The following is a 72,089-nucleotide window of genomic DNA, read 5'->3' as shown; positions in this document are numbered from 1 at the left end:
ATGTGAAATATATATATATATGTGTATAAAAAAATCTATAATGATAAAAATATACATAAAACTGAATGAGAAAAATATAATAATGAAAAATATAAATATAAAAATATGATAAAATAATTCTGAAAATAAATACAAATACATATATATATAAAAAAAATATATATAAACCCCAATCATCATGGGACACCTCTTCCACAGATGTTACATATAAATATAATCTTAAACAATATTCTAAATGTCTTAGTCAATGATCTTGTAATATTGTTTAACAGACAATTATAAAAATAAGGAATGTATATAATGTACACAATAATATAATATGCTTATGTACTTCAGAAATATTAAAAATTGTAATGATTCTTGCTCCAAACATTTCTGAAACTTGAAAACAAAAATTTAAATCAAGAATAAACACAATATTATAAAAATACATGAAGGAAAAATTTGACCAAAGACCAGAGAGGAAAAAACTCTAAAGAATGGAGGGGGTGAAAATGGACCTATTTGTGTCTACCTGCCTGAAAAATCAAATTAGTCCTGTGAGATCTATGTCCATATTTAGGCACTGTTTAAGGGTACCCAAATTATAGATCCACTGTGCTTCTTTTTTATTCAGTAATGTAGATTTATTTCCTCCTCTCCAATTTTTATCCGCCTTATCTATCCCGATCGCCATAAAATTATCCCACGAAAAAGACGGACATGTATTACAGTGTTTAGGAACACTGTGTTCCGTTTTGTTGGTATGAATATTATAAAAATGCTCTGCCAGCCTAGTGTGTAATTTTCGTGTTGTTCGCCCCACATATTGGGCGCCACAACCACATTGTAAAAGGTAAATAACGAACATGGTGGAACATTGAATAAACTTTTTTATTTCATATTTTTTGTTGGTATAGGTACCTGTAAAATCATGTGTGGTTCTTTTTTGGAATCTACAGGTGGAACATTTTCCACAACTATAAAAACCTTTTAGGTTAAACAAATGGGTATCCACTTTTTTAGTACGTAGTAAGCTAGGTGCTAACTGTTTTTTTAAATTTTCCGCCAGTGTTCCCAAACACTGTAATACATGTCCGTCTTTTTCGTGGGATAATTTTACATGTTTTACAAATCTCTACGTGCATATTCTTACTAGTACACATGTTTAATACTCTGCCAAAGATCTGTTGTGTTCATAGTCACACAACTGATGCCCACCTCCAAGACTTCTCTAGGGCTGCACCATTCCTATTGAACTCCCTTCCCTACCCCGACTCTCAACCAGTCTATGTTCCTTCAAATGACCATTGAAAACTCACTCATTTAGGAAAGCATATCAATTAAACTGTTAATAGCTTTCCCTCCCCACCCTGGTTCATCTGCTGCAATTGTGTCATCCAAAAAACTAACCCTTCATTGTAAACTATTCTAGTAGCCTACTTTTTTCCTGTACATGAAATACATCCTATCTTTACCTCTTGTGTCACTTTATCCCACTCCCTCTGAAATGTAAGCTTGTTAAATCAGGGCCCTCAACACCCTGTGTTCCTGTGTAACCAACTCACCTTGTTGAAAATACTTGTCTGTTAGTTCACCTGCAGAATTTGTTGGCACTTTATAAATAATAATAATTTAAGCTCTGGCTCAGTTGTGACGGCAGCAAGGTGATGAACTATATAGTTGGAGTGTGGTCTTACATCATCAGTAATGGCATCATCACACATGGCTCATCCCTTCTCTTTTCACATTTTCGTATGACAATCAGGAACTTGTAGCTATTAAAACTAAATACATAATAAACCTCTAAACTAAATTAAACTAAATATACACATTTTAACACAGTGTTTTGCCAGGCCCCCTTGTGTTCCCGTAAGTAAGAGCTTGCTATGTCATTTTGCTAATCAGGACCTGGCTATAAACTGAGAAAAGGTAAGATGACTAATTATATAAAAAGAAGTCAATGTGGCTGAAATCTGCAGACATTTATAATATTGTGTGTTGCATGTAAAGTCAATTATGAGTGCATCATTTGGTGTTGGTTGAAATCATATTGGATAACAGGATGGTTTAGAAGTTTAAAATGAGGACAAGTTTAAGAAGTGGAAGATATATTATAATTTGATCATTTGACGACATTGGGTAACAGTCAATGGAGAATGAGTACATTAGAAAAATTGGAAGGAAATAAGAGAGTGCGATAAAAGGTTATATGGAGAGCTAGTGGATTACGATTACATGTCGACAATTTGGTTAGTGCAAATAGGTATTGAGGGTAGAGGCTGTAAGGGGTGGACTTGGAGAGTTTACTTTAAAACTGAGATGAACATAGGGAAAGAGAAAAAGTGAGGCCATGTGTTTCTTCTTCTCAGGTTCGTATGTTCTAAGTTCCTATGAACATCACACAAATTTGTCTCAATGGACCAATTTCCATTTGCAAAATATTTTTTTCACGTATAGTATAGTCTTAGTGAATTTCTAACAGGGACATTTTTCTGTGTGTAGGCTAATTTATTAATCCTTGCAGGTTAACAGAACATGTACTACAATGTATATTATGTTTGTTAATCACGTTGTTCATAGTTGCTATGGATAAACATTAATCTAACTGATGCATATATAGTATATTTATAGTGCTAGTGTGTTACAGTCTGAGCATAAATGGACACTGCTGTCATTTAGTCAGCCAATAAATCTGTGCGTTTTATCATGTGTTCTATATAACGATCATATAGTTTCTCCCAAAATATTTATATTATTGATGCCCAGAGCAGTGATGTTTACATCATTGTGATTAATGTACTGATTAATGTTTTGATTGCGATATAGGGTATTTCTGCTATAGAACACTTAAGAATGGATGACATTCATAAGCAACAGAGCAGGTGGATGTCCTTAGTAATATCAATCAGTTATCCTCATAAACATTCAACATTCATTTAATAAATTTATTGATTCACTATATAAAGTTTGCTACTGCTGAAAAACCACCTAGAATGGAATTAAATCCTGGGGCACACTTTAAGAGAAAATAGTAATCTAGCTATAAGCTCTTCAATTTGCTAGCACGGTGTAAACAGACATGTTTTCCAAACATGAAGTTGCGTGTACTGATTCTTGGATTAAAAAGAAGATTGGAATGATGCTGAGTACTGCTAATCAGGTAATTGTGTTGCAAATCGGTGAAAGTATTTTATTAAAGCTCACACAATGATTTCAACACAGTATTTTACAATAGGTTCTTTTTTACCTGGATAGTCATCAAACTCGTAGAATAGGATCAGGTACCTTGGTTGTGCCAGAAGATTGAAAACTGTTTTACAGAATGAGAATTCTGTTTTAATGTACACAAATTACGAATGAACAAAAAAAATGTCTTTTAAAAACATTAAAAATTCAGAGCATTAATTCATATCAACAAATCAGGCTGATACAGCTCTATGTTACATGAGTTTAAAAAATATATAAATCTACACGAGTTCTTAATTCTGTGATAGTTTTTCTTTGAAGAAAAAAATAAATAAATGATTCTCAGATGATAGTAATCATAAAGGCAATGATTTTCCTGTTTTATTACAGTTAAAAATATTATGTAGCAACGTGAAAAATCTTCATCTACTCATGTTAGTATTTCATTTCATCTAGTGTTGGGTAATTTATTAAATAATCATAAAAATATTAGAATTTTAAGAAATGGAAAAATAAATAGATTGTGTTTAGAAAAAAAAGTGAAAATTATAAATGATAAATATTTATAGCATTATTTTCTAAAGTGTATGTTGTGATGAATAATATACAAATGTGGGTACTGTTAATGGATTACAAAATGTAGACAGAAATTAAATTATGTTAAAGGATTGATTGTACGTCCATGCAGCTATTATGGTTTATGGAATTGATTGTTAGTTCAATATTTGTACCGCTTTCTTTTTTAGCTATTGTCTTTTGTTAAACTCGCCTCAATTAATCCATTAATTCAAATGGTTAAAAATTTCAGTTTAAATGAAAAATGGAACGTGTGATTTAGCATTTTTTTACTTTATGCATTTTATATTTTATATTTATCATGTTATGACTGATGACGTAAAAGAGTTTTTGTCGCTATTTTTCCAATAGTTAATATGTATTGATATGTTAAAAAAATAAACTTCTGATTATATTAAAATATAAATCCAGCCAGGCATAAAGAGATAATAAAAAACAAAGAAAAGAGTTACTTGCGCACTACCCCATATCCCTATGCACATTTAAATAGCTGGAGGTTTTTAGTATTACTCCACAGGCCACTTGAGTGTACACTCATGTCAAGGCAATCCTTTCATTTAAGATGCTCACCTTGACATGGCAGGTGTGCTTACACTCAAGTGGCCATTGGAGTGATACTAAAAATCTTTAGTTATTTAAATGTGCATAAAAATGTTGGACAGAGCGCAAGTAACTCTTTTATTTTTAATTTTTTTGTTGTATATATTGGGGCTGATGTGTACTATATAGAGAACAGCAAACCCTTCACAACAAATATACAATGTATGTGGTGATAACAAAATTATGCTTATCTATAAAGTAAACAGCTTCCTTTAGATCACTTCCAAGATAGCAATCTTATGATAATCAAAATATACACACAAAAAATGGGATAAAGCTTGTAATATCTAGAAACAGAAACATATACAAAACATAGTGTAATACAGTTAAATAAAATGATTTGCACTGTAATTGAATGAACTCACAGGAATAAGATGTAAACTGCGCTTCAAGGGTGCCTCGCCTGATGGAGATGGGGGGGGGGGGGGCTCCAATTTCCTTTCTGGATCCGTTAACACCCCTACAAATCAGGACTCTTAATAGTAGTACCAGTGTCTTTATTTGTATCGATAAAAAAGCTGCTTTAATAATACCTACTATCCGGAGTGCATTCAATATCTGGAGTGCATTCAATTACAGAGCAAACAATTTTATTTAACTGTATTGCACTATGTTTTGTATATTTTTCTATTTCTGGATATTACCAGCTGTATCCCTTTTTTTGGTGTATATATTTCTGATTTGTACTATGGTTGTTGCTGCCGCTCGGGAGTAGTGGAAGTTTGAGCGCAGGACTTATTTTTGTATAAAGGGATAATAGTTGTTTATGTAGCGATCACCTTAATTATTCTTAAAATGTTTCCAGACAGGATCTTTTTTTTAATTGTAACATTCTATAATTACTTGTATATAAGCTACATTCTTTAACTTCCCTAAAGCAATAAAGCACTACATTAATTCAGCAGATTTCTATTTGAGAATTATACGACAGTTACTTACATACACAACAGATCTAGCTATGAAAAAAATTACATAAATGAAATTTCTAACACAAACTGACAGACAGCATGGAAAAGTAGTTTTTTTCTTCTTATTGTGTTTCATGCTGGTATAAAGCTTTCAAGAGGGGACAACTGAAGTACATATCCCATGATATGCAGAAATGTGCTGGTTAGATTCGGTGCTTCGATTTGTTGAGAGAATTCACATAGTGTAGACAAAGAGGACATCAGCTCCAAATGAGGGCCATTTATGTGCATATATATTTATTTTTTTGCCTTTTTATTCCTTTTAATGTCTTGTTTCTCGTATGCAGTAAAAGCTATCATAAGATATCATATTCCAGTTGTATTACGGTATACTTACATTTTTAATGTTTAAAATATGGTTATCTGCAGGCAGCTAGATTTTGTATGGGTTGGTAAAATAACATATTATTATTATTTTAACATTTTTTTTTTTTTTTTAAATATAAGGTCAATTTTTGGTCAGCTTCCAGTCAGTTATCACAGATGCTATAGCAGAAAATCCAATTCTCCATTTATATTCATAACTGAACTTGGGCCTTTGTTTAATTAATGACTATCAGTGCGTCAACAGAAAAAAAATATCATCTGTTCAGTAGGATTTCAGGTTAGAATTTCAGTAACAAACAAAACATTTACTGAGCAAAGTGATTTAATCAGAATATTCATACTTAACCCACAAGAACAAAAGGTCACTATCAGAAAGCTTTTTAATATCAGCAGTAAAACTGTATCTGTCTTCCTGAAAGTCAATGTGCTGTATTATTTCAAAGGTTTGATTTGTTATATTATTTTTCTATTCAAAAATTGCTCTGTTTTAAAATTACGTTTTTTATTTATGGAAATATAATACAAGAGTTGCAGCACAAGCATGGGGAAAAAAAGTAAAACATATGTTTCAATACAATAAACAGCTTTTATTTTCTCTGTGATTGAAGAATGAAAATATAAAGCGTGTCTGTTAAATAAAAGATAAAAGTATGTGTAAATTAACCAAGCCCCTTTAACCCCTTAAGGACCAAACTTCTGGAATAAAAGGGAATCATGACATGTCACACATGTCATGTGTCCTTAAGGGGTTAAATCCTATACATTTACAGGGTTGTTCACTAAATTCCGAATGGGACAGGACCATTTGCTGCAGTGATTTTACAATTTCAAACTGTTTGAAAAATAGTTATTACCCCCCTTGACAGTGTGAGGGTTAATTAGGTGGCTGCCAACCAGTAGATGTTGACAAGGTGCCCTTCAGGTATGAAACACATACGGCTCAGTTGGCACAGGGCATGTGTCTTTTTATTCTCCCTGTCCTCGTGTACTGTTAGAATTGTATTTCATAAATAGATTTTGGTGCTCTTTAGCTGACAATAGTTTAATGTTTTGAATTTGTTATTATTATTATTATTATTATATTTATATAGCGCCAACAAATTCCGTAGCACTTTACAATGGGTGGACAAACATGGCTAACAAACATGTCATTAACACACTAACAAGACAAGTTTAACACACAGAAACAGAGAGGTTGAGGCCTGTGCTCAATGAGCTTACATACTAGAGGGAGTGGGGTAAAGAGACACAAAAGGTAAGGGAAGTAGATTGGTAGAATAGTATTCAATCAAGACTTAGTGTGGGTTTTTTGTTGATTTTTTTTAATGACAGTTGCAGGAGATGAATCAGTTGGGAGCCATTAACAGTTTAATTGATACTCTTTTGTGAAAAAGTGAGTTTTAATAATTTGTTGAAATAGTGGAGACCAGGTCAGTGTCTAACGGAAAAGGGAAGGAAGTTCCACAGGAAGGGTGAAACCCTAGAGAAGTCTTGAAAGTAAGCATCAGAGGTGGTAGTATGAACAGAGGATAAACGCAGGTCTTTGACAGAGCATAGGGGCCTAGACGGGACATACTTGCGTATTAGGGAGGATAGGTAGGTGGGAGTAGCATTATGTAGAGATTTGAAAGCAAGAACCAGAATTTTATATTGAGCCCTATATTTTTTTTCAAATTGGATTTTTATTGAAGGTTTTCTTTTTTTTTCAATAAGAATAGGGTACAGAAATGAAAAAGGGAAACAACAATAGGGTTAAAAAAAAAAAAAGGGGAAGTAGGGAGTCACGGATCTATAGGTTGTTATCATACACTTGTATCTTAAATAAGTCTTCATCGCATTTGGAACAAGAACATTTACTTTAGCAGTGTTTAGGAACAGATTATACACATTTTATACACAGATTAAACACCTACAGTGCCAGGGTGGTGTTGACCACTATATTAGCATTACATCATCTGACAACCAAGAGAGAGACGTATAATGAATTAGACATTATGGGACCTTGTACCGTGTGGATCAATTGAGTTAACCAAATGAATCTAATCTACTTTGGCCCTAGTCAGCTTTCCCTTGTTCACCTGTTCACTCGAGCAAGCAGTGGTCCACTGTTGCCAGCTATAATGTGAGGTAGTTATTTGCTTAATTGTGTGGGCTGATAACAGCTCATATCTCAGATATGCTTGTATTTTTTGGGCAAGCAGTTCTGAAGGTGGGCAAGTTTTCTGTTTCCAGTGTGTGGCAATCAAATTACGCACAGCCAATATCATGATAGTGAGTAGCGGTTTATCAGGGTAAGAAATATCTTCTGGTAGCATGAGAAAGAGGCACATTGATGGTGTAAGTCTGAGCGTTTGCGAGTGAATTGTGGACCACAATTCCCGAATCTCGTTCCAAAGGGGGGTAATAAGAGCGCAATCCCACCATATATGGGACATGGATCCTTTGTCCTGGTCGCATCTCCAGCAACGATCTGAAGAGCTCGGGTATATTTTGTGGAGCCTATCGGGTGTGAGATACCATCTAAAGATTAACTTTTATGGGCTTCTATATGGGAGTAGCAAGAAGTTATTCCCTTTAATGCTAATAACGACTTGAGCCATTGCTCGCCAGTAAAGTTTAGTCGCAATTCTCTTTCCCAATGGGTCTTATATTTAAAATTTGGGGTTGGAGATTGTGCTTGTAGCGCTGAGTAACTGATAGATAGAGTCTTGGTTTTAATCGGATTTTTGTGACATCTGTCGAATAATACGAGCATGTCCTTATTTGTGCTCAGTGCCCCGTCTACAGTTGACATTACCCTGTCTTTTATTATGCTCTTTAACTGTAAGTAAGGGCATATATAGGAGTGTGGTCATTTATGTGAGGTTTGTAATTCTGGAAATGGTGTGATTTCGCCTCGACTGCAAAGGTCTATAATGCGGGAAAGTCCCAAATCCTTCCATTTGCTTAAGGATAACCAGGGTGAGATCGTTGCTAATGTTGTTAAAGGGGCCCACGGCAAGAATTTGCTCTCGTTCTTGTTAGTGCGGTGTATGTGATCCCACGCTTTGATGGAGAATTTCGATAATGGTAAAAAGGAACGTGTGGTATCCCTAAGGTGTTTGGGAGTCCACATGTATTCCGCCACTGAGCCACTTGGGTTGAATTCATTTTCCAAGTCCACCCATTGTATTATATCTTTAGGGGCATGGAGCTTAACTGCCGTTTCCAACGCAGCCGCTCTCTGGTAGTTTAAAATATTAGGGACTCCAAGCCCGCCCTTGTTAACTGGGATCTGGAGTAGAGAATTCGGCAAGCTCGTTTTTTTCTTTTCCCATATATACATCGATATTATACGTTGAATATGTTTGCTCAGTGTGGGTGACAGAGGGATTGTCAACATTCTAAATACATATAGCAGTTTCGGGAGTATTACCATTTTAACTGCATTTATCCTCCCCATCCAAGACATCATAACGTCTTTCCATTTATGAAGTAGCTGTTTGCAGAGTAGTGGCAGGGTGGATAAATTGTGTGTAATAATGCCTCTAAGGGTAGAAGTTATTTTAATACCTAGATAGGTAATATGTGTATGTCTCCAGTCAAAGGAGAAGCTATTCTGTAGAGCTTGTATTATTGGTGACGAAAGTCTCACCGGTAATGCCTGTGTCTTTGTCTTGTTCAATTTGTAATATGATATAGTACTGTATTCTTCTAACGTGCGCATGAGGTGGGGCAAGGATTGTGTTGGATTAGATAGAGAAACCATAACATCATCTGCGAACATAGACTTATATATGCCTTGTCACCTATGCCATATATGCCTTGTCACCTATGGATTCCTGTAATATCTTTACAATCTCTTAGTTTATATGCCAGGGGTTCTAAGGATAACACAAATAATAAGGGCGATAAAGGGCAACCCTGGTGGGTGCCATTTGTAATCGGAAAGGGTGTTGACAAAAAACCTGCGTTGGATACTCTAGCTGTAGGGTTGGAATATAAAGTTAAAACGCCTTTGATAAATGTTGCAGGAAAACCAAACTTTTTGAGGACCTGTTCCATATAGCACCAGTTTAGCCTGTCAAAGGCCTTCTCCGCGTCCAGCGCAAAGAGAAGACCTTCCATGCCTTTCGATTCCATATGGGATAGAATATTTATGATTTTTCTCGTATTGTCTGAACCTTGCCTATTTTTTACAAAGCCGGATTGGTCATTGTGTATTATACGTGTCAATATGTTTTTCATTCTTTCAGCGAGAACTTTAGCATATAATTTTGCGTCGCAATTTAACAGCGATATGGGCCTAAAGTTTTGACACAATGTAGCTGGTTTACTGGGTTTTGGTAGAGTGGATACATGGGCTTGTAACATCTCCAATGGCATATCGCCAGTTGAAAAACATTGGTTCAGGAGCATAGTGAGAGAAGGAACGAGGGTCTCAGAAAAAGTCTGGTAATAGATGTTAGGAAGGCCATCTGGGCCTGGTGATTTGTGTGCAGGTAATTTATGGATCACCTGTAATATTTCTGATTCGGTGATCGGGTTAGTGAGGAGATCAATTTCCTCTTGTTGTAATGTGGGAACATTAACTGACGCTAGGAATTCTTGGGCTACTGATGGGGTGTGCGTTTTGGTGTCTTCACGGAGGTTATACAATTTCTGATAATATTGGGCAAATTCCTCTACAATCTCTTGGGGATTTGTGATTTTGTTTTTGTCAGAGGAGAGGAGCCAAGCCACTCGTGAGTTCGCTGTACGAGCTTTTAATTTGGCCGCTAATATTGATCCTGATTTGTTTCCATGTGCAAAGAATTTTAATTTACCGCGTTGCAGTATGTAGTTTGTTTTCTCTAATTCGATTTCATGTAATTTAGTTTGGAGCGACCTCAGTTCGCAATATTGTGCTGGGGTAGGGCTTTGTTTATTGGCATGCGTGAGAGTTGTTATATCTTTGAGAAGTGTACGATATATTTCTTCTCTTCTGCGTTTGGCTCGGCTAGCATGTTTAATAAATAAGCCTCGGACCACGGCCTTATGGGCTTGCCAAATCATATCTATGGATGAGTGTTGAGTAGTATTAAGTTCAAAGTATGAGGTTAGATCAGCCTTAATTTGGGCTATTATGAGAGGGTCCTTTAAAAGAGTGTCGTTAAGGCGCCAGGTACCTCTTCCTCTAGAGGAAATTTTTTCTTGAATTGATATGGCAATGGGGGCATGATCAGACCAGGTTATAGTCCCAATATATGCCTTAGTTATGGTTGGTGTTATAGATGCGTGAACCAGGAATCTATCAATTCGTGAATATGAATTATGTGCTTGGGAGTGGAATGAGTAATCTTTTTCCGAAGGGTGGAATACCCTCCATATATCTAGGAGGCCCGCATCATGTATTGTCGTCCGAAGACGGGCTGCTATGTAGGCTCGTTTTTTAGCGGTTGCCCATGAGACTAAGGCATCTGATGTCGTATCTAATCCGCTGTCCAATATAAAATTCGTGTCCCCACCCATAAGTAATGTCCCAAGTGAGTGTGATTTGGCCAAGGAAATCATTTTGTTTGCAAAGTCTAGTTGGTTTTCATGTGGACCATATATATTCAACAGTGTGTATGGTTCATTATTTATAAGACATTGGATAAGGAGAAATCTGCCCTCCCTATCCCTTATTGTTTTGTGGGTGGAAAAAATTACATCTTTGTGTATCAATATCGATACCCCCCTCTTCTTTTTGGTATAACCAGTATGAAAGCCTACCGGGAATGATTTGGAACTGAATTTAGGTACATTGTGTTTCAAGAAGTGAGTTTCTTGATAGAAAGCTATATTTGCTCTCATTTTTTTTTGCTTCGGCCAAGGCCAGTCTCCTCTTGTGAGGGGAATTTAGGCCTTTGGCATTAAGGGACATAATGGTTAAAGCCATATTAGGTGTAACGTTGGGTATAGTGCTTCAACAATGGGGATCCATTGAATAAAGTGAAGTATTGACCCTTGGGGGAAGTTATCATCCCTTTATGGCTAGGTTTCCACTTGGTTAAATTACCTTGCTTGACATGTTTACGTATGCTTATTATATCCATCGACACATGCGAGGGGTGCCAGTAGGTTGGGGTATTACATTCTTTCAAGACATGAGTACCTAAGTGTGATACCCCCATTTGTTGCGGGAGTGCCTGAATGATGTGCCCTATGGGTGCATCTTTATATGTGCATGGATACCTGTAGTCAACAATGCGTAGTGGGAGTCGGTCCCTGATAATATATAATAACATAGACCGTGACATGGGGGGAAGGGGTAGGAGTTGTTGGGTTAAGTAAACAAAAATTGTGAGCCCGAAGGCAACTATATACATAAGGACGTGCCAGGACATAATGTCCGGTGTCCGAACAAAAGGTATTGGCCCAATGGAGCCAGTATGGGGGAGGGTAATTGCAAATTATCCGTACTTGACCATTTGTATACTTAGTTTGTGGTCGGATATGGGTGGGTCTAGCCTTTTCTGGAAATATCTAAATAGCTTATCATCCTCAGTTGGCACATTTGTAAAGATTAAACATTTGGTAACATTACTTATTGAACAAATATATAGCATAGAGAATAAGCATGTTAAACATAGAGCTTATTAAATATAGAGCTTATCAAGCCTCAGAAAACGTGAGGTGTAGAACCAGCACAATTCAACATTCTCACGTGTCACCACGAGTCCTCGTGTGAGGGGTTCAGGATCGCGCCTCGCCAGTCAGCGAAAGTCAGTGTTTCTTTTGCTTTTTGTCACGTGGATCCATTCTTTAGATAGCTTTGCAGGCGATTTATGAACGTCTTTTGCAGAAGTGTTCTCCTCTAATTGTTCTATAGCGAGGTCCCAATCTTTCAATAATTTCATCCCTTCCGCCATGGATCTGATCTGATGCTCTGTACCATTTCTTTTAATGATGAGACGTGTGGGGTAACCCCACTTGTATGAGACTTCAGCGCCTCTCAATGCCTTGGTGATTGGCATAAATTCGTTGCGTTTCATTAGAGTAACTGCGGATAAGTCCACGAACAGTTTAATCCCTTCATAGTGCGCTGGCATGTTGCTGATATTCTCTTTGGAGGTAAAATGGTGCACCCTAGTGATGACATCTCTGGGTACAGAGGGTGCTAGGAATCTGGGTTTCGGCAGCCTGTGCACTCGGTCTTAGCAAAGATCACGTTCTGTGAGCTCAGGGCAGAGTGTTTTGAAGAGAGACACAGTATATGCTTTCAGGTCTGACGGGCCAATATCTTCAGATATCCCTCTGAGGCGTATATTGTTACGCCGATCTCGGTCTTCATGATCGGCTACCTTTGCTGTTAGAAGGTTAAGCCTTTCTTCCATAGAATCATATGCTCCTGCAAGAGAATTGTGAGCTTCAATGATTTCCTCTGACTTATCTTCCAATAAGGAGGTGCGTTCTCCAATTGCTTGGATATCAGCCCTTACATCACGGGCGAGTTTGGAGAAGTCTGCTTGGAGAGACTGCTGTAAATCTTGTAGCATCCTTTGGATTGTTGTTTCCGACGCTGGAATTGGATTCCCTAGCGAGATGGAGGTGCTGTCGCTCTTGTCAGAGCACGCTGTAGGTGACGAAGGGCCGCCGGCGCCATTTTGAGGGCTCCATCGCGGAGGTGTTAAGGCCGCGATTTGTAGCGTTGTGGGCGCATTTTATTATTTTTTTTGTTTGCCCTTTGTGCCATAGTGCTCTCGGACGTCGGGTAGATATTTGTGAATGCTGGATCAGGTCAGTAAATCACTTCTAATCGCTGTAAGGTGTGTACCCTCGCTGGAGCTCACACATCCATTTCCTCAAGCTGCCAGGCCACGCCCCCCATTGAGCCCTATATTTTACGGGAAGCCAATGCAGGGACTGATAGAGGGATGGGGCGTGGGAGGTGCGGGGGGCAGACAGGAAGATGAGCCTCACTGCAGCATTATTTATAGACTGCAATGGGGCAAGTTGGGAGTGTGTAAGACCACTGAGAAGTGGATTGCAGTAGTCAAGGCAAGAGAGGACAGTGACATGGACCAGCACCTTAGCCGCATGTGGCGTTAAGTAGGGGCGGATGTGCGCAACATTTTTGAGATGGAAGCGGCAGCATTTGGCGATCGACTGGACATGAGGGGCGAAGGAGAGGTTGGTGTCAAAAAGAACACCTAGGCAGTGAGCCTGTGCTGTGGAGCTGATGGTAGCACCATTAATGTGGAGGGTACTGAAAAACGGGAGAAGCAACATGTGACTGGGTGCCTCTGCCAATCGCTGCTTCCTAGTAACTCCGAGTACTTCCAAGCACTTCCAAGCACCTGACACCATAACCACTGTAGGTCTCATAGCCAGTGTAACAGCTTGGTTGGGGTCTCGCTGTCCTCCACTCACCCAAGACCAGGATCCAGGTTCCAGTGGGTAGACCTCTCCTAATCCAGAGAGTAAAATAAATATGCTCTTAAAAGAACAAGTTATTATAATCCAAGAGATTATATTAATTATTAATAGTGATGTCGCGAACATAACATTTTCGGTTCGCGAACGGCAATTTTCGGCAAACCGGGCGAACCGCCATAGACTTCAATAGGCAGGCGAATTTTAAAACCCACAAGTTGTTTCAAGGGGACTAACACCTGGACTGTGGCATGTAAACTCCGATCCGCGGCTGCATCTTGCAGCCGCTTAGTAGATAACTCCCTTATTCCCACGGTATTAGGGAGTTATCTATTAAAAGGCTGAAAGACCTAAATTGGTCTTTCAGCCACATTTACTAATACTAAGTAAAGATTACTTAGTATTAGTAAATTCTGCCCCTACTCGCTATACCGCGAGTAGGGGCATGTCTAGTAAGCAGTGAGCAGCCAGTGGCTGCTCACTGTAAAAAAAACCCACAAAAAACCTATTGGCTCCCACCCCTGTGCGACAGGTGGGGGCCATAAATTACAATGGGGGGGAGGATCTCCTGTCCTCCCCCCGGCCCCCACCCCTGGGTGGCGGGTGGGGTCCATAAAGATAATGAGGGGGGGACCTACTGTCCTCCCCCCCCGCCCCCACCCCTGGGCGGCGGGTGGGGGCCATAAAGATAATGAGAGGGGGGACCTACTGTCCTCCCCCCCCCCACCCCTGCACGGTGGGTGGGGGCCATAAAAATAATGAGGGGGGACCTACTGTCCTCCCCCCCCGCCCCCACCCCTGCGCGGTGGGTGGGGGCCATAAAAATAATGAAGGGGGGTCCTACTGTCCTCCCCCCCGGCCCCCACCCCTGCGCAGTGGGCAGGGGCCATAAATCACAATGGGGGGGACCTAATGTCCCCCCTGGCCCCTACTCCTGAGTGGCGGGTGGGGGCCCTAAATACTAAAAAGGGGGGGACCTAAGGTCCTCCCCCCTGGCCCCCACCCCTGAGCAGCGGGTGGGGGCCCTAAATACTAAAAAGGGGGGACCTAAGGTCCTCCTCCCTGGCCCCCACCCCTGAGCGGCGGGTGGGGGCCCTAAATACTAAAAAGGGGGGACCTAAGGCCCTCCCCCATGGCCCCCACCCCTGAGCGGCGGGTGGGGGCCCTAAATACTAAAAAGGGGGGGGGACCAAAGGTCCTCCCCCTTGGCCCCCACCCCTGAGCGGCGGGTGGGGGCCCTAAATACTAAAAAGGGGGGGGACAATAAAAATCTGGACAATAACATAATCTAGTAAAGCAGTGATGAAACAATAGAGAGAAACCTCTCTCAGTAAAAAAAGTCAAATTTGCTGCAGAACATCTTGAAATGCTTTAAATATTTATTTTGAAGGTTTCAGGCAATAAAGTCTATATGTGAGATAGAAAAATTAAAAATAGTAAGGGCTTATGGTCACACAATTATGATCAAAAATGTTTTTAAGTCTCTTTTTCTTATTTGTTTTTCTGCGTTTTTGGTATCGCCAAGTGATGCATTTGCCAAGTCATCAGGAACTCCCGCCCCTCCTCTGGAGTACAGATTGGTACATTTTGTCCTTCACAATGGAATAGCAGCTTGACAGGAAGCCCCGCTCTGTATTTTATTCCACTGGCCCTCAACTCCTCAGTAACCTTTGTGAATTCCCTTCTTTTAGACAAAATGGCTGATGATATATCCTGGAGTCATTTTAGGTGTTGGAACTCAACAGAAAAAGTAAATCCTTGACGTAATTTCAAGATGTTCTGCAGCAGCTGAGATTATTAATGTATCGATATGTTTTTCTTTGCTACTTCATTACTGCTACAAAATATTAAGCAACTGTGTATATCGATAAGATAGTTGGCCTTCAGTTTACTATCACAATGCACTGATGTTGTGCAGTAGCTCGGACTATCAATGCCAGCAGTAATCATTGTTCATTCATTTTATTGCAATTGTAGGTTATCAACATGTTAAAAATTATTTCTTACTGTGTGCGATATATTTAATTTTTTTATTAAGTATTTCTATACTTGCAATTATGTTCAATTGTTTTACTAACTAATCGTAATAGTTTTTTTTAGTTCCATTTTTTCTGATACTATGCCCAGATCCCTATTTTATCCATATATTGTAATAGATAACCATAAAAACGATTAATCTCGCATAACAATGAAACAGGCCTATTAGGTTGGGGGTTATATACTTTTGTTTTTTTTTATATATATACATGTATTTTTTTTTTCTTTTTCCTTTTTTCCCTGCACCAAATATAGTTATTGTAGGACAATATATAATATATTGTACTAGACTGACATTATGCAGACATCACATTTTATCAGTTTGATAAATAGCTTCAAGCAACCTGCTCTGATGGGGTATTCAGGCCTCTCTTATTATAGGCAACCTTTTATAATGGTCCTAAATTCCATTTTTTTTTTTTATTGTGAGGGGTCTGGGTGCCTTGCAGGGGGAGATATTGTATATTATGGAGACTAGATTCTAGAAATAAACTGTTATGTCTATTCAACAGTCTTACCCACACATAAGCCATAAGCTTTGAAACAGTTTTATAATATTCAAGATTTTATTTTCACTATGTCTTAACATTCAATGACCATATTTCTATGTATGTTTTGCAATGTCCTATTTTTCATGTGTGCTTATACTGTGGTGGATAGATAAAAGTTTCCCTTTTCAACTTTTATTCTGTGCCCTTTCCCTTTGTTGTTGTTCCTAAAGTTTTTCGAAAAAGTTCAATAAACCATTATTTGAAAAGAAAGTATCACTTGCCATGTCCATATCTATTCATTACGAAGAAATTCACTTGCAAAACATTCATTGGATTATTTGAAAAATGAAACAATATGTAGCGAAAACATGAAAATGTATGTGAAGCAATACTGAGATCTACCTAATATCTCTTGGCTTCTAATCAGAGACTCTGACAGGCATATGTCATCTCTGACGAGAATTGTGTTGGGATATTCTGCTCCTCCTCCTAAGACTGCACCACTAATAGTTCCATCCATGGTCAAAAAGATTCAATAACTGAATATATTTTAGTCTGAAGCCACTATTACCTGTCCGACTGACAGCCATTAGTAGGCATTAAAACTGTAAAATGTAAACAGTGCTGTTTGTCAGAAATGACACAGTTTACACCAACAGCATCTATGTACCAAAATCACTACATTAAGATAAAGTGCTTCTGACAGAGTTCCTGTACTCCGACTGAGTACTTCCGCCCAATCCGCTACCTAGCAGTGGGGGAGAGAGCCAGGGGCGCCGAGGCTTGACTGGGGTCTCTTTTCCACCCAACCGGGCTGCAGGTCTCCTTACAGGCAGGTATTGTTTCCTCTGCCTATACCTCTGCAGCTTTCCTTCCAGGCAGGCATGCATCTCTGCCTGCAATGTAGTTGTTCTTGTCTTTATAAAGACACTTGCAGCTCTCAGGTCTAGCTCTCTTTGATTTGTTCCAGGGATAGAGGCTTTGTGAAGCCCGCCAACAGATATAACAACTCTGGGGCTGAGAGCCCTAAAAATCCACACAGCTCCAAAAGGAACTAACATACAAAGATTTATTTTTACGTGGGACAAGCCCATGTGATAATTATGCAAAGCTTACGGTGAATGACTCATATAAATACATAAAACCAAATCATGTGAAGAAACATACAGGCACTCATATTAACACACATACATATTAATAGAGGGGCGGGGAAGACAATAACAAACATGAAATATCTCTCCTGCCTGCAAAAACGATAATATGCAAATCTACCTGAATATGCAAATTAACAAGCCTTGCTATTCAGTAGTGCATATTGCTGTTGCTACCAACAGGTTGCACTGTACAGGCTTCAAAGCCAAATCCACCTAGTAAGTAGCAAGCACCAGTAGTACAGGAGAGCACACAAAACATCTAACGATAAAACAGCGACACACACCCTGCACCTATAATGGGCACAGCATAGTCCAGGGTCCTACACAAAGTGTCTGGAAACTCCAGGTGATGGTGACTAGCGTCACAGTGCTTTTGCTTTTAATTAAAAGCAAATAAAACATCATGGCATTTGCAGTTTTACAACAGTGGGGTGTACATTTTTGCAACCCTGGGTACTCGTATATACTACTAATAATACAAATTGCCGATCTAAATTGAGATAATTGAAAATAGCTTTATATGTACATTATTATATTACGCATGAAATGAGTTCTATAAAAAAACACAGGGTTTAAGACGGGCAGTATCTCATTTTAATTACTTCTGTGTCTTTCGCAACTGTCCCTATGGTTACAGTAATTTATTTCCATCAGCATATCCACATAGGTCTTGCTATTGAACTTATATCAATAAATGACTCACTGTAGCCTTCTTTGCTTAATCATTTATCTTCTGAAAAGTAATAAACATCATATAAAAAAAATAGCTCTGCAAAGATGAATACTATGCTGAACTGTCCTACAAGGGTCTAACTCTCTACATCTAATGCTAGACCAAAAAGAGATCCCCAATGCCAGACCAAAAAGGATCTCCTCTAAAATGAAACCATAAAGAACATACTAGTGATTAAAAAAGGAAAATAAGTATCGTTAATAAATACACATATAATATTATAAGTAAAATAACCAGTCATGAAAAATAAACGTGTTCATGATTGTGACACTGGGTAATCCTTTAATCCTGGATCGGTAGGGGTGCCTTGTGGACTGGTTTGGGAAACATTGGTCTACACACAAGGCCAGTTAGAATTTACAACACAGTTCAAAACTTTATGAACATGTTTGAAGCCCCAACAGGCGCATCATTACCATTTCATTTACAGCTGAGGTACAAGACAACTCATTCGTGAAATGTTGCTACCACTTTACCACTAAAACATAAAATATTCAGGGTCTAATAATGGATAGGAAGCAATAGAGGAAATTGAATGGTGCTGCAGGAACATAAATGTACTAAAACCACAACCTTAACATGTGGTGGGTTTAATGCTCAGTGTCCCATTAATAATAATAATCTTATTGGACAAATAGTTTTATAACATTTATCACCAGGGAAAACACCCACTGAATGGTTTAAAAATAAAACCAACTTTTTAAAATCTGCACATTATTTCTATTTGCATTAAATTGTTTTTTTAGTTAGGTGCTGATTTTTTTTTTTCACTCTGGAAATAAATCTATAGACTAGTTACGTTTTATATAATTGATCTAAATACAATTGCTAAGGACCGTGAGAACAAATCTTCCAAACTCATATTAAGTCTTGCCTGGCATATACATTATAATTGGGAGCTTCGACAGGTGGTCGAGTAAAACAGATTGTTTAACAACGTTGATCTACTGCTTAATATCCCCATTTTCTCTTAATCTGGATCCAAGCTATTGTCACACTTAATGTAATTATACTTGATTGCATTGGAAATCCAATGAAGCAGACCTCAGCAGCAAGACCTAATAAGCCATCTATATGTTTCCTAAAACCGAGTAAATTGCTTGGCAGCATGGGAAAGTGTCCTCCTTTCAAACCTTTAATTTGCTCTGTATACCTATTTGTCTTAGTTACATTGAACAGACTGTGCTCTGTGTTTTACACACACTTCTTGCATCCCTTCAACTTTTTGTTCTATAATTTCCCATGAAAAAGGGATTAATGGTATATGGAAAGTGGATCTACAAAGTGCAATCTACAATTTAGACACTTATATTTGAAATGTGTTTGAAATGTGTTTCTGCGTGGTGTTGCTCAAATGTATAATCATATTCTATCTCTATGCTGAGTCAATCTAGAAATAGTCATTTTTTAATTTTTTTTTTTAAAGTAATTTAATTGTTTATCAGGTTAGCTGGTTGCAGCATGTAGATAGGACTGACAATCTGCTACATGAATATTTATGTCACAATTTTATATTTTAGGTATATTCGCTGAAGGGAATTTCAAAGTTAAGCCTATAGTAGCTGACATGGAAAAGTTATGCTTCCAATTTAGCTACTTTGGCCTTAAATTTGAAATTCACTATACATTTACTTTGAATTCTTATTTAAGTCAATAGCCCTGTAAATCTCCAATTGGTAAACACTTTCGATGCAAAATAATCATTGAGGGGTCATGAATGCAGTAGGAATTGGATGATGGTATGTAAGTGTTTTCTGCTATTTTGTAAATATATCTCATCAAATATTAAAGTTATTTTAACTTGAAATTCTGTCCTTGTTTGTTGCCTGATTTTTACACTAATAATCAGTATTCTATGACAGATCAGAGAGTGCAGAAGACCTTGGGAAAAAAGTGCACTATTTGTGCCTTTGTTATGTTTATTTTTTATCGGTGTTGGATATAAGATGAAAAAAAAAGTAGCAGATGACACCGAGTGTTTAAAGTCGCGATCTCCATAGAGGAAACTATCCATTTTATGGTGAGATGTAAAGGTCTCCTGAGCTTCCTTCTTAATATGACTTATTGAGGAAAAGCAGTATTTTTATGCAGACATGCCTCAGATTCTGTTTACATTTTGCCTGCTGGGAAAGTTAGCCAATTATGTGTTTGACTTAAGAAATTGTATTTAGGAAGCACCTAATGCAGTCTGTCCGTTTGTATAAAAGTTGTGTATAAGTTCTTTAAGTTTATGTGATAAACTCCACAAACCTATAAGACGCTATGGCGATGCCCTTCCAAACGAATTTAATAATTGCATGTCTGAAATAAATATGTTTAGATTGGCCGAACCAGTAAGTGCAGATTCTTGGGATGTGCATCAATTAAAAGGAATTTTTAAGAATTATTTATTTTTAGTGATGAAGCACTCTCACCCTGACACATACTTTTAAGAAATTTAATTTAACTCATTAGAAAATTAGATAGATGTTCTGCACAGTATATTAATTAGTTAATATTTTCTCATGTTCAGTGGCTGTAGATATTCCCTAGATATCCCTTATTAAAACGTTTCATACTTTTACCTTTTAAAACATATTAATGTTCTAAGATAGGTGTTAAAGTCCTAAATGAAAATGGTAAATCAAAATGCAAAAGTTCAGAGACTGCCTGATTTAAGGGCTTCCTCATTAGGAGCTTTAATGATCTTGTGATTATGAATTCCAAGAATAAGCACCTCCTAGTGTTCACAAAGCTGTAACAGAAGATTCCAACGGAACTCCAATAATTACAGTGTTTGACTCATCAGCTCATCTATTAAGCCCCAGTTGAAGTCATACTTGCAGAATATCAGAGCTTGGAATCACAAATCCACGTGTGCACTGACTTACATGAAAGGAGAACTTCAAACGTCATAGGAACTTAACCTACTTGAAAAAACAGTTTTCATTGCTTCACTGCACATGGTGTCTTAGAACTCCAGAGATTGATGCAATTATAAACACACCACATCACTCAGATCATATAAAAGATGTATGTATGAAGATAATGTATTTCTTTGGAAACTATTTTAGTGAATTTCTCTTTATTTTTTTTGTAATTACAAAAAATATGGGCCATTCATTATAAATATTGGGAAAAAAATAAAATTAAAAATAATACAATAAAAAGGGAATTATACAATATCACGTTTTTATCCATGTAAAGTTGAATACAATGCTTTCAAATTTACTGTGACTTGTAACAATATAATGTACACAAATGAAAATGGCACATATCTTTTTTTTTTGTTTAATTTTTTATTAATACGTTTTTCAAAAACAATACAGAAGAGAAAACAATTATAACAACACACAACAAAACAGGGGAACAATGAATGACTATCATCCAATAATATATTTTAAGTGTATATTAAATCAGTTCTATAATAGAAATATACAACAGTGGTAACATTAAAATGTCATATGTGTCTTGAAAGGTTGGTGTATTTATTAAAAAATAAAATTCAAATAATGATCTTTTACCAACCGGTCTGGTGCAAGTCTAATGAAAAATGTATAGGACATAATGGCCCCTGACCCCCACTTTCCAGAGTGTCCATTCATGTTTTAGTAAGTCTACAGCAACAGCAGATGTCCTAAAGGCCAACTCATACCTCTTGGCTATAAAAACTTTGTGCAATACTTTAGTCATTGATGGAATGGTATCGGACTTCCAATACTGAGGGAGAACTGAAGTTGCTGAACCAAGAGATGAGTCAAAATAACTTATGTAGACTTGGACAAATTGTCTAAGAGGTTTCTTCAGGAGACACAAAAAATGTCACATATCGTAGTCCAAAATTTAACAAAATGTAAATAACGAATGAGGAATACTAAGTATTGTAACAATGCATTAAACTTGATGTTTGTTTTTAATATTATTTTCCTATTTATCCCACTCCTGTTTAGATTAACTAGAAAAGGTGTAAATTTGTCTAGTGGCTGGCTAATAATATCTATTGTAAAATATTAGTGAAAGAACTTCCCCTATCGTAGGAATAGTTGGAGATTTCCAGTATGGAGGTTTAATGGATTTTGCAGCTATTAGAAGAGGACCATGGATAATGACAAACATAACATAAACAGTAAACAACAAATGTGACAAATAAATGAATCTACGCATAGCCAAAGGTAACAAAAGTAAAACCACTCAATGAAGACCAACCATAGCATGTTACGTTGAAAGAAAAATAAAATACGTGAAATTACTTTACATAATGCTTATATTGACAGCTCAAATCAGCCAATCTGTAATCAATGTGCAATAGAATGGCCTTTCTCCATTCAGAGGAAATATCAATATTGGTGTTGTCGAGGCAGAAGCTTCTCATAGCCTATTCACGGATGGCATTGACATCTAAAGTAGCCCCAGTGGATAAGGCCAAATATAGAATTTGCACTATCAAGTCTCTAGTATCCAGCGATTTATCTTGGGCAATCTTGAGCTGATGTTCCGTCCTTTTTGGGGGGTCTTTCCCTCTCCTGGACATGTATGTTACCATGCTCATAATACATTCTGGGGTCTGGTTGACCTTATCCGTCAAGGTGGGTCTCAGGCATTACACCCATAAATGATTTTGTACTTCTTTTCTAATGGCTTTCTAAGATACAAATTCAAATCTTGTGATATGAGGAGAGGTGAACCCAGTCTCCAGAGGAGGATGGTGAATCTTCCTAGGATCAAACATCCTGTGCCCTTGATTATCTAGGATAATCTCTGTTTCTGAGGAGACATAAGGGCCTGTATTGTCCTGAGCAGCAGGATTGTGGGGCTCACCAACAAAGGTTTCCCGAAACGTATTTAGAGTCTTCCTGACACCATCATGTGCATCACCCTCCTCCTCAGAATTCTAGTTATCAGCTGGCCACTCATCGACCACAGATAGTGAAGAGGGGAAATAATCAGCCTCATCTTCTAACAGCAGGAAAAATATATCCCTTCAGAGGGTGAGGACGTCCACCCTCTTTGATTTTCCCTTTGATTTAAAAGGCCGGGAGAAGCCCTTCCAGTGCCTATTTGATGATTTTGGTCAAACCTGGGCGGAACCATCAGTACTCTGAGGCCTCAAAGACTGAAACATTAGGCATTGAAACTGCTGGAGGGTGGACTAACTCTGCTGCTAGCTGACTGAAGACCTTTGCCAGGGCATTCTTCATTGAAGCGGCTATTGCCACGTTAATCATACTGTACTTCCTGGAGGAGTCTTCCATGCTTTAGGATAGATGAGGGCTCACCCATACAGAATAAACCCTGGATAGGAGCTAACAGTAGCAGTAGTGTTAACTCAAGAATGGGGAGCACAGAGTACAGGCACCAATCTGGGATGCAACTAAGAAGCACCAGTAATCTTTTCATTAACAAGGTTTAAAAACCTCACCCTACCTACTGGGCTAATATTGTTAGAAAGGCATGTGACCAACCACAATCTATAAAAAAATCTTGAGGGGGGCTCACCTCGATCTCATATAATATTGTTGTGTAAATTGTTTGAGGTTTTACTCCTAATACGATCAGTATTAATACAATAGGATAGTATAGGGAGCTCACCCTTAATGTTAGGCAGTAAAAAATTACAGCCTGATGACCAAATTCCATTATACATCTTTGCAGTTAAAAAGTGAGCTGGATATTAATAAATAACATGTCCAACCTTACGGGGGTGACAGGGCCACCAACCTGTACTGTGTTGGAAAAAATCACGGTCAGAAGGAGTCAAGATTGTCAACGGAACTGCCATAGATGCAAATTGCAAAATGGGTGCTAGAAATCTTCAGTCCAAAGTATTGCAAAATCCCTATAGTATCCACAATGCACAATGTATCCAACAGCAAGTAAACCCTAAGGCAACTTAAAGGGACACTCTAGGTACCCAGACCACTTCAGCTCATTGAAGTGGTCTGGGTGCAGTGTCCCTATTACATTTAGTCCTGCAATGTAAAACTAAGTCTGCCTCCAGTGGCTGTATACCAGATAGCGGCTGGAGGCTCTACATAGCTGTTAACGGACTTTTGGTCCGGTAACTTATGCTGGATGTCTTCACGCTTAGGAAAGCATTGATTCAATGCTTTTCTATGGGGAGGGCATAACGCGTTCATGACACTTGGCACACATGCACGTTAGTGCCCCCTCGTCAGTAATGACAGGGGAGGCGAAGCTGAGACCCAGCGCCGAGGTATCAGGTAAGTAAATAAAGGGTTAAAAACCCTTTATTTACCAATGGGGTGGGGCAAAGGAGAGGGGAGGTAGAGGGGAGGCAGAGGGAGCTATGGTGCAAGGAATACAACGCTGTATTGTATAGTATCCATCTAAATCACATATCTTAGCAAGTGATTTTGGAGATTGGGTTACACCATATGGCCCTTTTGTGTTAAACCCATCACTACATAACAGTAACCCAATATCGATGGGTCCAATTCTAATTCCTATTGGGTTGACCACTACACCCAGCCACTATACCGTCGCCTTTGGAGGTGACCACAGAAAAGCATAAATTGAGGTGAGTCTCTGGAATCATTGTAAGCAGTGAGTATTGCGATTAGCATGTAAATCTCCCATGTTAAAATGAGTGTAAGACGCATCGATATTGCTGTACTGTGACATGGTGGTGCGCTTAACACAATATGGTCATATGGTGGAACTGAATCCCAATATTTGTTTGCTAAGATAGGTGATTTTAAGTAGTCTTGCAAAATGCATTTTTCTATGTGCGTGCTTTTCCATAACCCCTTCCCGACCTGGGACATACTAGGTACGTCCGAGAAAAAAAATCATCATTAATCGACCTGGTATGTCCGATTCCAAAAATGTACTTACGTGATCGCTGGCAATCCCCCGCCGGTGATTGCGATGTGGGGACTTGCCTGCCATCTCAGGCAGTCCCCCTGCGGCTGTTCCACCCCTCCTCCCCCCCGCGCCATGTGAATGTGGGGTCCTCGCAATCACATGGCCGGAATGGCCGGCTTGTGCAGGGCCTTCAGGGGGAGTGCCTGAGCTCTCAGGCTGTCCCCCTCATGTTTGCACAAAAGTTGTAAAGGAAAATAAAAGTTATTAAAAAGTTCAATAAAGTTAACTAGATCATATATAAGGATACTTAGATCATATATAAGGGAAAATGTATTCATATTTACCGTAATTTTCTTTTCCTGGTCATAGGCTATGGCAGAACAACAATGGGTAGCTCCTCCCTATCCCAAATTAGACAGAAACTAATTAAACAAAAGGTATAAGTACCACCTCCTATCCCCTTCTCCCTCAGTCTTGTTATAAGCAATACCCCAGGGCTGGATCTTTGTGCTGCTATAGCCTATGACCAGCAAGTGGCTGCTTTACAAATCAGTACAGGAGAGACTCTAGCAGCGGCCACCCACGAGGATGAAAGGGATCTTGTTGAGTGAGTCCCACTGGAACTTGGATCTCTGAGGCTTGGTAAGCTTGGATGATGGCTGACACGGTCCATCTGCTAATGGTAGTTTTGGGAGCCTGTACACCTCTTCTGCCTCCACTATGGAGGACAAACAGACTTTTCTCTTACTATTCGTAATTGAAATAAACGGGCTCCTACTCCTCCTGACTGGGAGATAATCCTGTCACAAATTCCTGAAGTTCTTGGAGGATGAAGCACCTCAGGACTTTCCTTCTCTAGCGCCAGACTGACCTCTTCTCCAAGATTGATTTTTTCCATACTGCCTTCCTGGTTTATAGGATCTGCTATCTCAAATGAATTGTACTCTCTTCTGGTACGAAAGGGTCCTTTGGCTTTGCGGTCTTGAGGCAAAAAAGCTTTTTTGCCTTCTGCAGCTCTTTTGAAGCAGTCATCCAGGTTTTTGCCGAATAACATGTCACCATGGAATGGCAGGGAACACAAACTGCTTTTGGAGGAGGCATCAGCAGACCATGATCTGAGCCATAGAGCTCTTCTAGCAGAAATTGAAAAGGCCATATTCCTGGCAAGGGTTCTGAGTAGATCTACTGCAACTTCTGATGAGAATTCAATAGCCAATTTCTTGTCTCTCAAACCGTCCAATATGGAAGACCGGCTTTTGCCATTCTAAATGTCCTCCTCCAAATTTTCCATCCACACTTTCAGTGCTCTAGTCACCAGCGTGAGGGCTACTGCAGGATGTAAGCCTGTTCCAGAAGCTATGCCAACTGTTATTATAAATGTTTTTCGCACATCCTGGCTCCACAAATGGCAACCCTTTTTAAATCAACCGTGACATCTGAGACTCTCCCTAGGGACTTTCTTGCTGCCAATATAACGACTCTCCCTAAACCTGATAAACCTCCTTCAAAATGCCCTAATTTTCACCTTATATCTCTACTGAATGTGGACGCTAATGTCTTTGCAAAGCTGTTCCCAAACCGAATCAAGAATATACTGTCTCATCTGTTCCACTCTGATCAAGTAGATTTCGGCAGTGGACGACAGGGCACAGAGGGTACCCATAAAGCACTCAATTTATTGTACTCTATAAAAATCTCCCTGGATGCTGAAAAGGCATTTGATTGCCTACTTTGGGGATTTTGGCAAACAGTTTTGCGACAATACAACTTTCCACCCGCCTTTTTGTCAGCTTACCAGGCCCTATACAGTTCTCCCATGACTCGGGTCTTTAGGGTTTTTTTAATCTGATCCCTTCCCTATAACTAATGGGACTCGACAGGTATGCCCCCTGTCCCCCCTACTTTATATTTTAGCCCTAGAACCGTTTGCGGTGCTGATCTGTACCAACACAGATATATCTGTAGTTCAGGTTGGAGCAAGACATTCTAATGGCTTACAGTAAATGCTCCTATTATTAGTTGAATGTTTCAATGTTTACTTAAATTAAACTACCCTTATGATTGTAAGACTCACTTTCATTTTTAGGAATTGCTCTTCCAGCTGACCTGACTCAATTATAGAACCTAAATTATCTAAGTGCCATAAAATCTGTCACAGAACTCATGGTATTATGGCAGGGCACATTTTTGTCTTGGATGGGCAGAATTGCCACTTTGAAATGTCTATTTTACCTAAAAATGTTTTTGTACCTTACCAATTAAAATCCCTAGGTCCTTTTTTACCATATTACAAAAAGCAATTAACAGGTTTGTCTGGAATGGGAGGCGGCCCAGGGTGGCAACCCCAATATTAACTGCACCAATAAATGAAGGTGGTATGGGGATGCCAAATATAAGGCAATATTACCATGCAGCAATCTTGAGTAATGTAGTAGCAGCTTTAGCTGGTCCAGAACCACCACAATCTGTATATATAGTGAACCACTGGGCGAGCTTAAGTCACCCTGAGATAGTGTGGTGTGGCTGCCAAAATCTAAATGTCCCCCACTCCCACAGGGTCTCCCATCTACAACTACCATACTCTTGCTGTGGGACGCCAACAGGTAAAACATATGTTACCACACTCCAATTTCCTTAGCGATGCCCTTCCAAACTTTACGTAACATGTATTTAGTTACATAAACAGCTCAATTTTCTTATATCCAACTTCAGAGTTGGTTATCCAAACTTGACCTAAAGGGCTGCCCTGAAGGAAATCTGCATGCCCAGTCACTTTCAGGTTTTGAACTGCTTTGTTGTAGCGCAGTTACACCAAAAAAAATGTATTTCTATTATTTATAAGCTCCTACACAATCCACTCAGACCATCCCATTTTCCGTGTCTTAGAGCCTGAGAGTCTGAGATAAGTCACCGAATAACAAAAGACAAATGGTCTAAAGCATTCACAATATCCAAAGGTAACACCTTGAATACGACTCATGGTGAGTTTTTTACAGATGGTACATGGTGCCTGCGAGACTGGCAAAAATATCATCCACACACTATAAAGATAAATGTTGGAGGTGCGGATCCATGCTCCATATCTGGTGGCAGTGTCCAGCTCTTAGCTCTTTTTGGGAAAAGACGCTCTTACTCATCAACAAGTGTACAGGTATAAGGTTAACAAACTCACCGGAATGCTGCCTTCTGTTAATCCTCCCCGACATGGCGAATCGCCCCATTAGCTATCTAACATTTCATATTTTAGTGTCTGCACTCTCACTACTTGCACGAAAATGGTTATCTATCATTGTCCCATCACAAGACGAGTTGATAGCCTACATTACACAAACGGGTAAACTGGAAAAAATAGCTAGAAAAGCCCCAATGCACAACCTCTTTTGGCAGATAGCCTGGGATATATGGGTTTCATGTACTAGTGTTCCTCCATGATCAAGATAAAGTCAATTTATTAATTAAAATTTGAGGGACCTGCCTGACAACCCAGGCAGTAAGTCCAGAGAATTTGGTTCACAAGCCCTATGTTTAACCCTGTAACTTTCCAGGACACCATAAAACCTGTACATGGGGGGTACTGTTTTACTCTGGACACTTTGAGGACACAAATATTAGTATTTTTCAAAACAGTAAAACATATCACAACGATGAAATCATCAGTGAAAGTGCCGTTTTTTTATTTTTCACACACAAACGGCACGTTGACTGATGATATAATTGTTGTGGTACGTTTTACTGTTTTGAAACACTAATATTTGTGTTCCACGGAGTCTCATGAGTAAAACCGAACCACCCATTTACAGGTTTTATGGTGTTTTCAAAAGTTACAGAGTCAAATATAAGGCTTGCATTTCCCTTTTTTCACATTGATATTTGCCAGATTGGTAATGTTGCCTTTGATATGGTATGGTTGCCTAGGAATGAGAACTACCCTCATGCCATTTGCAAAAGTAGACAACCCAAAGTATTGCAAATGGAGTAGGTCCAGTATTTTTTGTAGCCACTTAGTCACAAACACTGGCCAAAATTAACGTTCAAATTAGGTTTTTTTCATTTTCCACACACAAACAAATATTAACTCTAACTTTGGCCAGTGTTTGTGACAAAGTGGCTACTAAAAAAATGTACATACCCCATATTGAATACCCTGGGATGTCTAGTTTTAAAAAAAATATGTACATGTAAGGTGTGATTCAGAGATTTATGACAGATAACAGTGTTACAATGTAACTTTTGATACATTTAAAAAAGATATATTTTGAAACAGCAATGCCCTACTTGTACTTATAGCCCTATAACTTGCAAAAAAGCTATGAACATGTTAACATTGGGTATTTCTAAACTCAGGGCAAAATTTAGAAACTATTTAGCATGGGTGTTTTTTGGCGTTTATAGATGCGTAATAGATTTAATATGTGTGGGTACAGTAAATGAGAAAGAGGAAAATTACAGCTAAACACAAACACCCCAGAAATGCAAAAAGAGATTGAAAAACTGTCCGTTAGCTAAGGGGTTAATCTGTAATTTCTTTCTTTTTAGAGAACTGTATGAAGACGATGTTGCCACAAGCGAATGCAATGGATTCTATAGCTCCATTCACAGAAACATTTTTTTATTTTTTTATTAAAACAAGAATGGACCTGTTTGTAAGCCACAGCTCAAAGCTTCTAGCAACTTATGCTGTTGTTTCATTCATGCATTTTTCACAAATTAAACTGCTGCCACTACTGAGTTACATACACAATAAATCAATTTGAGCAGGGATTACTGTATTTCACCGCATAATAGTCGCCCTTGCATAATGGTTGCACACTGTTTTTTCAGTCCAAAAATTGGTTCAAATCCAATTCATCACGTAATAGTCGAATAAATGACCATTGCTGTTTTTGTTCTAAGACATTCATACTCTTGAAAAATGATAGCAAACCACCTACTCATCTTATACTTAAGATCTTTGATACCTATCAGTTAATTGTATTTTATCTATGCAATGCATGACAGGGATCAGGATCACAATTGGGAGACAGGGATTAGAGTTCTTGTAATGAACTCTGATCATGTAATACGCATGTTCTCAGCAGCCATGTCATTCGCAACTATAATATTATCAGCAACTATTAAAAAGCTGTTAAAATAAAATAAAGCTTCACAAAATGGTCGCACACCGCATAATGGTCTCACCTCTATTTTTAAGGAAAGGAATTAGGCATTAAATCTGTTACTATTACGTGGTGAAATACGGTATTGGGAAATACCCAGTTATCTGCTTAAAGGGACACTATAGTCACCTGAACAACTGTAGCTTAATGAAGCAGTTTTGGTGTATAGAACATGCCCCTGCAGCCTCCCTGCTCAATCCTCTGCCATTTAGGAGTTAAATCCCTTTGTTTATGAACCCTAGTCAAACCTCCCTAAATGACAGTGAATTGAGCAGTGGAATTGCAGGGGAATGGCCTATACACTAAAACTGCTTTATTTAGCTAAAGTAATTTAGGTAACTATAGTGTTCCTTTAAATAAAATAAGATTGGTATCCGTGTACAATCGTGCCAGAAAAATTATGACAGATGAAATGTAGATGACAAAATGTCACTGATTATGTTTCAAATATGTCACAACATATTAAAATGTTGTTGCAAAGTTCCTCCATATACTCACTGCTTTACTGCTCCCTATATGCTGTGATGCTGCTACCTATACTTGACACAACGTTGCTCTCCCATCAATTAGTAAGGACAGTTGTGTCATACTTGCTTAGTAATAGGTTTAGGGATAGGGTTGGGAAAATGGTTTGGTTTACAGTAAATATTATATAGAATGCATGGTATAACACTGGGCTGATGCCATATATAAAACACATTTTGACGCAGTCTACATTTTATCTATGTCTTTTTAATGACGGTGATATGTCTAAAATGTTCTCAGTGTGATGTCAACAGTAAACCAATGTGGTATACAAGTTTTTCAATTACTAACTAGTATAGACAGAGTTTACTGCAGCCGGAACTTTAAAAATTAATATTTTTCAATATTTTTGTATTTATTATTTTTAGTGCACTGATTGTGTAAGCCAAAGCACTAAAGGGAAACTCCAGTGCCAGGAAAACAATCCGTTTTCCTGGCACTGCAGGTCCCCTCTCCCTCCCACCCCCCAAACCCCGATTGCTGAAGGAGTGAAAACCCCTTTAGTAACTTACCTGAGGCAGCGACGATGTCCCACGTTGCTGTTTCTTCCTCCGCGCGACTCCTCCCTCTGATTGCGTTGGCCGGTGGGCGAGACTGATCCCGCCCAGCGGCCGGGGAGACCTAATGCGCATGCGCGGCAATGTCGCGCATGCGCATTAGCGATCCCCATAGGAAAGCATTGAAAATGCATTTTAATGTTTTCCTATGGGGAAATGAGCGACGCTGGAGGTCCTCACACAGCGTGAGGACGTCCAGCGATGCTCTAGCACAGGTTTCCTGTACTAGAAACCAGGAAGTGCCCTCTAGTGGCTGTCAGACAGCCACTAGAGGTGGAGTTAACCCTGCAAGGTAATTATTGCAGTTTATAAAAAACTGCAATAATTACACTTGCCAGGTTAAGAGTAGTGGGAGTTGGCACCCAGACCACTGCAATGGGCAGAAGTGGTCTGGGTGCTTGGAGTGTCCCTTTAAACATGAATATTTTAAATAATCAAAAGATGGCCTGGAAGCAACAATATCATATTTAATTGCAATAGATCTGGAAACCAGAAAACATACTGACATTCAAAATTATAATATAATATATATATTTGGGAGTCTAGCCAACTCCTTGGTTTTGCGCCCCTCCCTGTCACAGGTGCCTCATCCTAGGGCCCTATTTAGCCTTGTACAGCAGAGAACACTAGATGGAATTGGTTTCCGCAAGTGAGTAGCTCATGAAGCAGACACTAGGCTGGTAGTGTAGGACCTGCCAAAGATGGGGTACATTGACGTTTGTGGCATGCTTATGCAATGTATGTCATATAATGTAACTAAACCCCCATTATTTTTTGCCTGGATTAGGTGTTTAAAAAAAAAAAAAAAAAAAAAAAAAACCTAGCTAAATCTGTTGTTCAGGGGATAATGGAGTGCGCTGGATTTTCTGTTTTTATTAAAAATTATAATGACAGTATGGATCTGGTTACTAGACCCATACTGGAAACCAATGGTTGTTTTCTCAATTCTCACTTTACATAGTTACATAGTTACATAGTTAGATAGCTGAAAAGAGACTTGCGTCCATCAAGTTCAGCCTTCCTCACACCTGTTTTTTGCTGTTGATCCAAAAGAGAAAAAAAAAAAAAAAAACAAAAAAAAACCCCAGTTTGAAGCACAATTTTGCAACAAGCTAGGACAAAAAATTCCTTATTGACCCCAGAATGGCAGTCAGATTTATCCTTGAATCAAGCAGTTATTACCCTACATTGAAAGATTATATCCTTGAATATTCTGTCTTTCCAAGTATGCATCTAGTAGCTGTTTGAACATCTGTATGGACTCTGATAAAACCACTTCTTCAGGCAGAGAATTCCACATCCTGATTGTTCTTACAGTAAAAAAACCTTTCCTTTGCCTTAGACAAAATCTTCTTTCTTCCAGTCTAAACGCATGGCCTCGTGTCCTATGTAAAGTCCGGTTTGTGAATAGATTTCCACACAATGGTTTGTATTGGCCTTTAGAGCAGATTAGAATTCCACTAATCGCATTTCACTATGTGGCTTCTTCGAAGACTGGTACTAACACCAAAACAAATACTGTATCATAGAAATACATTTAGATCCTGCAAATCCATGATACATTGCATAACGTCGGAGGAGACAGCGCACCTACCCACCACCGATTGAGATCATCACTGGAATCGGATACTGGAAGTACCCAAAGGTTTTTTTTTAACCCTTCACATGCCAGGTGAGCCACAAGGGAGGGGGGAGGACAGAGGGAACTATAGTGTATAGACTACAACTTTGTATTCCTAACACTATAGCATCCCTTTAACTCATGTTTGATCCATATGTAATCCATAAATGCATCTGAATTTATGCTTCTATCATAGAATTATAAGTGGAGCTTTCTAGATATATGCATGTTTCATACAGATTAATTCATAACCTGATAATCTATACATTTTTTTTTAAAACATGCCCAATCATTTCCTTGATGTATCTTTATGAAAATGCACCTATTATAGTGATCCACAGATATCTGTGTAACATAATGTGCATGGTTTGCGGTATATTTAGGAATATGCATGGATCTGACTTCTGAAACATATATGGCTCCAGAGTTTATCTCAATAACTTGTTTCATTTATATTAAATATGGCTCTAGCACCAATATCATGTGAAGTCATTGAAATAAGCAAGCCTGCATCAACAAATCCAATAACCTAAAAAGTGAAAAGGTATATGTAAAACATGATTATAACAAATCTATTGAGCAGGGTCCCCATCCACCTATTGTTCCTGTAACATTTTGTAATTGTCTAATTTATTGTTCAATTTTACCCTTTATAATATTGCAAAGCGCTAAAGAATAAGTTGGTGCTAAATAAATACCAATAACAATAATAACTAGAAAGCTACAATTTCTGGGGAAATTGTGTGAAGTGTTCTTGCCTCCACCAGTAGTCTACAACTGGAGTGGGCGGAGTAACTGTTATTATTTATTTATATAGCACATTTAATTGCAACATTGTTGCCCAAAGTGCTTCACAGTTACATTAAAACATACATTTATAAAAACATTACCAGATGTACAAAAGGCCCTGTCTATGACATCACTTGCTGCTCCAGCCTGGCACAGGTCAGAGTATTTTGGCGGTTGCCATCTTCAAACGGTCGTATTTTAATAACTATACATCCTGCAGCGAAGAGCTTTATATTGTGAGAATCACAAGACCCAAACCTACATTATGATGCATAGTATGTCTCTGAAGTATTAAAAATTAAGGCACCGTCGCAGTTTAGAAATTGCCCTTCAAGTTTGAGCTGGCTAGAGTGGAGTTTCAATGAATGTCAATGGATGGCGTGAGTTGCAAACAAATGGTCATATTGTGAAAACTATCAGGACTATGGATTAGCCGTGGACATTTTTAGTGGCAGGAGGGATAACTGAACGTTTATATAAGATTTGTGTAGGTGGGCTTGAAAATGAGGGAGTGATGGCAGTTTAGAAATCATGTCCTGATTTTTCAGCTTTTGCCAGCTCCCACTCTAGTTTTGAACATTTTGTCATTTATTCCTATGGGACCAATTTCGCCACAAGAACGACGATATTTCGAGAACCATTCGGCGAAACATTCCACAAAGTAATAGCACACCAATCGGGAACAATCCGCATGTTTCGGTATATTACTGTCTATGTAGTGTAAAAACTGTGGGAGGAGTTAGGGTGGTAAATTTGGCTATAATAAGAATAATAATATATATGTGAGATAACAGTAAGTGGTCTTGCTATGCAAGAACACTTAATTATAATGTAATTATTTTACAACACATAAGAACATTTTACTCATCCAAACCATTTGGAGTTAATTTTTTTTTTAATTATTAAATGTAATTTTTTCATTAATTTTACTTAGTATGACTATTGTAACAGTTTTCCAGAATTTGAGTATATAACATATTATTTCATGTCACATATACCTTACAACCACTACCATTTTGATATACCAGTATTAATGACTGAATCTCCTACTCACTGCACTTTTGGTATACTCTCCAAGCTCTTGCACAAACCTTGACACCCCAAATGTTTATGAACAACATTAACGACGATGACCACAAAGGCTGTCTAAGCATTTTGGGAAATGTAGTTCAAGTTAACCATCACTGTCAAAGAGCACCAGACACTTGCCAGTATCTCAAATAACATGTAAACTAATGGTAGGTTGGCTTAACAGACGAGCTCAGGTTTCTGTTTTCTCAAACTAATTGGTTGGATATTGTTCGGGTTGGTGGGAAGGACAACAGACGTGTTTATGTAGCAATCTCCTGGAGAAAGAGCATTAAGATGGATAAAGGGATTTTCTAACAGTATAAATACCTGCACACGACACCCATTTTCCAAGTAGCCCCTTTTATGAATACAGGCAATTTTAAAAAAAGGTGTGATCTAAACATTTATTATTGATTACTCAAGACTTCCAGAAAAGCAAAACTAAACCATTCTCCCTTTTCTTCTTTTTCAATCTGGGGGAATGAGTTTCCAAGCTTTTGTGACTGCTGATTCTTTTGTGCCACTAAATTCTGAATCTTCAGCTACTTTCCCAGTTAGGATGCATCACAGTGATTATCTTCCTGTCTCTAATCACTCCACCAATGTGGTCTCAACAGGTACGTTACCTTCGTCTTTGTACTTTTTTCTTTTTATTACGATATCTTGGTGCTTTTCTTCTTGATTGTCTAATTTATAATGACTATTGTGTTATCTGATCCAAGAATGACTAAATATAGTACTTTTTACATTTAATTGTTATATTTACTTAAAATATGGTACATTGTTACTAAAATACTTGGAAATTTGCCATTTTAAATGCATAGTGAGCTTTAAAGTATATATATATATATATATATATATATATATATATATATATATATATATACACACACACTTTAAAGCTCACTAAATTTAATTTATTTTTTTAAACACCTGACTTTATTTATTTGTTTATTTATTTAATTATTTGAAACGGCAGCTAAGCTGGACAGTAATAAATAAAGAAAATTAAAAAACATGCATTACAATGAAGTAGTTAGCCTTTGTAAAATGATCTTACATAGTCTGCTTAACAAGTGATGTACATATACTGCATTTTGTAGTCTATTCAAATTGTGTACAGATGTAGCTCTGCTTACAGTGGATATTAAAACAAAAAAAGTATTTATGTGTCAAGTACACACAAATCAATTCAAAGCAATGGCCATTGTTTTTCTGAGGTTTTATGTAACTTAGAAAGTTGAAAACTCTAGGTATATTTTTTTTTAACACAATTTGTTTTACGAAAACTTTTTAAGTTTAAAATATGTAAAATGTGAAATATAGTATATTAAGTTATGATAAATACAAAACATCAGTGTAGATGAATATTTCTATTTAGTGACTGATCACCCAAATATTTTAATTTAATTTTAAAATCTACATCGTAGTTTCAATATTAATACACCCTGTTGCATTTTAAAAGTAAGCTTGTGTATTTTGGAGAGACTATTTTTGATTAAAAAAATAAATGATGCAAACTATTGAAACTATTACAATATAAATAATTTGCATTTAGATCTAGATTTCGGTTGCTACAGCAAAATAAGGAGAACTAACATAGAACTAACTTTAAAAAATGTAAAAAAAAAAAATGTAAAAAAGAAGATACATATGGTGGAATTGCATAAAAATTCACAAAATTGCAAAGCATACCTTACTTTATAACTTAAATGTATGACACATTGGTGACTAAGGTATTTTTTCTGCTTTTCCCATGCACTCAATCTACCACAATTCCCCCTTGTATTCTTTAAGTGCCTCCATATATATTAAAAATATTTTTTTAAAGGAGAAATCAGGCTTTTTTCATACCCTATATTTAAACATTACTTAAGATTAAATAGGAATACAATATTATTATTATTTTTTAGCTAAAAAATATATTTTTGCTCAGTTTTGTATTTAATAATCTTTACACACCAAGTGCACACAAAGAAAACTAACTCAAAATAGATTCACTAATTAGTCCTAATTGTTGAAATGCCTAATGTGTCTAGGATTTCAATATTTTTTTTACATAATAAAACAAATACTGCAAGAAGTTAATTGTGTTTTTTATGTTAAAACTTTTAAAAAATATGGTCTGCTGAAATCACAAATGTATTAGTAGTCATAGAAACCACGTCACAGAAGTATATATTTGTAGATATGTATAGATAAGAGCATGTAGACACTTTTTTTTTCCCAAACCAAAGTCAAATTAGTTAATTGTTTTTTTTTCCACACATGTATGTCCAACTACTGCAAACACCCCATTTTTGTAATCTGCTATTGTTAATGTGTAAAATAATACCCCACACATATATCCTTTCTCCTAATCCTGCCCCTATTCCTAGCCCTAATATGCTCAACCCTTAATCCAACCCTTAATGAAACCCTTAATCCACCCTTTAGTCCAACCGTTAATCCAACCCTTAACACAACCCATAATCAATCCCATAATCCCCCTCCTAATCCTACTCATAATCCAAACTACCATTTTACCTTACCATAATGCAACCCATAGTACAACCTATAACCCTACTTGTAATCCAACCTATAATCCAAACTGTAATCCTACCCATAATCCAACACTTATCCTATCCATAATCCTATCCATAATCCTACTTACCATCCGACCTAAAATCCCAGTCTTAATCCCACCCTCTAATCCCAGTCCTAACCACACACACTAATCCCCCCTCTAATCCACCATTAAGGGATTCCATCTGCTGATACTGATATCAGCAGAAGGTTTTCCCAGCTCACTGTATAGAGGACATTAAAGCACTGCACTGCATGATGGCATAGACCAGTGATGGCTAACCTTGACACCATAAATTGTTTCTGGTCTACATTTCCCATGATGCTCAGCTAGCTTTTAGAGTCTAACACCTAGCTGAGCATCAAGGGAAATGTAGTTCAGAAACAATTTATAGTGTCAAGGTTAGCCATCACTGGCATAGACTATAATATCATCCTTAAGTGGTTAATAATAAACAAAAAGACTAATTTCATACATTGCATATACCACTTGATTACTTAAAAAAAGAAAAATAGATCCAGAGAATGAATGTCAAGCTTCTCAATGTTGTGGCTATGAGGCAAGGAGTCTTTAGGCAACCTTCTTGTGTTTTAAAGGTTCTACTGGTGTCTAAAATCAGCCCTCCTGCTGTGCCTCAACTAATAAGGAAGTTAATGTGCAATAAGCCTGCCCAACTTTGGGTGAGTGTACCAGGGCAAGAACTTTGGACAGCAGATGATAAGATCATTTGAGCTTAGATGACTATATCGATATATCAGTTTGAGGAAAGGTTCTAAATTAATGGCAGCAGCTGCAAATAACTACTGTTTCCTGTGAGAGTAATGGCAATAAGTGTCCTGATGCAGACTTGATGTTCTTCATGTTCTTTATATATGGTGTGACATTATCCTCTATACACTACTGAGTTTAAAAACATGATATGGTATAGTGAATGAATATATATATATATATATATATATATATATATATATATATATATATATATATATAGTTAATACAATGTTAAACAAAAACTGCAGACCAGTCAAGCCATAAGACTTGCTTTCCCTACAGAAATCACAAATCTGCAGTGATGTTACTACCGCAAAGGATTCTGGGTGGGAATATGCAAATTAGTTTAACAAAGAATCAAATTTTTGCCTCATTCCATTTTAAACATGGATTCCTTTGAATCTGTGTGTTCTGTATACAACAGCTTTGAAACACAACTTAGGAGAAGATGCAAAATCAGTGAACCACTCATGGACAGCTGTTTCATTGTTAATGCAAATCATCAGCACGAGGTTGGTTTTATATATGTATAGTATAGTGAATGCTTCTTGTATCATCCATTTCTAGTTACATTTGAGTAATGGGATTTGCTCATAAAATCTATAAGCACATAACGATGAAATTCATATAAATTGATATAACTGCTAACTGCAAATGCATTTGCAATAGAGAAACGGTGGCATTTAAATATAAAATATCCCTATTGCTATCTTGGAAATGTAGTTGGATAAAAATTATGCTACTGAATTGCAATAAGAGTAGAATAGCATACACAGGGTTAATCACTGACGTGAGCATTCAGAGTGAATTTAAAACTTAAGGCCAAAATAGCAAAATTGCTCAAAAATTCTCTAAATCAGCGATACTTTCAGTTCAGCTAACTTTGGGCTAAAATTTTAAATTCAAGTTGAATTCATTTTAAACTCTAATTTTAGTAAAAAAAAATCCTAACAGTTTGGTTAAAGCTGGTCTTACTGTTTTGTTGGATGAAAAAAAAATATTTAAATTTGTAAGTATTTGTAAATATTATTTTTTTAAATAAGACTTTAAACTCTGTAATTTAATAAACAATAGCAAAAAACAATCTTCTGCCTTTATTAGCAAGAATAAACAGTTCTTTAACACCTTAAGGTAAGTCAACAACCAGAGACATCAGCCCTAAAAACAACTTCATTGTGCTGAAGCCATTTTAAGGGTTGAAAGTACCCTTAAAGGGTTATTCTAAGCACCATGACTACTTCAGTGATTTGAAGCAGTTATGGTACTTGGTGTCTGTACATACCATGTTTCCCTTTGAAGACAGAGGTTAATCTTTTTGCTTCCGGGAGTGTTACTCCACCCCCAGTAGCATCATTAGCCAGCGTCTGACGTATGCACGCACAGCCAATGGTGGCATTTTAAGATTTACAAGTTAGTATTTCAGCTTATTTACAGTGGGGTTCTTTTTTTGTAGATATTTAAGTGTTGTATTGATCCTTTGTAGATGGATTTTGGTATTCAGTGAATAAACCCCCAAGTTATAATTGATCTGGAACCAAAAACCCATTAAACCAGTGGTTCCCAAACTGTGTGCTGCGGCGCCCTGGGAACCGCTGGCACCCGGAGGAGCCATGAGGTGCACACAGGGGTGCCGTGGAATGTTTCCCCGATGCTATGATTATAGTACCGGGGAAACATTACTGCTCAACAGGGACCTGGTTGAGTGCCGCAATCCTTTAAGACTGCGACTGGGTCCCTGTAATGTTGGTCGGCTGGAAGGAAGTTACAGCCTGTCACCTCCTCCCAGCATCCTGCAGGGAGACAGTGTGGGAGGGAGAGGAGGCAGCTGTAGCGTGAGTGGAGAGGAGCACGAAGAGCTCTAGACCCCTTCACTCCTCCCAGCAGGACCAGGACTCCAAGCCACCCTCCTTGACACACAAGGTAAGCTAACAGGAGGGTGGCTGGAGATATGAAAAAAGCACTTGTGTGTGAGTGTTTGTATGAGTTTGAGTGTGTGTGTATTAGTGTAAGTGTGTATATTAGTGTGAGTATGAGTGTATGTATGTGTATGAGTGTGTGTATGTGTATGAGTGTTTGTATGTGTGTCAATGTGTGTATATTTATGAGTGTGTGTGTATGTGTATGAGTATTTGTATGTGTGTGAGTGTATGTATGTGTATGTGTATGAGTGTATGTGTATGATTGTGAGTGTATGTATGAGTGTGAGTATGAGTAAGTGTATGAGTTTGTGTATGTGTATGTGTATGAGTGTATGAGTGTATGTGTATGAGTGTGTGTAAGTGTATGAGTGTTTGTATGTGTGTGAGTGTATGTATGAGTGTGTGTGTATGTGTATGAGTGTATGTGTGTGAACGAGTATGAGTGTGTTTGTGTCAGGGTGTGCATCTGTGTGTGTTTATATATGTCAGTGTGCTTCTGTGTCTGTGTGTGCGCACACATCTGTGTATGTGCCTCTGTGTGTCAGGGTGTATGTTTTTATGTCAGTGTGTGTCAGTGTGTGTATCTGTGTCATGGTGTGGGCATGTATCAATGTTTGTGTGTGTCAGGGTGCATGTGTGTATGTCGGTGTGTATCTATATCTGTGTATGTGTCGGTGTCTATATGAATTTGTGTGTATGTGTCTGTGTATTTATATGCATCTGTGTGTTAATGTGCATGAATATCTGTGTAAGAATGTATGTATGTATGTGGTAATGTATGTGCATACATCCAATTAGTCAAACACCTGCACAATATACAAGCACATCCCTGCAATCTAACACAAATATTACTTACAAACACACCCCTGCATTCAAACTCAAAAAAATTATATTCAAACACAAATACTTCACACAAATGTACAATTTTAAAGTGAACATTACATTCAGACACACCCCTGCAAGCAAACGCAAACATTACATGCAAAAACACACCAGTATTAAAAACACAATAAATGTATACAAGCATCCCTTCAAACACAAACACTGCACATTACACTATAGCATCAGTAAAGTGCCTTGGAAAAATACTGAAATATTAAGGGCGCCTTGAACCTAAAAAGTTTGGGAACCACTGCATTAAACCATTTGTCTCTAATAAATATTTCTCGTAGCGTTATCTGCCAATAATGATATAAATCTGATAGAGATATTTGGTCTATTTATGTGATGTAGAACATCTTGGCTCCCTGGCATTCATTGTTATATACTGTGTCCTATGCAACTGATGGTCAAAAGAGATTAGAAGAAATGAAACAATGGTTTTATTTCTTCTCTTCATTTGCAATGTTTACCCTGGCTTTGCCTTGTCTGGATTGGTTTATGATGAAATTTAAGTTAAATAAATTAAATTAAGTAATTTTATTGGTTACAATTTGAGGGATCTGCCTGACAACCCAGGCAGAAAGTCCAGAAAATTTTATTTGCTAGCACTAACCTGTAACTTTCCAAGACACCCTAAAACCTGTACATGGGTGGTACTGTTTTACTTGGGAGACTTTGCTGAGTACAAATATTAGTGTTTCAAAACAGTAAAATGTATTACAACGATGATATTGTCAGTGAAAGTTACATTTTTTTTTTCATTTTCTACACACAAACGGTACTTTCGTTGCTAATATCATTTTTGTGATATGTTTTCCTGTTTTGAAACACTAATATTTGTGTTCAGTGAAGTGACCTGAGTATAACAGTAACCCCCCCCCTCCCCCATGTACAGGTTTGATAGTGTTTTTGAAAGTAACATGTTTAAATATAAGGTTTAAGATATGTAACAGGGTTGATGTTCCAGGAGGGATAAGCCAAATGGCTAATGATTTAGGTAAACTAGAAAAATGGTCAGAGTTATGGCAACTGACATTTAATGTGGATAAGTGCAAGATAATGCATCTTGGACATAAAAACCCAAGGGCAGAGTACAGAATATTTGATAGAGTCCTAACCTCAACATCTGAGGAAAGGGATTTAGGGGTGATTATTTCTGATGATTTAAAGGTAGGCAGACAATGTAATAGAGCAGCAGGAAATGCTAGCAGAATGCTTGGTTGTATAGAGAGAGATATTAGCAGTAGAAAGAGGGAAGTGCTCATGCCATTGTACAGAACACTGGTGAAACCTCACTTGGAGTATTGTATGCAGTACTGGAGACCGTATCTTCAGAAGGATATTGATACCTTAGAGAGAGTTCAGAAAAGGGCTACTAAACTTAGGTTCTTAACATGTATAGCTTGGAGGAAAGACGAGACAGGGGGTATATGATAGAAACATTTAAATACATAAAGGGAATCAACACAGTAAAGGAGGAGACTATATTTAAAAGAAGATAAACTACCACAACAAGAGGACATAGTCTTAAATTAGAGGGACAAAGGTTTAAAAATAACATCAGGAAGTATTACTTTACTGAGAGGGTAGTGGATGCATGGCCTTCCAGCTGAAGTGTTAGAGGTTAACACAGTAAAGGAGTTTAAGCATGCGTGGGATAGGCATAAGGCTATCCTAACTATAAGATAAGGCCAGGGACTAATGAAAGTATTTAGAAAATTGGGCAGACTAGATGGGCCGAATGGTTCTTATCTGCCGTCACATTCTATGTTTCTATGTTTCTATGTTTGCTTTTCCATTTTTTTCACTTTTAAATTTGCCAGATTGGTTATGTTGCTTTTGAGAGAGTATGGTAGCCCAGGTATGAGAATTACCACAATGATGGCATACCATTTGCAGAAGAAGACAACCCAAGGTATTGCAAATGATGTCACAAACATTGGCCAAAGATAGCGTTCATAATTGTTTTTTGCATTTTTAATACACAAACAAATATAAATGCTAACTTTGGCCAGTGTTTGATACCAAGTGGCTAGTAAAAAAGACTGGACATACACCATATTGCATACCCTGTTTTGTCTACTTTTGCAAATGGTATGCCATCATGGGGGTAATTCTCATTCCTGGGCTACGATACAGTCTCAAAGGCAACATAACCAGTCTTGCAAATTTCAATGTGTGTAAACTGGAAAATATGCTAGATCTGACCCTGTAACTTTCCAAAACACCATAAAACCTGTACATGGGGTGTGTGTACTGTTGTACTCATGAGGCTTTGCTGAATACAAATATGTGCATGTTATTGGAGTAAAAGCTAACTGTATTATGACATTCACAGTTAGAATGCCACGCAGAACTAAAAGAAATTTTAAAAATCTTAATTTTTCTTTTTTTTTATTTCATTATAAATTGTTCATGTGAAATGCAAGCCCTGTTTCTTCGGAAAAAAAATGATATATAATAAGTGTGGGTGCACTTAATATGAAAAAGGTGAATTACGTTTGATCAGACAAATAGCGCAAATTCCAGTTTTTGTTTACGTTTTGTTTTGATCACAACGTGTACAGCTGGCTCAGTGCTTAAGGGGTTACAATATGTATAATGAACACAGTATTTTGGAATTTTCAGTAAAACAAGTGAAATCTTTTCTTCTCAAAACAAGAATTTGCATTTAAATGAATCATAAAAAAATATTTTAATATAGCCAAATATTTTAAGAATGCATCTTGAATCATCATACATTTTCTTACCAGTCCCGTCTGTTTTGTCTTTGGTCCAAATTCCTAAATTTTCTCACATATACTTCCCTGTGCCTAATGTGGATAACACTCCAGCAGGCCTGCACTACCCAAATCCATCCTGTCACTATGGAAACCAGCAAGCTGCCTATGGGGTCATGACAGGTAAGAATGTATTTAAAGACTTTTGCATGATCTGTACAGTATTATGTATGTGTTTATTAGTAACAGTAACAATAGAAAGTTAAATCGGAACGTAAAAATGTTATATCCATGCACCTGTAACATCTGGTAATGTTGAATGGATGTAAAAACAATGCAGACATATTATGATACTTAATCTAACGCATACAGGGTTAGTCACTAATTGGAGAATTTAAGGTTAATTCAAAATGAATATCAAAATTAAAGTCAAAATAACCAAACTGGAAAAATTCCCTCTAATGTGGCCTTTAGTTTGAAATTCACTTTGAATTCACCTTGAAATCTAACTGTAGTGAATATAATAAACTTGATAGTGGAAAATATTTTGTTTTTCGGAAAGAGAAAACTGTTACCTTAAAGCATTTTTTTTTAATATAACAATCCTTTTGTCACGTTTTAAAAAGGAAATAGATTTTGTTTTTCAATTGAGGACAGTGTTTAAAAACCAACAGTCAATACAGAAGACCAAAGAGACTGTCGGCTATCAAACACCATCTGACCCAAGGTGTATGTATGTGGCTAAAGGATCCTGTCACATACTAAAGGTTGGGATTAGTTTTCTAAATGTTTTGACATAAACTTGATTTTTTATTTTTTTATTTTAAAAAATCTATTTCCTTTCTAAACTTAATGAAATGATGTTATATTAAAAGTAGTTTTTAGGTGACAGTTGTACTTTAAGCTTGTTTCTCAGAGTTAGTGTGTTTCTATGTTCTGACCCAATCAGACTAGTCTATTCTCTGGTATCCCTGAGCTAGCTTGTTTATCATGTTTGATTTTGCAACATTCTAATCTTGGCTTGAGATGTTCATCATGGATGTTTGTCCACAGTCATTCATATCTTTCTGCTCCTAGGAGGCATTATGCATATCCCAGGCAGGCCAATAATCTCTGGCTGTTCATCTCTTCCCTTTCTCTTTTTTTCTGGTTAGGTTGTGGCCTATATTCTGTGAATTAAACTTTGTTTCCTAAGCGATTAGCAAGCTCTCTTTAAACATTCATTAATAGCTTAAAATTATAAGACAGGTATGTAGGTGGCTGATAAGGAGAGTGAGATGCCATTGTAGCCAAATATTTTTTATTGAAAAGGTTTTTTTATAATAGTAATTTTATAAACATTTCAAAATTGACCGCTATTAAAACTTAATCTTAGAACTGTGTCATATATTGTAATCAGTTCTAAAGATGGCAGATCATAAACAAACGGACATTAACTCTGTGTCTTGTAGTATGACAACAAGCTTTATTTTTAAGATGTATGTGTCAAGATCTGTGAATTAATATTTTGCGGCTGATATATGTAAGTGTATGTTATTACAACTATTTTGTAGGCATTAAATCTGCCACTCCAGAAATGCTGTCAGCAAGTATTTCTCAAACAAGAATTTTACAAACTTGCAGCATGCCCCTGTCAAACGTTGTCAATGGAGTGAGCACTCTGCAAGGCAAGTTGTTCTCTAAGTTAATTAACCACATATGTATTTACCAATGTGCTATTTTGTGATTGCTCAAACATTGCAATCCATTTTCTGTTACTGTAAGATCTCACATGTATCTACATAGCCAGTAATTAAATTCATCGGGAAAATCTGAATAAAAAATGAAAAGTAATAATGTCAAATGGTGTCATATAGTGTCCAACAGTGTCATATAGAGAACAGCAGTTAAAGAACAAGATAGACAGAAACATCCACTCTTTATCCAGTCCTGTATAGTACATCCATCTCTTTCTGGTTATGTAATGTAGAGAGCAAAGGGGTATTTTATACTCAGGATGATAGGTCATTGTAATCTAATAAGATGTTGACCATCAGAAACTGTTATCTACAAGGCTTCAATGTAAATCTGATTTACAAAATTCTGCTAGATTTATTTAGAATAAGATTTAAATCCTGTTTGCTAATGTCAACACCATCTATTAAGGGGATTCTTTAGAAGGAGTTATAACCTTCACTTTGTTTTTTATAGAAAACATTATAAGTACCTTCTGCATTCTTCATTTTGCCAGTCAACAACCTTTTATGGACAGCAAAAAGTAGGCAGGTATTAATTATTAAATAGTTATAATAATGAAAAATGGAAATAATTAACCTTGTTACATACAGTCATTGATTTATAATTCATCTTGCAATATGCATTAAATACTTTGGAGGTATTTAATATTTACCATATATTTCTATGTAAAAATATATATATATTTTTTTAAAGAAATGCACATTACCTTTTGTTTTTAGGAGTCCATACAGGTAGTCTGCCTCCTTGCCTTATGAGTGCTAGCTCTTGTGCGCTGGGACATGGATTTGCTCCTGTGCATCAATCTCTCCTTGGAGAGGACCTAACCACTGCAGACTTCAAGCAGGAGTTCCGAAGAAAAAATAAACCAATTGAAGAACCCATTGACATGGATTCTCCAGAAATTAGGGAGTTGGAAAAGTTTGCTAACCAGTTTAAAGTCAGAAGAATTAAGTTAGGTATGTTTTTGTTTTCCAAATGTTATGTATAACACCATGGGTTGCTGTCTGGACTGCAGTTGTGATGATGTTGACCTGTTTTCAGGATTCGAATAAAACAAAGTCAGTCCAACAGAAAAAGTATGGTGCTATCAAATTGCATTTTTATTCTGATTTATAAATCAAGAAGTATTTATTTGTAGTGTCCATTAAGTGGGTAAGAGAGCCATGTATGCACAAAGTAGACATTGTCCTTGTTTCCTCCAGTTTACTTCCATTTGTTTTGAGGAATGGAATGGAATGGAGAAGAAGGTGTCTAGAGTGAAGAGATGTCCTTAGAGAGGAGATAGGCTGCCTCTACAGTCTAAGGGAATTTAGGAGATTAAAACCCTATGATGCAAATGCTTTTTTCTGCTTGCTTTGCAACTGTTCAGTAAGACAGGCAGGGAATCAAAAGGACTTGAATTTAAATCCATGCATCCCCAGCCTACCATCTACAAGATTAAATACCCAGGAGGCACGGTCTCACTATAGTAACCCCACATTAGCATCTGCTTTACACAGGTACTAGATGGTGCACTCTCTGCTGATTGCCCCGGTAACTGTGTAAACCTCTAGAAGGAAACAGGGAGTCCGGAGGCCTTGCAGAGAAGATGAGAGCATTTGAGAGTAGCAGAGTTGCCACTCACCTAGTACAATGTGAAAGAAACCAGGCAGCTGTTATGGGAAAAAGACGCCTGATATTAAAATAATACTAAAAAAAATCAACCGTTTTGCTGCAGTAGGTCCAAACCTAGTTGACCTAGTGGAGAATATGTAGTTGCATTTGTAGACGTGTCAGTTATCACTCTCAGCCAAAGAATAATAATGTGCAGAGTTTGTTTGCTAATGTAAAATACGAACATCTACTTTAGTTTACCAGTGCAGACAGAAAGGATCAGAGAAGACTGAAAAATGTCAAAACCAGTAAATGTCAAACCATTCACATATTGTCAGAAAGTTCATCATGTCATTGGACAGAGCAAGAGGACTCATGGCATCATAACCTATAAATCCCATTGTAGTGGTTATGGTACTGGTAGTGTCCATTTAATGTAGCTACATTTACATAGTAACACTACAGTCTCTGCTCATAGGAGGCTTGATGTTCTGAGCAAACTGCAATACAGACTACATGAATTTATCATCAGATCAAAAATTAACAAAAAATTTAAAGAATCCAATACCGTTTCACAACTTGGAATAATGCAGGGACATAGGTTTAATTATTGTAAAACAATTGCCATTCTTGTATCATTTCAGCTTTGCTAAACAAATGGCCAAGCCTGGGCTTTACTAATATAATGAAATTTATGTTTTTTTATTTTTTTATTTTTTATTTATAGTTATACAAACTATACAAATATGTACAAAGCCAATCATTACAGAACACATAACACATTATTGAGCAGTACTCTGATTTTGTAAATCTAATTTATCAAAATATATTACATATTGAAACAAAACAAAATAAACTGCGTAAAGCATTGTTAACAATGTATTCAGGCACAAGCCTGAGAAACTATATATTGTATTACAGTTTGAATGAAGGTTATTCTTCGCATTACGATCTTGATATTGGGTGCAGCTCATGCAGACATGATTAGAACACATTGAGCTGATGATGCAGCTAAAAAAAGCATAAAGCAATTATCCCTGTAGGCTTTGCAGGCAGTGATAAATAAAACAATCTATAGTTTTATTTTATGTTTAAAAATGTTAAAGCTAGAATTGCTGGTATTCTGGAATTGTATTTTCCATGGCCGCATTTATAATGGTTACTATGTTATTACATCATTGAATTGCTAATTACTTTATTGTCCATGTTTAATTGTCAAACTTTGCTATTTGCAAATAAAAAGAAGTACTAAAAGGGATAAACAATGTCTTCTATAGAATGTCATTTAGGGATAACACAGATCACATTTTCCTTTTCCCTATTTTCCTTTTTGGGAGTTATGTATATATTGTATACATTTTAATTTTACAGTAAATGATGGTATGACATATATTTCAAATTAATTATTTTGCACTTTTATACTAGGACAAAACTAATTAAATTAAACAAACTGCTCACAGAACATGATAAATCTAATGTGACATTTGGTTTAGGTGGTAAGTTGTGCATCAGGAAAATGCTGCACAGTTAGGTTTTATAAAATGATCAGCTTTCCGAAATGCTGCCTTTCATACACATTGCATGCCTGTGTGGAATCCCATTAACAATATAACCATCTGAATGGTTGGTGTTCAGAATATGCTGGCTGTCATTTAAGCTATGATGTCATAGTGCTGCATTAAAGGGACACTAAAGTCACCTAAACAACTTTAGCTTAATAAAGCAGTTTTAGTGTATAGATCATGCCTCTCAGGTTTCACTGCTCAATTGTCTGCCATTTAGGAGTTAAATCACTTTGTTTCTGTTTATGCAGCCCTTGTCACACCTCCACTGGCTCTGACTGACACAGCCTGCATGTAAAAAAAAATAATTGTTTCACTTTCAATCAGATGTAATTTACCTGAAACAATTGTATCTTTTGCTCTGTAAAGTGAACTTTAATCACATACAGGAGGCTCTTGCAAATTCTAGCAAGCTATCAACATAGCAAGGGATAAGACAATGTAAATTAAACAGAACGTGCAATAAAGGAAGGATAAACTTTAGATGACTCTTTACAGGAAGTGTTTAGGAAGGCTGTGCAAGTCACATGCAGGGAGGTGTGACTAGGGTTCATAAACAAAGTGATTTAACTCCTAAAAGACAGATAATTGAGCAGTGAGGCTGGAGGGGCATGTTCTATACACCAAAACTACGTCATTAACCTAAAGTTGTTTTGGTGACTATAGTGTCCCTTTAAAAAGAGTAGAGCTTAATACAGTTTATAATGCTACCATTTTAAAATGTTTATAGCTTTGCAGGTTTATAATGATAGGAAGGATTTTAAATCTGGGATAAGCTTTGAGGAATGGTATGGGGTGGACATTTGTTCTTGAGAAAATAAATACATTTTATAATGTTAACATTTTAAAATGTTTAGGGTTATGCAGGGATTAATTATAAGTGATGTATAAGGCTGGGATATTAAGAGGTATGTATTTCAGAGGGATCATTTATGGGTTTATTCTGTTGCTTAAACAGGTTTATATTGTTAGGAAGGATTTTAAAGCTGGGATAAGCTTTAAAGGACTGCTATAGGGTGGACCTTTGTTCTTGAGAAAATGATAAAAACCTATATAAATATATTTCAAATATAAATAATGGCTTAGTCATTGATGGTGTGCTCAATAAGCCTTAGAATGTAAATCATCACTACTGGGAGAAAATGTCAGGTCAGTGCAAGTGCATGCTGTTAAAATCTTAAACCATAATATGTTGATATGTCAACTACATCATTTTATTTTTATAGGCTACACACAGACTAATGTCGGTGAAGCTCTTGCAGCAGTACACGGCTCAGAATTTAGCCAAACTACAATATGCCGTTTTGAAAACCTGCAGTTAAGCTTTAAAAATGCATGCAAACTGAAATCCATACTATCAAAATGGTTGGATGAAGCCGAACAAGTTGGAGGTATTCATTGCCTTATCATGATTGTTACCATATTTTTATACAAACTGATTGCAAGATACAAAGAAGAACAAGTTTTTTGCCCCATTCAGTACATTCAGCTTTTAATGAATAATGCAGTGTGGTTGGAAATAATGAAGCACATTCTATATGACATATTTACCAACTGCAAGAGATGACCAAGATTAGATCAAGCTCTGGTCAATGTGATGGATCCCCACCTCCCCCCATGATAGCGAGATTGCATCATTAGGAATTATGGAACCTTGCTAGTTAACTTTGTATAAAAATAAGATTAAAATGGCATCCCCATGAAAAGTCTTACTGTTAATTACATTTGTTAATGGAAAAGAATGCAGAAAAGTTAGTGGAAAGAAGCAGAGTGTATTTGCCAGCAGACCTGCCAAATCTCGAGGTCTGTGTTTGATGATATCCACACCTTATATTATGCTCTTATTATCTTGCGCTTTGAAGTTTGCATCAGAATTAATGCTTTGATATAGAGTTGTGTGTTTAAAACAGCGTTCCATTGCTAAGGGTGCAGAGGTTCAAGGTTAAGAATGAAATACGATTTATGTCTGTGTTCATTTGCATATCCAACAGGGCATTCTGTGAGAATTAAGGAAACATGACTTCTCAGAAATGCTATCTTCAAGAAAAACTATACCAGGGTTCTGATTTGTAATATGTAAATGATTAACAGAAGTAGATTTTTAATTTGCATTAATCAGTGGGGGGTTTTATCACATTTTGCTCCCACCGCAACTTTCTTTGATATTTGCATTTTTAGTTATAACCATCTACCCTCTTGTTGGGAAACATGACCTGTCATTGTATTCTTTTTATGCTCAAACACTCTTCACAATACTGAGACTTTAAGCAAAATGCCTCAAACAGTTTCCAGAATTGCTGTTATTGTTGGTATATCATACACTTTCCTTTAAAAAATAATTTGATTACTTCTGGATTATTTAATTATTGCCATGACTTCAAAGACAATCTGCAGTTATCACTGCTAGTTAATAAACTTGTTTTTATTTTTTTCTATTTACAAATAAATATTTGTGTAGTTCAATATTATTTTGCTTTTGAACAGCTTTATACAATGAAAAAATTGGTGGTAATGAACGAAAAAGGAAACGCAGAACAACAATAAGGTTAGTGAGAAAAAAATAAAAAGTATATTTTTAACTTAATATTGAATAGCTAATGTTTAAAACTGGCCAAATCCATGTAATAATTGTAATTGTTCATCTTACTGAGCTACATACGTTTGTTCTTTACTTACACTGATCAGCCACAGAACTAAAACCACTGACAGATGAAGTGAATAACATTGATCATTTTGATACAAAAGCACCTGTATTGGGGGGTGGGTGATATCTTGGGTAAAATGTGAACAGTCAGTTCTTGAATTTCATGTGATTTCAGCAGGAAAAATGGGCAAGCAAAAAGTGTGCTTTTGACAAGGGCTAAATAGTGATTGCTAGATGACAGGGTTAGTGTATCTCCAAAACATCAAGTCTTTTTTTTTGGGGGGGGGGGGAGGGGTTCCCAGTATGCAGTGGATGGTACCTATCAATAGTGGTGCAGGGTGGGCTAGCATCAAGGTCATGAGTACCCAAGGCTCATTGATGCACGTGTGGAGCAAAGGCTTAAACTGCTGAAAGATGTAATGGTGGCCATGATGGAAAGGTGCATTGCAGTTTGGTGAATATGGGAAAGAAGGCAGTCTGGCAGAGGCAGTGTTATGCTCTGGACAATGTCCTGCTGGAAAACTTTGGGTACTGGCATTCTTGTGGATGTTACTTTGACACATCCTGCCTACCTAGAGATTATTGCAGACCATGTACACCCCATCATGGCAATGGAGATCTTTGTTGGCAGTGGACTCTTTCAGCATGATAATGCACCCTGCCACACTGAAAAAAATGTTCAGGAATGGTTTGAGGAACATGACAAAGAGTTGAATATGTTACCTTGACCTCCAAATTCCCCAGATCTCAATTCGATTGAGCATCTGTGGGATGTGCTGCCAAAACAAATTCAATTCATATTGTGCAGTGCTTAAAGGATCTGCTGCTACTGTCCTGTGATATCTACAACCAAGACATATTCAGAGGTCTTGTGGAGACCATTCCTCGATGCATCAGATCTGTTTTGGCAGCACAAGGTGGACCTACATGATATTAGGCAGGTGGTTTTAATGTTGTGGCTGATCAGTGAATTACATAAACATGACTGCAGTCTTCTACAAGCACACCATATATCTGGTGTTTAGCAAACTCAATTCTGTAGCAATTTTTATATTGTGATAATCAACTAAGGTCTTATGCAATACTGACATATAAGCTTCTTGTAAGCATGTGTGTTTACAAGTGAACAGAGTGTCTAAGTAACCACAGTGCAGTAGCTTATTATCAATGGTTATTTCATTTGCCAGAGGTTAGATGCCAATGCATCCCGCATAGTCCTGTTTTTGCTGCTAGGTCATCTTCATAATTGGTGCCTAGAACAGTGGCCCCATTTGTATTTGACTTTACATGACACTAATCTATCCACATTACCGGTAGTTACAGCCATATCAATAAAGTGAAAGTATTACAATGAATTCTGGAATATGGTGTTGCTACTAACATCCACATTTAATATTGACCTTCCTACGTTCAAAATATAGAACCAAAATATAGGGCTCATTTGAGAAAACAAATAACGTTAGAAAGTCCAAAGACCCGTAATATTAAAGTCTTATGTGCATGAATTTGAAGAACTACTACACATAGGTGAAATAATTTACTTTTATTCTATTCATCCATAACAGAGGTATATGAACCCATTTTATACAACACTGATAGCTGAATGGGTTTGTATTACCACAGTAGAGTAGAATGGTTGATACTGAGAAAAAAAAACTATAATTAAATTGAAAAAATTGAGTTGTTAAAGCATGATTAACAACTACAAAGTTATGGAATTAGTAAGTCAGGTAACTACAGTTCCATCAAAACTGATAAATCACAGGAGCTTGTAAGTAATACCATAAATAACCTGTGGCATCCAGCAATGACAACATTATTACTTACTTTAGAAAGCATTCTTTCAGAGGAGTAAATATAATAATATTTAAAGAGTTGAGAGGAAATGGATATATAATCAAAGGACCATAAAACTTTATAATGGAACGTTAACTTCCCAGAATTTCTAAAGAATATTTTTATGTATCCCTATATTTAAAGGGACACTATAGTCATCAGAACAATTACAGCTTATTGCATTTGTTCTGGTGAATAGAATCATTACCTTCAGGCTTTTTGCTGTAAACACTGTCTTTTCAGAGAAAATGCCGTGTTTATATTACAGCCTAGTGATAACTTCACTGGCCACTCCTAAGATGTCTGTTAGAGATCCTTCCTGGGTCATGGCTGCCTAAAATGCATCCAAACATTCAGTATCTCCTCCCTCTGCATGCAGACACTGAACTTTCCTCATAGAGATTCATTGATTCAATTCATCTCTATGAGGAGATGCTGACTGGCCAGGGCTGTGTTTGAATCATGCTGGCTCTGCCCCTGATCTGCCTCTTTGTCAGTCTCAGCCAATCCTATGGGGAAGCATTGTGATTGGATCAGGCTACCACTTCTGATGAAGTCAGCAGACTGCTTGTTTTTCTGAACCTAACAGGATGCAGAGTTACAGCTTCAGGCTTGAATACAGTACTATATATGTACTATATGTATGGAGGCACGAGGGGCCCAGGGGGGCTAGATGGTGGTTTTAACACTATAGGGTCAGGAATATATGTTTGTGTTCCTGACCCTATAGTGATCCTTTAACAAATATGTATAAGTATGGTGTGAAAAATAGAAATATGCATTTTTATTCTCCATCTTGGATCCCTGGCAATCAGTGTTATTAAGGTTCAACACGAGTTATAGGTGATTTTCCATAATTTAACCATTAGCATAAATTCCAGAGAAATGGCAATTACCTTTTAAACAACAGTTTGCTGGGAATCCTAATTTTAAGACCTGCCTTTATTTGTTCTTTATTTGTTTCCTCTCTTCCTGTTCTCATAGCATTGCTGCCAAGGAAGCATTGGAGTCTCATTTTGGAGAGCAAAGTAAACCATCTTCTCAAGAAATAATGAGAATGGCAGAGGGCTTGAACCTGGAAAAAGAAGTTGTCCGGGTTTGGTTCTGTAACCGGAGACAAAGAGAAAAGAGAGTGAAAACAAGTTTACATCAAAATACATACACTTCATTCTCAAAAGAACATCATGAATGCAGATGAAACAATACTGCTGGCAAATCCAGCTTTTGCGTAGCTTTAAACCTGTTTCACTGACAGGGTTATACACTAGATCTGAGTAACGAGTGAGGTAAAAATGACCAAGTTGTAACTATGGCGAGCACGAGCATTTTTCCAGATTCATTTTTGTTTATCTCAGTTTTTCCGTTTGGATTGGATTTGTGAAAATTTGGAGTTTAGAGAATAACCCTGTAAATGTCTGTAAAATAGTACTTAAATTATGAAATATAAATTTGAAAGCACTGTCAATCATTTACATTGTAGGAAATAGAGTAAAAATTAAGAGTTTATGTACTAGTAAATTGATGAAAATTATCATTCAGTATAAAGTGTTAAAATATTTAATATTGCAAGGCCAAACGTTATGGAGGTAGATTATAATCAGTTATAACATCCTAACCCACAAGACTAAAAATAGTATTATTTTCCCCAACTACCTGATTCAGCATCCCGGATATTTTATATTACATGACTTTCCAAAGCAATGGCTCAGGTTAGAAATAGGGATAAACGTATGCACACATTTGGCTATTTCTATTTGATAGAACCACAACATAGATGTCTTGGCTGTCATGATATCACTCTCTGGTCGCAGCGATCAGTCTCTCTCAGTTTCCTGACAAACCAGGAGTTATGGGAAAAGAAAAACATGCATATGTTCTAGTGCTGCCCTGATTGTTGGTGCTACACGGTGTCATACAGTAATGAAGAGGTGAAGACACAATGTGCAATAAAAACTAGAATACGTGGTCTGATTGACACTCTGCAACAAAGGATCAGTTTGTCTCTGGGTAGAGCCAGAAGGTGTCCCAAGACTGATGGGAGTTACAATATTTTCGGTTCTGACCTTAATTCGTCCACATTTACTGACCTACCAGGAAAGAAACTGTAGAAATAAAGACAATATGTTAATTTAATAGCCACTTCTATTTGGTCTTCAGTCTAATAGTTTATGATGTCTCCACTGGCATTAATCTTAGTACATTATTCGAAGTTTCTAGATATATATTTTCAGCAAATGAACTGAAAAAGCACACTTTAAAAACAGCTTTAACAATTTCTAGAAACAAATCACATTAAAATATTGAAGAAAAATGCTAGAAAAAACCCTGTCAGCCTTTAATGTATTGGCCAACAGGGGCATAATTGTATGAATGTGACATGGACCTTCGATCAGAAGACACAATATCTTTTAATAAAACATCAACTATTTCGGAGGTTATGAGAAATTAATGCTTACCTTTACATAAAATGATTGCTTTCTACAGTTAAAGTATGTAGAAATAATGGAACTCCCTTATCATTCTATAATTCATTAAACGAGAGGGCTATTTCCATGTGCATTTAATAGTTATTGAACATTATTTAAATTCCCTTTTTTGGCTTTTTTCCACCACCTCCCTGGTCTCAACCCAGTTGGCCCCCATCCCTGCATGAGATCATTAATCTTTATGATCTCAGCCAATCCAATGCTTTCCTATAGGAGCGTGAAGATGCTGAATGCAAGTGACACACACCATGCAGCACTGAAATAGTGGCTGTCTAAATGACTGCACACAGAGGTGTTAAATTGTGGAGCTATCTACTAAACAGCTGCCTGAAAGATCAAAAATAATAAAAGGGCTCTTGAAAAAGTCTATAAAGATAGAGAAAATGTGCCACACATTTGGTATATACAGGTAACTCTTGAAATTCGGCCAAGAAGAAATCTTGCTCCATCCACCCCTGAACCATGATCTATCTCACACAAAGGATTTGGAGATACATTGGATCTTGATGTAGGGGACTTTCTGGAGAAAAGTGGCCCTCTCAGGGCAAAGCTATTTTAGCACAATCCATATTGTGCAGTTCCTTCGTGCCTGTCTTTGTTTTTAAATTATTTTGTTATTTGCATTAAATACTACACTATAAGTGTCCTTTATTTCTCTATTACATTTATTGATTTATATGCTCCTAACCCAAAATTGTAAGTAGTTGCAATAAATTATAAGTTAAATATACATCATTTTTATTGCACTGGCAATTTTTAGGTGCTAATAACACTGTCTATGCATTTGCTCAAAATTTGGTGCCAGAGAAACTTTCTTCATTGAAGTTTGAATTATCTGCTTCTTTTCTATATCACTTTTAGCCTTTACCTCTTCCACCGGAAGGCTATTCTGTTCCATGTATCTACTACAAGTTGTATATCACTGTTAGCCTCCATAGGTGTGCGCAGCCTGTTGCATTAGGGTGTGCACAGTGAAAGGGGTTAGGGGGTAGAGGGGCAGTGATAGAGGGGCAGTGACAGGGGTTAGAGGGGTAGTGACAGGGGTTAGGGGGGTAGTGGGGTAGTGACAGGGATTAGGGGGTAGTGACAGAAGTTAGGGGGTTAGAGGAGCAGTGACAGGGGGTGGGGGGGAGTTGAGGGGCAGTGACAGGGGGTGGGGGGTGGAGAGGCAGTGACATGGGTTAGGGGGGAAAAGGGACAGTTACAGGCGTTAGGGGGTAGAGTGGTAGTGACAGGGGTTAGGGGGGGTAGAGGGGTAGTGGCAGGGGTTGGAAGGGTAGTGACAGGGGTTAGGGGTAGAGGGGCAGTGACAGGGGTTAGGGGGGTAGTGACAGGGGTTAGGGGTGTAGAGGGGTAGTGACAGGGGTTGGGGTAGAGGGGTAGTGACAGGGATTAGGGGGGGTAGTGACAGGAGTTAGGGGGAAGAGGGGCAGTGACAGGGGGTGAGGGGGAGTGGAGAGGTAGTGACAGGGGTTAGGGGGTAGAGGGGCAGTGACAGGGGTTGGGGGTAGTGACAGGGGTTAGGGGGTTGAGGGGTAGTGACAGGGGTTAGAGGGGTAGTGACAGGAGTTAGAGGGGTAGTGATAGGGGTTAGAGGGTTAGAGGGGTAGTGACAGGGGTTAGAGGGGTAGTGACAGAGGTTAGAGGGGTAGTGACAGGGGTTAGAGGGGTAGTGATAGGGGTTAGAGGGGTAATGGCAGGGATTAGAGGGTTAGAGGGGTAGTGACAGGGGTTAGAGGGGTAGTGACAGGGGTTAGAGGGGTAGTGACAGGGTGGGGGGCAGTAAGTGGTCCAGTGGGCGCCCTCTCTCTTCAATCTGCAGCTCCGCCGGGAGTGAGCTGCAGACCACATGGTGAGTCTCGCGATCTCCAGGCAGAGAGTTGCCGCGGCAACGCTCTGACAGGCTGGAGATCGTGAGACACCTCAGTCTGCAGCTCACTCCCGGCAGAGCTGCAGACTGAGGCTGGATCTTCATCAGGGCAGACGGACAGGAGGGGCCTCTCACCCGGCGGCATTGTGGGCAAGCCGCCGGGCCCCCTCCTGTGTCGGGTCCTCGGTCATAGGCCGAGGACCCGACATGTTAGTCTGCCCAAAGGTAGTGCAGCACGGAGGTGTGATTAGGATGTGCCCCAGCACACCCCGTGCGCACGCCTATGTTAGCCTCTACCATTACTGATGGAAGGTTGTAATATTGAAAGGGAAATAGATACCTAGATTGGCCTTTTAGCAGAACCAGAAGAGGCTAACATTGATGTGAATGAGGGATTTAAAACTGTATTTGTGCCTGAGTTAGTAAATGAAGGGCTGTATATTAAAAAAAACAGCAACTTCACATTTGTACTGAGGTAGCAAACCATAATCAAAATTGCAACATGCTACATTTTAAAAATGGTTAATAATTGGCTTTAAATGTAATCGAAATAAAACCCATATTCAAGATTCCATTTTCACAAATTAAATGACATTTTTTTAAAAAAATATTATTTATTACTAAACATCAGTATTTTGTGATGGACCGCCTGGCACCCCGACCGGGTGCCTCCGTCGGTCGATGCTCCTAGTGCTCACCGAGAACTTCGAGCACTCCACCAGACACCATAAGCACTGTAGTCCACACATCCAGCGTTACAGCTTGGCTGGGAACTCATCGTCATCCACCCACCCTGGACCCAAGATCAGGATCCAGCTTTCAGTGGGCAGACCTCTCCTACTCCAGAGACCGTAGCAGGAACAGCTCTTAAAAGATCTGGTGATTATAATCCCAAGAGAGTATTGTGATATAGCAATCCCCAGGGTAGATACAGCCGTTCCCCTTACACATGAGATGAGACTCTATGTTGAGGGTAAGCAGGAACTCAATTTTAATGGTGTCACACTGGCTTGTTATGACAATGCCCATGCAAGGGGTACACCCACATGGACCTTGTTGGGGACTCCAACACAAAGACACAGACCAATGAGAACAGTGATCAAATGCACAACACTCCCATAACAAACATACAATCCCTCCACTTTGCCTGGGCGATAATTGAGTCAGTTCCTGTATCAATTCAATTATCTCAAAGCAGAAAAAACACATATTTTACAAAACCCCAAAAGTACTCAAAAACACATGATATCCCCACAATTGTTACATCCCATGATAGCCCTGATCTGGGTGACCAACATATCCAAAAATCACCCAGATCAGTTCAGGGATTCAAGAATTCTAAGGAAGTCAGATTTTGACTGACCGCCCGCATAGTCCCATGCCCAAAACAGTACCAGAGAATCAGGCTGGTACTGTTTTGGGCATGGGACTATGCGGGCGGTCTACTTCGGGGATTCGAAGGATAAAGTCAGTGTTTGTCTCTTGTTTGTGAGTTTATTTTTACCGAACACCGTTCGACTCCCGTTCGAATAGCCGAACATCCATGAAAGGTAAAGTTTAGCAGTGTTCACGCCGTCGAGTGTCTGATTTGAGTTTCATGCACTCGACGACCAAACACCGCTGGATGCGTTTAACTTAACAAGATGGCCGCCGCCATGTGTTCGAATGCTGGCAAACAGGCCCCTCCAAAAACCATTGGCGAGGTCACTTTCGCCACATACATATATATAAACAGTTTACAAAAGCTGCAGATCTCTTGTTTTTACACAGCACAGACTTTCAGTCATTGCTGGGGAATACTGCAACCAGAAGCTGTTCTTTAAGAAGCATCTGCATGCAATCCCAGCTTTCCAATACTTCTAAGTTAACTGTAATAGAGCTTATTGAGAAGGGAGAAGGCAGGAGCTAGCACAACAGGCACGCCAATTACATCAGCTCTGCAGAGCTAACAGAAGTGGAAGAAAATGTCCCTGGCTGTCTGTTTGACAGCTGGGGAGATGTTTCTGCTTCCAATAATGTGTTAAATACTGATTTCTATTAAAATTAACATGATTAAAAACTATCACAAATCTAAAAGGCTCCAGACACATAAAGCGTGTGCAAGTCTGCAGGCAGCATCAAACGTTGTAATACTAGACAAAAAGGTCACAGTTTTTCTTACTTTAACCTACACCTATTTTGTCACTGTTTGCCTTATTATTGTGTTGTATTCTTCTTAGGGAATTACAAAGAGTATATCTCAGATATAACACAGAGCACAGAGCTTTTTTTTTTTTTTTTTACTTATCCACTTTTTTATCACTTAAACATGATTTTTTTTTATGTGTGGAATTATGGACTTGTAAGCCTGTTCTAGTTGACTAATTTATTTATAAATTTACATGAAAACACATTGGATTGTTTATGTTTAAGTGTAATTATCTCCTCTAGTACTGTCTAATCTCTTCAAACTGTTTATTCCACCAGAAGGTTTGTGTTGAAACAAACCCCAAAACCTTTACAAGTTCCTAAGCATTATCCCAACATTTTTCTGTTGGTATGCTCTAGTCCTTGTACTACATTGAAAGGGGAAAACCATTCATTGCACTATGGAGATATTTGGACCGCGAAATCCCAACATTGTCTGCAGTATGTAACAATGTAAGGATTTTGCAGAGCAGCTATGAATGAGCCTGAATTTTGGTTGAAATCTAGACCTTGATGTTTAAAATTACATTTGAATGGTGTCTGTCAAAGACCTGAAAGGGGTCCTGGCACCAGCCGTGGGCATTGGGTGCGGTTTTAAAGTTCAATAGTAGGGTCTTCATGCACTCCCTTGCCCTCCATGTGAGTCCAGCGAGGGCGCTGTGCAGACAGAGCTTTCAGGACAGCAAAAGCCATTCTGAAAAATTCCCATGCAAATCTTATGAGACTTGCCTGTCAAAGCGTTGGCTTATCTGTAAACCACTCAAAATGCTATACTGGCAGTTCAAAATGTTAGAAAGACTTTATAAAGTTCTTTACATTTTTTTTTTCAATTCTTTATTTTTCGTGTGCAATGAAGAGTACATGTGCAAGCAGGGCTGGACTGGGATAAAAATTAGGCCCGGGCATATTTTTATCACAGCGGCCCACTAAGAAGGGGCGGTGCAGAGAGGGCGTGTTTTGTCGTCACTAACGACAAACACGCCCCCTTCTCAAAGTGCAGGCCAGGGCAGACCATGTGCAGAGCTCTGCTAAAGAGCTCTAGCATGAGAAAAAAGCCCTGTATTTGTTCTGCACAGTGCAAGCAAATTTAATAACATTAACTCTTTAAATGGATACCAGGAGACAAAAATGCCAGGAAAGAGTATCGTGCTGTGTTTGGAGCCTGCTTGTGGGATTGTGTGTGTGTGTGTATAGAGAGAGCTGATTGTGGTGTGGTATTGTGTAATAAGGTCGGTTTTAGTCGTGTTGTGTTTGTGGTGTAATGTAATGCATATGTAGCTAGGGTCTGTAAAGAATGTGTGTATAGGGGATGTAGCAAGTCTGTGCATACAGGCTATAGTGTGTGTGTGTGTGTGTGTGTGTGTGTATATGTGATGTAGTGTTTGTAGAGAGTGTGTGTTTAGGGGGTGTAGTATGTGTTTGCTTACAAGGAATCTAGTGTGTGTATAGGGTATCCAGAGTGTGTATGTCAGGAATGTAGTGTGTGTGTGCGTGTGTATATATATATTTGGAAGTATTGTGTATGTGTGTGGTGCAGTGTGTTGGGGAGGTTCGGTGTGTATGTGAGGGGTGCAGTATATGTGTATGATGGATGCTGTGTGTGATTTGTGTGAGGGTGCTGTGTATGAGGGTGCTGTGTATGATGTGTGTGAGAGTGCTGTGTATGATGTGTTTTGTGATAGTGCTGAGTGTGATGTGTGTGTGAGTCCTAAATGTGATGTGTGTGAGAGTGCCGAGTGTGATAGTGCTGTGGATGATGTGTGTGAGTGCTGAGGGTGATGTGTGTGAGTGTGCTATGTGTGAGAGTGCCGAGTGTGATAGTGCTGTGGATGATGTGTGAGAGTGCTGTGTGTGATGTGTGTGAGAGTGCTGTGTATGATGTGTTTTGTGATAGTGCTGAGTGTGATGTGTGTGTGAGTCCTAAATGTGATGTGTGTGAGAGTGCTGTGTGTGAGAGTGCCGAGTGTGATAGTGCTGTGGACGATGTGCATGAGTGCTGAGTGTGATGTGTGTGAGAGTGCTGTGTATGATGTGTTTTGTGATAGTGCTGAGTGTGATGTGTGTGTGAGTCCTAAATGTGATGTGTGTGAGAGTGCCGAGTGTGATAGTGCTGTGGATGATGTGTGTGAGTGCTGAGTGTGATGTGTGTGAGAGTTCTGTGTGTGATGGGTGTGAGAGTGCTGTGTGTGAAAGTGCTGTGATGGGTGTGAGAGTGCTGTGTGTGAAAGTGCTGTGATGGGTGTGAGACTGCTGTGTGTGATGGGAGTGAGAGTGATGGGTGTGAGAGTGCTGTGTGTGAAAGTGCTGTGATGGGTGTGAGAGTGCTGTGTGTGATGGGAGGGAGAGTGATGGGTGTGAGAGTGCTGTGTGTGATGGGAGTGAGAGTGCTGTGTGTGATGGGAGTGAGAGTGCTGTGTGTGATAGTGATGTGTGTGAATGTTAGAAGGGATTGAGTGTTGGGGGGGTAAAATAAAATGAAAGAGTATGCATTATGTCCCCCCCCTCCCTTCTTACCTTTAGCCTGGGAGGGGGGGACCGGCATGCTGGTGAGTGGGAGGGGGGGACCGGCACTCCGACACCATCCCTGGTGGTCCAGTGGTGAGTGAACTCTAGCCTGAGGGCTAGAGTTCACTCTCGCGAGATCCGGTCGTTGCCATGGCAACGCGCCGGATCTCGCGAGAGGAACCCGGCGGAGCTGCAAGATAGAGCTCCGCCGGGTCCTCTACCTCCCTCCCCAGCCGCATGTCTCTCCAAGGGGGCCGGTGAGGGAGATCTCTGATCTCCTCACCGGCCCTTCATTGAAAACAGCGGGGGCGGCGCTCGGATAGTGCCGGCCCTGCATAGACCGGCAGGGGAGATCCTGGGACCTTCCCCTGCCGGCCTCGGCCCATGGCCACCGCGGCCCACCGGGCATTTGCCCGGTGTGCCCGATGGCCAGTCCGGGCCTGTGTGCAAGGCCACAATAGCCTCCATACATCAGACATTATCATAAGCATTTTGCAAGATTCTAGTCACACATTTTTTCTAAGTACGTTCGGTCTCAATGTTATAACGAGTGAATTGAGGTGTAGAACTGTTAGGGTTAAAGGCACCCATCTAAAGAGATCACCCTGAGTACTGCGGGGCCGTAGGTGGAGAGGGATGGGCGGTATCAGCTATGTCTGATAGCTGTTCTGTTCCCCAGTCGCGTCTCACTTGCTTTTGGGTGTGCAATGTGTCTCGTGGCCTCAGTGTGAGTGGATGGGGCTTGTGTGGTGATAGTTACGGAATCACTTTGTGTTGCCCCCTATCATGTCTAGGTCCCGTCTCCTGTCTCTTCTGATCGTGGTTATTGGTGTACTTCAGTGTGAGTGGTTTTCTGGGAGTCATAGGGTGCCTTTAGTCATAGGAGTGGCTGCGTGTTGCGCTGGTCACGTTTACTGCTATTAAAGGTTTGGGTCTAGTTGTATGAAAGTCGCTGTGTTGTGTCTGGGTTAAACTGTGCCCGTGGGGCAAGAGGTTAGAAGTGTGTGCGCTGCTGTCAGTTCCCTTGGTGTCACCGTGGCAGTGTTTGTCAGCTCCCTTGGGCTTTTTTACCCTTTACAATAACCGTTGGAGTATGACAAACTGTATGTAAAGTTAGGAACAGTGTTAACATAAAACATTTAAACTATTTAAACTAAAGCCTATAAGGCTGTATGCAGAGAGAGTTCGTTCAGGTTTTGGTGCCCAAGCTTGGTCCAGGTGTCATGTGTAGATCTGCGCCTGTTGTCCCCGGCCGGTGTTCAAGCCTTGTTGTTGGGGCCTGTGCAGGGTTCAGGAGTCTCAGGGCGGCCATCAACGCTGGTCCCTCCGTGTGGTCAGTAGCTTTGTAGTGCTTGTCGTCTTTGGTGATACAAGTTTGTCAGACGTAGATTGGCATCTTAGTATTAAGTCTCGTGGAGCTGAGGTGGGTGCCTGCGGTCCGGTGTCAGGCTCCGCCCCCCTTCTTTGCATTTTTGTATAGAGCTACCTCGTGCTGACCACAGGTGGGGAAGGGGAGTGAACAGTGACCCCATTATTATTTTAAGCCCCAAATGGATGCCAATTGGTGGGGCAACCTGTGCCAAGTCCCTACCAGGTCTTTAACAGGCCCCCACCATAAATTTATAGTTAAAGTGAACAGCCACTGGTTGCTTACCGTTTAGTAGATATTCCACCAATCTTCCTTATACTAACGTACATATTGACTACCCTCAGATATTTTCTTTCCTTTTTATTAACTTATTTTTTTGGCGTCTGGCTAGCAAGTTCTTGCCAGCCACTACATGATAAATCGCCAAATCGCGTTAAGAAAAAAGCCTTTTTTACTTGCCTTAAAGTGTTGAGGCTCCCTAGACGTTGGCTAGGTCTCCTCCTGCAATGTCAAGGAGAAGGTAGGATCTAATGCGTATGTGCGGCTCTTGCACATTCAAATTTCCCCATAGGAAATTATGGAATCAATGCTTTCCCATGGGGAATTTAAAGACATTAGACAGAGTAGAACTTTGTTTAGGCCAGGAAGCACCTCTAGTAGCTGTCTAGAAGACATCCACTAGTGGTGGAGTTAACACTGCAATACGAAACTGCAATATTTTACACTGCAGAGTTGAACAGACAGGTTCCCAGACCACTTCAGTGACATGATATGGTCTGAGAGCCTATAGTGTTCCATTAAGCCTTGCTAGTGCAAATATTACTGTAAATTATAATTTGCTTGCCTAAAAGAAGTGAATGACAATTTGCAAATGTGCATCTGTTTTTTAAAATTGGTGCTTTGTTCATTTTCTGGATCGTATACTTTCTGATAAATAAGTTTCAGATGAAAAAGCACTGATTTCAAACAAGACACTGAATGCCTCTGTCTGATTGCCCGAATTCCAAACAGAATTAGCTTTAGGAAATTTGAAACTTGCCATTGTGGTTGAAATTCACTTATTTTCACTGATTTTTTTGTCAATGCAGACAAAGCTCAGTGTTTAATTCTGTATATAGACTGTATCTCTTCCTAAGAGTGCCTCTATGGTTGCCCTACTTGGAAGGTTAGTTGATAAAGTCCCCTTGCCTTTAATGCCCCCAGAGGCAGCTTACTGGGTCCTTGGTGATTCAGCATCTAAAACTATAAGTGCGAGCATGTAGCCATTGCAATCGCTGTTCAAGGTATGTGAGTGCAAACCTGATAATTATTCATGCTGTATAATAGTCACGTGTGCATTGTACAAATGAGAGGGGAGTACACAAACCTACTATTTCACAGAAGTCTCCTCAGGGCCGTACAATGCCAGGCTAGTCATTAAGGTGAAACTTATCACAGAAGGGGTAGAGGTAACACAGTGATGGAGTTTAACCATGTGTGGGATAGCATAGGGCTATCTTAGCTATAAGATAAGGCCAGGGACTAATCAAAGTATTTAGAAAATTGGGCAGACTAGATGGGCCAAATGATTCTCATCTGCCGTCACATTCTACAGGTGATACTCGAAAATTTAGAATATGGTGCAAAATTTCATTTATTTCAGTAATGCAACGTAAAAGGGGAAACTAATATATGAGATAGACACATTACATGCAAAGCATGTAATGAACTATCTTGCAAAGCAAGATAGTTCAAGCTCACGAAAATCTCAAATCATCAATCTCAGTAAATTAGAATATTGTGAAAAGGTGCAATATTCTAGGCTCACAGTGTCCCACTCTAATCAGCTAAGTAAGCCATAGCACCTGCAAATGGTTTCTGAGCCTTTAAATGTTCTCTCAGTCTGGTTCAGTAGGAATCCCAATCATGGGGAAGACTGCTGACCTGACAGTTGTGCAGAAAACCATCATTGACACCCTCCATTAAGAGGGAAAGCCTCAAAAGGTAATTGCGAAGGAAGTTGGATGTTCCCAAAGTGCTGTATCAAAGCCCATTAATAGAAAATTATGTGGAAGGGAAAAGTGTGGAAGAAAAAGGTGCACAAGCAGAAGGGATGACCGCAGCCTGGAGAGGATTGTCAGGAAAAGGCCATTCAAAAGTGTTGGGGACTTTCAAAAGGAGTGGACTGAGGCTGGAGTCAGTGCATCAAGAGCCACCACACACAGACGGATCCTGGACATGGGCTTCAGATGTCGTATTCCTCTTGTCAAGCCGCTCCTGAACAACAAACAATGTCAGAAGTGTCTTACCTGGGCTAAAAAAAAAACAGACAAATATTAACAGAACATTTACACTTACTAAAAATGCAGTATGCTATATTTCCACAAGAGGTCACTGTTGATTTATTTTATATATAAGCTTGTTAAACTTGCCAGAAAAATCTTGTGTTCTAAGTGTATTGTTAATTATTGCAAAACAAGTCGTTTTTACCCAATATGTAGGCATTACAATGCACACTTATTATTCTATCTTATGACAATGCTATGTATGCTGCTTCCATTTCTAGGAAAATAACATATTGATGACAAACCAGAACCATATTACCTAAATCCGGACCGTCCGTTGTAGGAACAGACTGACCACCCATTTAATAACACATTCAGCAACACACAGAGCTAGTTACTGAAGTGAGAATGTAAAGGGAATTACAATATTTTGGTCATCGTAGCCAAACTGGAAGGCTATTTGAATTTCCAATTCTGCAATTCCAAGTCTGAATTTCCCCATTAATTCACTCTGAATTCTCACTTGAGATAATAAGCCAGAGTAGTTTAACGTAAAGCTTATGTTACTTGGAGAATTTACTAATTCTACAATTCTGACATTAGATTAGAATTTACTTTGAATTCATACTTTAGTAAATGACCCTGCAAACGTTATGCTGTGATAGTTAAATGCAACCTCTGTCTTCCTGTGAGAAATGTCAAATACTTACTTACATCTGCTTAAAGGGAATCTATAGTGCAAGGAAAACAAAATTATTTTCCTATCACTAAAGCTCCCTACAGTAGCCCCGTCCCTCCCCCTTCTGTCAGTTACCTGATTCCAGAGCAGATGTCCCTCATTGCTGGTTCAGCCTCCGCTCCTCCTCCACCAACGTCTGCCATTGAGGGACCTAATGTGCATGCACATCGATTGCCGCATTAGGACTTTCCCCATAAGAAAGCATTGTATAATGCTTTCCTGTGGGGTTTGGGGTACAGCGTAACCACCTCTAGACAGCCACTAGAGGTGAAGTTAACCCTGCAATGTAACCCTGCAATCAGTTTTATGAGGCCTGGGGCATTGCACCAGAAGCGGTCTGGGTGCTTATAGTGACCCTTTAAAAAAATACCATGGGACAAGATTTCTCTTTAATAGCAGATCTCCGTGCATGGTTCTGCGCTGCTCACTCTGCAGGCTGCACTTCTGGCTGGGACAACTTTCTGCAAATGCTCCCTCCCAGTCAGAGACCCGGAAGGGACATTCCAAGGGATCTGTTTCCAGCTACGGTAACAGATCCTGCTGGCAGCCCACCAGGGTAAAATGCTGGCCCATCAGGGAATAATGATTTGAGCCCCCTCAATGCAAAATGGTAAGCAAGAGGTGGTCTCAGCAATCAATAAATAAAAATGTTTTTTTATATAAAATTACTATTTAAAAAAAGTAGAAAAAGAAGCAACAGTGTGTGGGTAGGCTGGGCAGGGATATACAGCCTTGTCACAAATACTCTACCCCCCACTTATGCTGTCACATTACACCACACCCACACCTTGTGCGTCACCCCCCACTTACCCCACCATGTCACAGTCACCACCAAAACTTACCTCTCACAAATAGCCACCATGTCACTATTGTCACTGTATTTGTCAATGTTTGTCTCTGTCAGCGCTGTATTTACCGCAAGGCTAACAAAGCATTTGCCTTGGGCGCCACTTTCCATATGCCCCGGCAGATGCCATGTTAGCCTCTTGTCATGGGGGGCCCAAGAGCATGTTTAAGACCTCTCAATATGGGCAGCTGTGCATATTGCTGGAGGCCAGTAAGGGAGGACTGCTGTGCTCTCATTGCTCTGCTCCTCTCATGTGACCTGCAGTGATGCAGTGTGCCTCCATTGCACACCCTCCCACACCCCCCACGCACAAAAGCCCAGCAGCCTAGTAAGTAAACTACCAGCCACAGGAGCCCAGTAGCCACACTGGATGCCAAGGAAAGAATCCACTACAGATCTCTCAAAGGTGAGTGGATTAAAATTGTAATACATTTATTATATATTATTAATATATGAGAAATTGTGTGTGAGTGTGTGTGAGTGTGTGTCTGTCAGAGTATGTGAAATCAGTGAGTATGTGTATGTCTGTGAATGCGTGTCAGTGTGTGTCAAATCAGTTAGTGTGTGTGTGTGTATCTGACAGCATGTGCCTGTCAGTGACTGCGTGTGCCAGTGTGTGTCAGTTAAAGTGTATGTTGGTTAAACAGTATGTGTGTCAATGAGTGTATGTCGGTGCATGCATCAGTGAGGGTGTATCTGTCAGTCAAAGTGTGTGTTGGTCTTAAACAGGAAGGGATGTGGCACATTTTTATTAGGGGGTGCCCAAATTTAGTCATGTCTAGGACAGCACAAATCCAAAATACATCACTGGGCATCAGTGTGTTTGTGTGTGTATGCATGTAGGCGTATCAGAGTGTGTATATGTATGCGTGTAATTGTGTATATGTGTGAATGTATTAGTGTGTGTGTGTGTGTGTTTGTGTGTCAATTGGGCAATGCAAAGAAAAAGTGCAACATATATAATATATATAATATACTGTACAAACATATACAATACAAGGGGGAACACATATAAATAACATAAATTATAATATACATGTGAAAGAATTATAGAATATGTGGGGACATATTGTAAAAAAAAAAAGCTTATTTTTGCCCAACTAAAGTTTTCATTTTTGTTTCCCAAAACCCCTCATACTTAACCCTCCATTAACCGGCACTTATGTATACACAACATCCAGACTATGCACCTATTTCCCCCAATAGTGTACAGATGCTCCTCACTTACCGACTGGGTACCGTTCTTACGACCCAGTCATTAAATGAATTGGTCAGTAAATGAGGCGCATGCGCACCAGTGGAGGTCTATGTTTTGAGAAAGTTCCCCGAACATAGAGAAGCGCACCAGAGCAGGGAATCCCTCTAATCTATGTTTGGGGAATGTTCCCCGAACATAGATTAGATGGATTCCCTGCTCTGGGGCACTTGTCTGTGTTGGGGGAGATTTCCCCGAACGTAGACATACGCACCAGAGCAGGAAATCCCTCTAACCTATGTTCGGGGGAAATTCCCCGAACATAGACCAGCTCTCTAACATAAAAAAAGTAAAATTCTGAGCATATTTCGGGATGGGAGAGTGGTGGTTAATTTCAATGGCACATTTGTAAAATGCCCAGGAAAAAATTAATTTATATGTAAAAAAAAAATAATGCTAAAAACAGTTTGACATAAACTGGTGAAAAAATGGCAGCACAATAAGGCGCACTACATACCATCCGAGATACCCAGTTGTGTCTACTTCCATACGAAATTTAAAGAGTCAACCTGGTGTAGTGTCTTAAAATGAGGCATAGGCACATGAAATTCATCTATCAAAATTCTAACTGTAAAAACTGTGTATAGCTTCACAGTAGAGGCAAAGATATACTTTGGGGGAATTGGTTTATTCAGAAGATTTTTTTTTTTTTTTTTTTTTTTTTACAGGAGTAGCACACAACAGATTTAGGAAATACACATCGAAAAAAGTGCGTTTGCTAAAAATCTGAAAAATACCAATTTAACTACAATATTTAGTAGATTTGCAGTTAAAGTCACCAGAACCACTGCAGTTTAATGTAGTTGTTCTGGTGTCTATAACATGTCCCTTCTGGCTTTTCAATATAAACCAATCTTTTTCAGGAGAAAAGGCAGTGTTTACAATGCTGCCTAGTAACTCAGACTGCCACTAGAGATGCTACCTGTTTCAGCGCTGCATTGTATACAGCAACTATGTTCAACATTTCCACAGTCTGCATGGAGACGCTGAACGCTCCCCATAGGGATGCATTGATTAAATAACCTGTGATGTCTAATAAAAGATACACTATATTAATTCAATGCATCTCTATGAGGTAATGTGGATTGGCACAGTGCGGTGCTTTGCCACATTTGCACAAAAGCCTCCTAATTATTTCCTATGTGAAAGCATTGGTTTCGTAATTTTATTAAAGACACGGAGGCTCATATTATGCATAACTCTTTCTTTATTTCCTCAGCAGCAAAGATAGAGGAATATAAATATTGTCAAAATGAAAGAAAAAACTGTACAGGCATAACAGGCAACCAATCACATAACAGAGGAAGTAGCTATATAAGTCCTGTGTCTCCCACAATCCCCCTCTTTCTTTGCTGCTTCCTCAGACAGATAAGTGTTACTTGTTTGCTCTTGATTCTGATTTTCAGTTTGGTGTTTTACATGTATTTGTAATTATCTTGTATTTATTTATTCTGTTTGCCTTTTTGTGCACTCTATTCTGTCTTGACCTGTACCGTCAGTGCCTCGGACTCCTTGGGGGTTCTACCCTTCTAGCCGGAGGTTTTCCACCCTTCCCCTCCCTCCCCTGTTCTCCCGCGTTTCCCGCGCGGGACCCAGCTCTGCCTCGCTGCCGCGACCGTCTCCTGCCCTCGGCCACGGCTGAGTGCTCTCCTCTCCCTTCTCACCGGCTGCCCGCGCGGCTCGGGTGCACGCGCCCCTTCCCCCGCCGGGCACCCGGTCGCGAGCGCCTCCCTCACGTGCGGCGGCCATTTTGGGCAGACTCTGTTCTGCTTGCAGTGCTGCCGTGCGGTCGGTCGCCTCGTTTTGTCCTCTGTGTCCCCTGGCACTCTGACGGTCTGGTCCTTCTTTGTTTTCTCCCTGCTATTTCTGTGGGTTACTCAACCCTTTTTCTCCCCTAGTATAATTAGTCAGTTTTTCTTAACTTAAGCTCACTGTGGTTTTTGCCAATATGCAGAATAGGGAGGATGGCCCTGTAGACCCCCCTGGGGACTTTCACTCAGATAATCCTGAGGGTACTATGGCCTCTCAGGAGTTTCAGGCCATGCTGGAGGCCACTATGGCTTCTTCAATCCAGAAGGCTATTGCCTCAGCCATGGGGGCTGTTTCCTCCTCATTCTCACAGTCCCTGCATTCTGTGGTTTTACCTACTATGGTCCCTACTACCCCCCTGGGTGTGGGTTCCCCTTCCCCTGCTCAGACTGTGCCTGGTGCCCGTAAGGCAAGGACTAAGTCTAAACATGTCGGCTCCCACTCCTCTATGCAGGTGCTACCTGCCGTGACTGACACGCTGGAGGCGGTCACAGATAGCGCGCACCCCACGCGCAAAAGAGCCCCTGGCCGGGCTAAAAAGGCTAGATTATGGAAACGGGCTAGAGCCCTTGAAGATGGGTCGGATACCGACCGGAGTGTGGAGGATGAATCCGACCTTATGGAGTACGACTCCTTTGATGATAATGACTCTGGCGAGGATTTGCCCCCTACGGGCGTCACCCCCTCGGGGTCCTCTGCCAAGGACCGGGGTCAGTTATTAGGCCCCTCTGGGGACACCAAGGCGATCCTTGACCCACAGGGTAACCCCCTGTTCGACCCTGACGATTTGCGCCACCCCCGGTCCGCTGAATGGGTCCCCCCGGATCATATTGCCCAGTATGTGGCTAAGCGCATCCGCACGCCCCTTTCTAGGGAAGGCCGCAATAAGCTCCGCGCCGAATGCCCACGACCCTCCCTCCCGGGCTCTGCATGCAAGACCCCTGACATTGATCCGCAGATTGCCCAGTTTTTGAATAAGTCGGGGTGGAAATCTAAGAAGGGCCTTGACCATTCCCTAAAGGGTTGCCAGGACAAGATCCTGGATACGCTGGGACCCCTGTCGAAGCTCTATGAGCTCCTCGACTCTGCTAGAGCGGGAGACTCTGTTGTAGATGTGGATGTGGCCATAGGTTGGGTCCAACGGGCGATATGCCTACTGGGGAACGCCAATACGGCGATGTCCACAGAGAGGCGTAAAGCGATCCTCTTGAAGATAGACCCTAAACTGGCCACTATGACTGTGGCGGAGCCTGACCCGACCGATGAGGGTTTGCTGTTCGGCACCTCTTTTGTTAAAGACATGGGGTCTTTTGTCAAGACCTTCACTGCCATTGACAAGGCACAGGCGAATATGAAGCGCGTGTTCGCGCCTAAGGTTTTCGGAGGGGCCGGGCGTAGCAGGAAACGTCCACCCGGCCGTGGTTTCCGAGGCGCATTCCGCGCAACCAGAGGTTCCTTTTTTCCCTCCCGGGGATTTCAGGACCAGAGAACCCCTCCCTTCTTCCCAGCCAGAGGTCGGGCTTGGGGCTCCAGGTATTCCCGCGGTGGTAACCCCGGCAGACGTCCTTATGGTAA

The 72,089-nt window shown here is 39.1% G+C and overlaps 1 protein-coding gene across 2 annotated transcripts; it reads left to right on the top strand.

Moving 5' to 3' along the window:
* The first annotated feature begins 34,835 nt into the window (after positions 1-34,835).
* On the top strand, positions 34,836-54,898 carry POU1F1 (POU class 1 homeobox 1). Of its 2 annotated transcripts, XM_063443226.1 has the most exons (7): positions 34,836-35,570; positions 43,929-43,994; positions 45,365-45,523; positions 46,280-46,504; positions 49,930-50,094; positions 51,188-51,248; positions 54,168-54,898. In XM_063443226.1, exons 1-7 carry the CDS (start codon positions 35,435-35,437, stop codon positions 54,379-54,381), a joined length of 1,026 nt encoding a protein of 341 aa, XP_063299296.1. In that variant the 5' UTR covers positions 34,836-35,434; the 3' UTR covers positions 54,382-54,898. The 2 variants fall into 2 exon arrangements, with proteins under 2 accessions (XP_063299296.1, XP_063299304.1); XM_063443234.1 differs by lacking the exon at positions 45,365-45,523 and having other exon boundaries at positions 43,926-43,994.
* The last annotated feature ends 17,191 nt before the right edge of the window (positions 54,899-72,089 follow it).

This window comes from Pelobates fuscus, chromosome 1 (genome assembly GCF_036172605.1).
Source record: "Pelobates fuscus isolate aPelFus1 chromosome 1, aPelFus1.pri, whole genome shotgun sequence".
NCBI classification, from domain to species: Eukaryota; Metazoa; Chordata; class Amphibia; order Anura; family Pelobatidae; genus Pelobates; species Pelobates fuscus.
Note: the sequence above shows the minus strand (reverse complement) of the source record. Positions and strands in the feature narration are given on the sequence as shown.

Excerpts from the sequence above, each read along its gene's own strand:
- POU1F1 (XM_063443226.1), top strand. The coding sequence starts at position 35,435 with ATGAGTTTCCAAGCTTTTGTGACTGCTGATTCTTTTGTGCCACTAAAT. Across the intron at positions 45,524-46,279 it reads CCACATATGTATTTACCAAT|GTAGTCTGCCTCCTTGCCTT; the intron begins GTGCTATTTTGT and ends GAGTCCATACAG. Across the intron at positions 50,095-51,187 it reads TGAAGCCGAACAAGTTGGAG|CTTTATACAATGAAAAAATT; the intron begins GTATTCATTGCC and ends GCTTTTGAACAG.